The sequence below is a fragment of the Balaenoptera physalus genome, assembly GCF_965194825.1.
Source record: "Balaenoptera physalus genome assembly, chromosome: 15".
NCBI classification, from domain to species: Eukaryota; Metazoa; Chordata; class Mammalia; order Artiodactyla; family Balaenopteridae; genus Balaenoptera; species Balaenoptera physalus.
This window is the reverse complement of record NC_138894.1, coordinates 14,935,251-15,000,812: the sequence shown is the minus strand read 5'-3', so window position 1 is coordinate 15,000,812 and position 65,562 is coordinate 14,935,251. Positions and strand designations below refer to the sequence as shown.

Genomic DNA, 65,562 nt, shown 5'->3' with positions numbered 1-65,562 from the left:
CTTCTGTGTTCAATAAAATGAACACCTGAAATCCATACTTCTTGGAATAGTGGGAAGAAGAATTCCACTGTGAAAGTCCGGATTGATTGCAAGAACCCAGTGTACATGGCCTGCGGCTCTAAGAAAGCATCGGAGACCCTGAGGTGTAGACATGTGTGTCCAGGGTCAGTATCCGGGAGGGGAACAGTCATCTTGCTCTGATTCTTCCAGCTGATCTAGATAAGAGAATAGCTCCTTCCCCGCTAATAGTGACCATCAGAACTTTCTCCAAATAACGTCATGGAGTTGAGCTGGTTCAAGAGCTGTCAGGTAAGTGCAGTTTCCAGGTTACCCATTTAAGAATGTTAGAAACAGGTGTTAGAAATGGTCTTTTTCTGAGACCTCGTGAATTATATTTCAAAGACCACTTAAATCACAAGAACTTGACAGTAAAATGAAATACCTGAAAACCAGTTGTTTTATTCTGGTGAATAATCTATCATAGTTCTATGTCTCTCTCTGTCTCTCTGTCTCTCTCTGTCTCTGTCTCTGTCCCTCGCTCTCTCTCTATATATATCTTTTGTACATACACACACACACACACACACACACACACATATATATACACATATATATGTCAGATTAATCAAAGGAAAAAATTCACTTGGGGTGATGGAACATAATGAAAAAACAACGATTTTATATTATTTTTTCTGAGTGGTGCTTAGAAAAACTCATCTCCTGTTGACTCTTTCTCACCTAGTAGAACCAGGTCCTGCAGGGTTTGCTGGGTCTTGTTAGCTCTGTGTGAGGACCTATGGCTCTCACTGGCCTATATGTTGGAAGCCACAGCCATGAGTCTACATTTCAAAAGGAGATGCTCTTTCTGAGAAAAGCAATGACTGGATCCTTTATTTTAATGTCTCAGTGTAGCCTGTGTCTATCATTGACACATTCCTGGGCTTTTATTTAAGAATGGTCATTATGGAACACAGTTCCAGACCACCACTGCTCAGGGCATCAGTCTGTCACACCAGCTTTCATTAAATAAGAAAACAACACAACTATTCTCACGTGTCAGCCTGGTGCAGGTCATGTTGAATTGAACAGCTTCTGAAACATAGTGCCAATGTCAAATTGCTTTTGTCTTGAAAATAAAACCTTGGAGAAATTGAAAAAGTTGACTTTGCCATCTTATTAAAGTTTGGATAATTTAAATCCAAAGTCAGACTTAATTGACAAAGACAAATTAACTAATACGATACTATGTAAGATTCCACAAGAACATCTGGTCTGAATATTCTCTGGGAAATATTCAAGAATAAAATCTTGAAACAATGCTGAAAAAATAACTGAGCAAAAATTATGTTCATCTTTAAACTCTGAACCCTATGGCAATAATCTCATTAACGGAGATAAGCCATGCTGTAGAGGTACAAGTAGAATTACACATGTTCCATATTTCACTGTTCAAAATATTATTTACTCTTTCATTTTAACTATTTCTTAAAGTTTTTGCTTTCCTTGACCTGTTTTTCTTTTCTTTTCTTTTTTTTAAATGATGGTAGCAAAAAGATTCTGGGTTTTACTCCTGGCTTATGAAGGTACCCAGACAAATAGATGTTTCTACTAGGTAGCAGGCTGCTATCCTGAAATTCCAGCCCTCTAATCAACCATGTAGTGAAAGAAGTCAAAAGATAAGCACTTGAAAGAAATACAAACAAATATGAAGCAAAATGGAGAAATTATTATAAATATTAAAGCTACTTTTATAGAATCTTTTAACATGTTTTAACTTAAGAGCTGTTTTTATGCTCTATTATTAGTTCAATACTGTTTCCCTAAACTTATATTGAAGTTTTAGCCCCCAGAACCTCAGAATATGACATTATTTGGAAAATATTCATTTTAGATATAATTAGGTTAATTAGGATGTGGCTATACTGTAGTATCGTTGGCCTTTTTATAATTGAAATATAGTTAATATAAAATATCATGTTAGTTTCAGGTGCACAGCACAGTGACATATATATATATATATGAAACTCTTCCCTTATAGGTTATAACAAAATATTGAGTACAGCTCCCCAAGCTATACAATAGATCCTTGTAGGTTATCTATTTTATATAAAGTAGTGTGCATATGTTAATCCCAACCTCAGTTTATCCCTTACCCCACCACCCTTTCCCCTTTGGTAACCATTAAGTTGTTTTTTTTTTTTTAATTTTTATTGGAATATAGTTGATTTACAATGTGTTAGTTTCAGGTGTATAGCAAAGTGAATCAGTTATACATATATATATATATGTATATCCACTCTTTTTAAAATTCTTTTCCCATATAGGTCATTACAGAGTATTGAGTAGAGTTCCCTGTGCTATACAGTAGGTCCTTATTAGTTTTCTATTTTATATATAGTAGTGTGCATGTGTCAAAACCAGTCTCCCAATTTACCCCTGCCTTCCCCCTTTTCCACCCTGGTAACCACAGGTTTGCTTTCTATATCCATGACTCTATTTCTGTTTTGTAAATAAGTTCATTTGTACCATTTTTTGAGGTTCCACATATAAGCAATATCATATGATATTTGTCTTTCTCTGTCTGAATTACTTCATTTAGTATGATAATCTCTAGGTCCATCCATGTTGATGCAAATGACATTATTTCATTCTTTTTTATGACTAAGTAATGTTCCATTGTATATATGTACCACTTCTTCTTTATCCATTACTCTCTTGATGGACATTTAGGTTGCTTCCATGTCCTGGCTATTTCAAACACTGATGCAATGAACACTGGGGTGCATGTATCTTTTTGGATTATGGTTTTCTCTGGATATATGCCCAGGAGTGGGGTTGCTGGATCACATGGTAGTTCTCTGTTTAGTTTTTTAAGGAACCTCCATACTGTTCTCCATAATGGTTGTACTAATTTACTTTCCCACCAAAAGTGTAGGAGGGTTCCCTTTTCTCTACACCCTCTCCAGTATTTATTGTTTGTAGACTTTTTTGATGATAGCCATTCTGACTGGTGTGGGGTGATATCTTGTAGTTTTGATTTGGATTTCTCTGATAATTAGTGATGTTGAGTATGTTTTCATGTGCTTTTTGGCCATCTGTATGTCTTCCTTCAAAAAATGTCTATTTAGATCTTCTGCCCATTTTTTGATTGGGACGTTTGTTTTTTGACATAGAACTGCATGAGTAGTTTGAATATTTTGGAGATTAATCTCTTGTCAGTCGCTTCATTTGCAAATATTGTCTCCCATTCTGAGGGTTGTCTTTTTGTTTTGTTGATGGTTTCCTTTGCTGTGCAGAAGCTTTTAAGTTTCATTAGGTCCCATTTGTTTATTTTTGTTTTTATTTTCATTATTCTAGGAGGTGGATCAAAAAAGATAGTGCAATTTATGTCAAAGAGTGAACTGCCTATGCTTTCCTCTACGAGTTTTATAGTATCTGGTCTTACATTTAGGTCATTAATCAATTTTGAGTTTATTTTTCTGTTTGGTGTTAGAGAATGTTCTAGTATTATTCTTTTCCATGTAGCTGTCCAGTTTTCCCAGGACCACTTATTGAAGATACTGTCTTTTCTTCATTGTATGTTCTTGCCTCCTTTGTCATAGATTAATTGACCATAGTTGCATAGGTTTATTTCTGGGCTTTCTATCCTGTCCCACTGATCTATGTGTCTGGTTTTTTAATGCCAGTACCATACTGTTTTGATGACTGTAACTTTGTAGCATAGTCTGAAGTCAGGGAGCCTAATTCCTCCAGCTCCATGTTTTTCTTTCTGAAGGTTGCTTTGGCTATTCGGGGTCTTTTACGTTTGTTAAACTTATAATTAATACTTAAAGTTATAAGGCAATTATGGTAGATCAGAAAATATGTTACTCCAATTGAGACTGCAGTCTAATTCATCATGTCTTGACTCAAGTTGGGTCTTGGGTCTCACTTTGACAAACAGAATGTGATGACAGGAACCCTGTGCCAGTTCTGGAGTCTAGGTCTCAAGTGCCTTGCAGCTTCCACCTTCCCTCCTGGATATAAGAAAGCTGATCTAGCTTATTGGAGGATGAGAGGCCATGTGGAAGAGAACTGAGGCCCCTCAGCCAACAGCCAACATTGACCACCAGATATGTGGTCAGTGAACCAAGCTCACTGCTCTGAGACTACCAGCCCTGCAGGGAATGGGACGGGCTCTGCAGGACACAGGAAAGGACAGTGAAGGCTGGGTTTACACACAGTGCCTGTGGTCTGGTGACAGCTTTTCAGTAATTATTCCCTTCTTGATAAGAAATGCCCTGATCACTGGAAACTGAGATTCTCATCTATCTAAATTTAGGAATTCCCTAGCATTCAAAGCAGAGTTAGACATTTTTCAAAGTTTGGCAAAGCCTAGAAAACAGAGGCATAAAAAAGGAGTTCAGTCTGCCCCTTGGAGCTTGCCCCTTGGGTGATTCTTGTGGGAGCCTCACCCCTGGCTCTGGAGACAAGGGGAAGAAGGGTCCTGTGATGCTCTAAGGAAGAGGGAAGGAGCATGAGCAGTGAACACTGCCCCATCTGCTGCCTGGAAAAGCTAATAGTCTTCCCCACCTCCTTCCCTCAAAATCCCTTCTCCTCGTTAAAAATAAAGAAAAGAAAAATCTCTGGAAAAGAGATTTTATGGTAGAAAAAATGCACATGAAACGTCACAGGCTACAGTGAGGGATGTATTTATTTAGTGGAATAATATTGATGACTTTCAGTAGAAATGATAATATATGGCTAATAATATCTTCCATAGCATCCTCATTCTAAAATATTCAAGGATGCATAAAATAGACCAACTGGGTACCCTTCACACACACACAATATATATATACACACACACAAACACACACACTTCGTGGTGCATCATCTGGCTAACCCTCACAACACCCCTTTATATGTGTAGTGATCTATTTCACAGATAGAGTAGAGTTCATCAGAGCGCATGTGTGGTTTGACCAATGTCACATGGTCAGCGGGCGCTGGGCTGGGATTCAAAGTCAGATCTGTGTGACATTAAATCTGTTCCTTCCATGAGGCCACATCCATCCCATAAATGAGCTCATGGCCTATAAAGTAGGAGAAAAGACAAAACCAGAAGGACCTTGTTAGATTACAGCTCCCTGCGGCTCCTGCCCCACACCATGCTGACCTTCACCTTAAACTCAGCCCTCAGTGGTTTCTCCTATAAAGCACAACTCTCTCCATACCTTTGCAAACTCCCAGTGACATTATTCCAGATTGTGAGAAGAGGCACTTCTTGCATTGCCTCGATTGCTTCCTCATCTCCACGTTTCCTTCCCATTTCTCCACCTCTGTCTCTCCCTGTTAAGATTGTGTCCTATAAAGAAATTCAACCTCCCCAGGTAATCCAGCGTAATATAAAAATAAAGAAAAAAGATAACAACAACATCCCCCTTTTCACATGTGCTTTGGGAGCTAACCCCAGGCTCTCAGATACCCAGTTTCTACAAGAGCTAAGCAGGGCATCTTATCCAAGAGACTTTTCTCCCTAAGAGAAATTCTGCTTCTCCTGCAGTAAAATGTTCTCCATCTATTATCAAAATTGAGACCAAATGATAACAAGTCAGAAATGTTTGGGAGAACAGAGAATATCTATCCACCCAGAGAGGCAGTAGATGTTCCCTCTCCTCATATAACTTTCCTGCTATAAAAAATTACCACGACCCTATTGGCTTCAAATAATTGAAGCTTATTATCTTGCAGTTCTGTGAGTGGGAAGTCTGGCTGGGTCTCGCTGGTTGGCAATCAGTGGCGGCCAGCACTATGTTCCTTGTGGCAGCTAAAGGGAATGACTTGTTCCCAGCCTTTTCCAGCTTTTAGATGCCACTCTCTTTCCTTGTCCCATGGCCTTTTCCTCACATCACTCTGGCCTTTCTTTCCATCATCATTTCTCCTCTCTATAACTCTATCCCTCCAACATCCCTATTATAAAGACCCCTGTGATTACTCAGCACCACCTCACCAGGTAATCCAGTGTAATATCTCCTTAGATCTTTAACTTAATCACAGCTGCGAATATCCTTTTGCCATAGAAGTTGACATTCACAAGTTCCAGAGATTTGGATGTGGACATCTTTGGCAACTGCGGGGTGGCATAATTCAGATCATCAACCCCTCTAATATTGCCAGAACCTAAATTAGTTCTCCCCTAAATGAAAATCTTAAAGCACATGGCTAGGAGGAGGAGAGAATGGGAGCAATACACAGATATGTGAAGCCATAAAGCTGGGAGGAATCTGAGACTCAGGGGCCCTCTGGTCTGCAGGTCTTCGGGGTTGAGAGACTTGTTCCGTGACCTCTAATGAGGAATTCACAGGGCATAACTGTTTGTGCAGAGGTTCCTCTGATTTAGTGCCACAGAAGAAAAAATTTGCTGCTTAAACCTAATCTAAGAGAGATTGGTAAGGGGAAATTAAATGTTTCCTAAATTTTCCTATTCATCAATAAAAGAGAAATGGAAAAAATTCAGAGCAGAGATGCCTTCCAAGAATAAGAACTTGCCTATGGTCAGGCTGAGTCGCCCAGTGGCAAGGGTGTCCATGCAGGCAGCATATGTGAGAGGTGCAGGAAACACTGCCGGGGGAGGAGGGAAGTGAGACAGGGAAGAGAAGATAGACCGTGACAGCACACATCAGCAGGCCTGTTGTTGTTGAGGTTGACTGGACCTCAACCCCACCGTGGAAACAAGGGGAATGTCCCTGAGCTATTCCACCTGAGATGTGAGGGCGCCGAGGTATTTACACACCTCCTTCTGTCAGTCACTGATTGAGGGCTGTCCTAGGAGGTGCTCATTCCAGGCCCTCTGGCCTGCGACGCATGCAGGCACAGCTGCTTCCCCCTTATTCAGAGTGAGCAGTGAGGCACAGATGGGGGTTTAGGAAGTCAGCAGAGGCGCACGGAAGTGGAAAGCCTGAGGGTACCAACAGCAACTGCTACATCCACCTAGAAAAGAATGTGTATTTTCAATCAGGAGCTCCATCTCTCTGATACAGGATACTGGCTGCCTAGTGACAAGCAGGTTCCTTAGAAACTCAGGCCCTAAGGCGCCAGGAGTTTTTTTGCACAGGTTGCACCACTGTGGTTTGGCTACCTGCAGTAACACCGCCCGGAGTCCCCAGGCTCCAGGGCGCTGATGCTAAAGGCTTAGTAGGTTCTACTTCCCCTGCTGCTGTGCTGGGCTGGGACAGGAGGGGCCAAGGTACAGATGTGAGATATAAAGGGCTCAAACCTTTGTCCAAGTTTTATTCGGATCCAGATATTTCTCTGTGTACATTGGCACTGGCTTGATAGGAAATGGTGACTCTCTGTCCTGGTGTCTGGGCATCTGGGTCAGGATGATGTCTCCACTCACTGCTAAAAATTAAAATACAAAAGTGGCATTCATGGTACACAGCAGGGGACATGCACAGAGCATGCATGTTCACTTAAGAGAGAGGGTTTACTAATCTGGTCTCTCCCCACAGCCTCCCTGCTGACCTGCTCTCCAGAAAGCCAGGCTCCAGAGAAGCTGCCCCTGAGTCTGCAGTAACATCCTGGTAGGAAGTGCTCAGAGACTGGGGAGTGCATCAGACCCATACAGAGAGACTGGGCAGAGGGGGTGCTTGTGCAGCAGAGAGGGGAGGGATGCAAAAGAAGAGGCACCAAAGAAAGGATTCAGATAGCCCTCTGTGGCTGTGGGGTTTCTGATCTGAGATGGGGGCTGGAACCCTTGTAAAGAAAACAAATATTTAGGAGGGAACTTTTCTATCCTAACCACACTTGGAGAAAAAGGTAACAACTAGCTCTCCTGTGATACTTTTCTTCTTAGCCAGCCCAGAATCACACAAGATGTTAGATTTCAACAGCTACAGAGTAGATTGACTGTAAGTGGGAAACACCTGAAGTTTAGAAGATGTTAGTACAAGTGGTATAAACTCTTCAGGAATTCCAATTCTCGTCTGTTATTTTATCCTATTGATCACCAACCCATCTGCTTTCTTTCTTTTTTTTTGTTTTAAATGTATTTATTTTATTTATTTATGTTTGGCTGCATTGGGTCTTTGCCACTGCATGTGGGCTTTCTCTAGTTGCGGCGAACAAGGACCACTCTTCACTGCAGTGTGCGGGCTTCTCATTCTGGTGGCTTTTCTTGTTGTGGAGCACAGGCTCTAGGCACATGGGCTCAGTAGTTGTGGCTCATGAGCTCTAGAGCGCAGGCTCAGTAATTGTGGCTCAGGCTCAGTAATTGTGGCTCAAGGGCCCAGTTGCTCCGCGGCATGTGGGATCTTCCCAGATCAGGGCTTGAACTCGTGTCCCCTGCATTGGCAGGCAGATTCTTAACCACTGCGGCCACCAGGGAAGTCCCCCCATCTGCTTTCTGAATGGGGTCTCACTTTCAAGTTCACACACACCCCTGGGTAAAGCTTATTTCATCCAGAGGGATCCATCCAACCTCCACTGAGGGACCTGACAGCCATTGTTTCAGGGACCATGTGGAGACATCGATCAAGAGAGATCCCGGGGCTTCCCTGGTGGCGCAGTGGTTGAGAGTCTGCCTGCCAGTGCAGGGTACACGGGTTCGAGCCCTGGTCTGGGAGGATCCCGCGTGCCGCGGAGCGACTGGGTCCGTGAGCCATAATTGCTGAGCCTGCGCGTCCGGAGCCTGTGCTCCGCAACAGGAGAGGCCGCTATGGTGGGGGGCCCACGCACCGCGATGAGGAGTGGCCCCCACTTGCCGCAGCTGGGGAGGGCCCTCGCACAGAGGCGAAGACCCAACACAGCCATAAGTAAATAAATAAATTTATTAAAAAAAAAAAATTAAAAAAAAAAAAAAAAAAGAGAGATCCCGGCCTGCAGGACAAGCAGGCATGTCCACTGTTGAAATGGACTTCCTGATGAGAGCCAACTCAGATCCCAGAGGCTCTTTGACCAGTGGCCTCACCTTCCAGCTCCTAAGGCTGTGGCCGTAGGTCTGGGGTCTAAGTTCTTTCTTCCCACATGCATAGCCCCTCTCAGAATTCACTCTGGACTCCTCCATGCTGTGAATGCTAAATCCAGAACCATCTTCCTGCTTCCCATCCCAGGAATCGAGCGTTAATTTTTCTTTGTAAATCCTCAAATTGCACCCTGATAGGAAATGGCAGGATGAGTCAGCATCTCCCCTGCAGGAACAGCTGAGAATGGAGGGAAAACCTGGAACACAATTTTGGTGTTGAGGAGACTCATATAATCCACAGACTTGGTCTTTTCCAACTTTTCCTGTTTCTTGACCACAATTCTATTTGAATGACCCCTGGAGGATGGAGGGATTAAGGAGAACAAGAGGCTGTTTCATACTAAAGATATAAAAAGAGAAATAAAGATAGGGAAAGAGTAGAATTCATGAACTCTTCAAAGTGGTTTGGGTTTCTCTAGCCATGGTCATAGCATGACATGCCTGGGAGAGCATTACTTATTATGGTTTCCTGCCTTTATGCCTCCAAATCCCCACCAGCACTCACACACGTTGATAATGACTCTCCTCTACTAAAGAGTAGATCTAAGGTCCCGCCAGCCTCTTCCTTTTACCTGCCTTTTCTGTATAAATTAGAATACATTTAGAAGCAAATTAAAAAATGATAACAGAAGTTAAGCAATAACAAGAAGCCTGAAGTTTGGAGCTTGTAGAGTTGATGCAGCAGCTCAGTGACAGCAGAAACGACCTGGTTTCTTTCTATGTATTTGCTTTGCCACCTTCACCTCATTGGTTTTTCAATCTTGGGCTTAATGCCTCATGGACTCAAGAGGGCTGCAATGGCTCTGAGCATCATGTTCTCTCATAACTCTTCCAGGAATAAAGGCAGGGCTTTGCTGTTCACCTCTTGTCTCCCCACCCCCAATCCCTGCTCCTCCCCTGAGGCTGAGAGAGGTCCCCTGTCCTCACCTGGCACAGCACTCTCCCCAGTGAACCTGATAGGAAATAAAACTAACTAACTAACTAACTAACTAAGATTCTCTCCTTGTCCAAACTCTACTCAGGCTCCCCTGAACCCTTCTTCAAATAGGCCCTGATTTTGTTTTGTTTTGTTTTTGTTTTTCTGCAAAAACTCTTTTTTGATTGAAGTATAGTTAGTTTACAATGCTGTTAGTTTCAAGTGTACAGCAAAGTGATTCAGTTATACATATATATATTCTTTTTCAGATTCTTTTCCATTATAGGTTATTACATGGTATTGAGTATAGTTCCCTGTGCTATACAGACTTTTGGATTCCATGTTTGTCTCTGCATGATCCAATTTTAGCAAGAATCCTGTTAATTTAGCAAGAATCCCCCATCCTCCATCCCCAGTACCTAATCAGGTTCCTCATCTTCCACCATCCCCCAGGTGATGTCTTCATCAAGACTCCTTCAACAAGACTCCTGTTAGGGTGGTTTAGCCAGACCATCCCATCCCCTCACCCCTGATGTTTCCTCTTAGTAATTTTTCATCCACAGCGTTTGTAGCCACACTTCTTGGCTACAAACTCTCACTTGTCCGTGCTGTCTATATTCAGAACTGAACCTCGATACTGAGGTGTCTTTTCCCCTATTGCAATTGTCCTGGACAAAACCTGTTTTTACCACTTAACTACTGCCCAGTTCTGATTCTTCTTTAACAAAACATGGGTGATGAAAGAAAAATTCGTGAAAACAAGACATGGGTGATGAAAGGAAAATTGGTGAAACTTATAAAGCCAACTGTCCGGAGTGTGCCTCTTGTAGAAGTGAGAATTTCCAGGTCCAAAGTGATTTTGAGGTAATAATCTGAACCCCAGGGATATCCTTCTATTGGAGCAGTTCTTGTAACCACATAGGTTGTGTGAACCCACGTACAGACAGAGAAAGAAAAGCAACTCTTGGGTCCTCAGACCAAGGTTGTATGAGAACTCTTCCTTGTCCCCATGCCATCAAGTGACAGAAAGGGATTCAAGAAGATTTGCCGCATCAGAGCCAAGAGAGTCATTAGAAAGAGCTATACCAGGTTTTTTTTAAAAAATAGGAAGTGTAATATATATATATGTATATATATAATATATATTTAAAATTTTTATTGGAGTATAGTTGCTTTACAATGTTGTGTTAGTTTCTACTGTACAGCAAAGTGAATCAGCTATACATATACCTATATCCCCTCTTTTTTGGATTTCTTTCCTGTTTAGGCCACCACAGAACATTGAGTAGAGTTCGCTGAGTTATACTGTAGATTCTCATTAGTTATTTTATACGTAGTATCAATAGTGTATATATGTCAGTACCAATCTCCCAAATCATCCCACCCCCCCCTTTTTCCCTTGGTATCCATAAGTTTGTTCTCTACATCTGTGTCTCTATTTCTTCTTTGCAAATAAGATCGTCTGTACCATTTTTCTAGATTCCACATATATTCGTTAATATACGATATTTGATTTTTTCTTTCTGACTTACTTCACTCTATGCCAGTTTTTCAAATGCAACATTGAAACATACTATAAGAAAAGAAGGATGCTTACCAAATACAGACAGAACATATTCTGGAAGAAAGCATCACCTGAGAAATAGAATGATATCCCTCACCAACATGTTGACCTGTGAAAGTACTTAATAAAGATAAATTCCATAAAATGAGACCCCCCAAAGTTGAGATGAATTAGTTAATAGAATTGAGTGGAAATGGAGATTTCAGAGCTGAGGAGACAAATTGAGACCTAAACCAGCAGGATCAAAGAACGATTTCTTTAGTCTACACAGTTCATACACAACTAGAAGCTAAGGGGTAGGGGAAGGGCTATTTGGACTCCTCCTACACATCCTTGCTGGCCCAGCTGGCCAGGTATCAGCCTCAGGCAGATAACAGCACAGATGTGGAGACTCAGATGAGCTTCCTGCATCCTGCTGCTCTGGGTCTTGCATGAGGAAAGAGTATGGAAGATTCTAAGAGAAGAGGAAGTGCCCCCAACCATTCTCTGATCTCAGAAGAAGACTGTCTCTCCACCATTGCGCCTCCAGATCCACCTTATCCACTGTCCCCCTTTTTGCAGCATCTTCAACCTTCCCCTCACTGACCTCTCCTCCTAAGCTAATCAAAATGCTCAAATACCAGCCTGCTTTCCTTGGATTTGTGGTTCCCTGTGGCTACCACACTTTCCTTTCTTTCTCTCCCTTTACTTTCTAAGTTAAGAGCATTGCTCAACATCACTAATTATCAGAGAAATGCAAATCAAAACTACAGTGAGGTATCACCTCACATGGTCAGAATGGCCATCATCAAAAAATCTACAAACAATAAATGCTGGAGAGGGTGTGGAGAAAAGGGAACCCTCCTAAACCGTTGGTGGGAATGTAAATTAGTACAGCCACTATGGAGATATGGAAGTTCCTTTAAAAAATAAATATAGAGCTACCATAGGATCCAGCAATCCCACTCTTGGGCATATATCTGGAGAAAACCATAATTTGAAGAGATACATGCACCACAATGTTCATTGCAGCACCTTTTACAATACCCAGATGTGGAAGCAACCTAAATGTCTATTGACAGAGGAATCGGTAAAGAAGATGTGGTACATATATACAACGAAATATTACTCAGCCATAAAAAAGAACAAAACAATGCCATTTGCAGCAACATGGGTGGACCTAGAGATTGTCATACTGAATGAAGTAAGTCAGACAAAGACAAATATCATATGATATCACTTATATGTGAAATCTAAAACAAAGTGGTACAAATGAAATTATTTACAAAACAGAAATAGACCCACAGATATAGAAAACAAACTTATGGTTACCAAGGGGGAAAGGGGAGGGGAGGGATAAATCGGGATGGACATATACACACTACTGTATATAAAATAGATAACTGATAAGGACCTGCTGTACAGCACAGGGAGCTCTACTCAATACGCTGTAATGACCTCTATGGGAATAAAATCTAAAAACGAGTGGATGTAACTGATTCACTTTGCTGTACAGCAGAAGCTAACACAACATTGTAAATCAACTATGCTCCAATAAAAATTAATTTAAATATATATATATATATATATATATATATATATATATATATATATATATATATATATATATATAAACTGGAAAAAAAGAGCATTTTTTGAAAGAGTTGTCTGCACTGACTGCCTCCAATTCCTCACCATCCTCTCACTCTTCAAGCTGCTACTGAATGTCGCCCTCACCACTTCACTGAAACTGCAAAATCACCGTTGCCAAACCCTCAGTGGCCACGCAACCACCAATTCCAACGTCTTAACCCTTCCCTTACCTGCTCCGCTTGCAGCATCAGACACTGTTACTCATCCCCCCCCCCCTCAAATGCTCCCCTTTTGTTTGTGTGAGTCTCTTCTCTCTTAACTCTCCTCCTTCCTCTCTGATGGCTCTACCTGTCTTTTGCTGAATACATTTTTCTGCTCTCCGTTTAAATGTTGGCACGTCTGGACTCTCTCCTCAGCTCTCTTTCTTTCTTCCTCTGCCCAGTCGACTTGCGTACGTGAAAGCTCCATTAAATATAGAGTGTGCTTGTGATCCAGGGAAGGATCCACCTGCAACTCTGTGTAGGAACCCATGATCCTCCAAAATTAACCTCAGCCCTGCTGTTCCCAGGGAAACTGCGGCCTGGGAAAAGTCTCCCATTATGATTTATTAATACCCAATAGAAATGATCTTTGTGAAGAATAAGGTCACTGAGGTAGGATTCTGGTCCTCTGGAATCCTGTCTTGCCAGAAGTTACATGAGCTTTTCAGAGTTTAAAGGTATGAGAAATGAATGCACAACTCATTTTGTGAGACCCTACCTCTGAGGAGCACCTCTGCAGCCCAGGTGAGAATGAGGTGTCAGGAGCCCCCTGAGGTTTCCTCATGCTGGTGGAAGCCGGGGGGTGGAGGGGAGGGGAAGGGGCTGGTGCTCAGGTCATTTTCCATGGGAAGGACCGTAAGACTCTGGGGCAACATTTGTTTTCAGATTGTATGAGTCCCAATACAACATCAGGAGAAGAAGTTGAGTTGGGGGAAGTTGGGGGAGGGGTGTAGCTAGGAAAACTGCATGATGCATATATGCAGGTAGCAGCTTATTTATATGATGCTCAGATTGTTCACAAGGAAGGACTCCTAATGCCTACCCTCCTTGCTCCACACACACACACACACTCACACACACACCCCTTAGGTCCAGAAAGAGTGGTGAGGAGGAAACCAGACAGAGTTGCAGCATCTGGAGTAGGGCTGGGCCCTAAGGAAGCATCAACCACGGCATTTGGAAACGAGAGTTCTCTTCTAAGCTCAGTTCCTGACGTCTGTATGGCCTTGCTCAAGTCACTTCCTTCTTATGAAACTTGCTTTTCTCCTTTGTAAATGAGGAAATTGAACTATGTACTCGCTAGGATTCCTCCTAGTTCTTCATCTCATGAGTCTATAAACATAAATTAAGCAACATTAGTGCTTGTGTTTGGAGAAGTTGCACTTACCCATTTTGACCACTAGAGGAAGACATGCGATCGTTACAAAGGCTGGGTTTTTAATTTATTTTTTTATTTTCTATTTGGTCGCTGTAAGGTACTCTTTCCCTGCACTTAAAGGCAAAGAATTTCTTGGATTTTTTCATTTTCCTCATCAGTTGTGATTATCAGAGAAGGTCAGAAAGAGCCACCTTTTCAATTTAACAATAATTTATCAGCAAAACCTCCTAGAGAACACATTTAAGAAGGAATGTTCAAAGATAATCCCTTTAAGCCTGGTATTGGCTAATTATGACTGCAACATTCTTTAAGCATTACTTACATGATATTCATTTAAAAATGACTAGAAATCTGCATATTCTGTTCATCTCAGCATTATTTATATTAGGGAAAAATTAAATACTAGCCAAGAATTCAAAAAAAGAATGGTGAGGGGAAAGCATATGGTTCTTTTAAATAGTAATACTCACTAAAACTGATAATAGTAACTAAAAATAATGACATAAGAAAAACGTATATTGTTGAGTGAAAAAATCAAGATAATTTAAAAATTATTATTACATTTCAATCTTGACTATAAACATATAAAGAAAGATAGGAAAGAAATCAACCAAAATTTGAGAGAGTTTATCCTTGTTAATGGGATTATCAGTTGTTGTCATTTTTCTCTTTTTAATGTTATATGACTTTCAAATTCTTCAGTATGGACTGGTATTACTCTTGTATTTTAAAACAAACATGAAAAAAAAAAAAAACCTGCCATGAACTTTCCAGTAGATTTAACTGATCAACCATATCTGTATTTCTGGCATCAGCAAACAATGAACACACCCTTGGCACCATCCATTTCTTGGCTTTACTTTAAAAATGCCTGTGATGAAAGACTTCTACTTCCCTCGTACATCCTACTGTATAGCTGGTTAGTTCTGATTACGACAACATTCCAGATACAAAGCCAAACTCTGCCTTTTTGAATTTCCACCCATCAGTCTGATTCTGCCTCCTGCCGCAAAGCCCATGACAGGACTTCACAAGTTTAAGGCAAGCTCACAGGACTCCTTGGTCCTGCAAGTGTTCTCTTGTCCAAGCTGAATAGCCACCATTGATTCCTTCATTCTGCTAATATTTAAGGGTCAGAAATTGTGCCAGATCCTGACATTTAGCAAAGAGCAGAGCTCAGGGTCTAACGTAATAAACCATAAACCAGCTGTGTTACCATCAGTGTCATGTGTTTGATAGGAGTAAGCAGGGGCCCTGAGCCACGCGTGAAAAGGCATCTCCTTGGACTTGAGAGGTTAGGAAGGCTGCTCCAAAGAAACATCTTCTCAGCTGAGAGCTGAAAAGAGTGAGATAGGAAAACAGTAAGAGGTGGGATGTGGGGAGGAGAGCTCTAGGGCTTTAGGAGAACATAGCAGGAAGACAATGTGCAGGGATCCAGAGGGGAGAGAGCTGGGGCTTTGGGAGTGCATACTTCTCCATCCCCTCAGCCTTCATGAAGTCTCTGCTTTGTCAGGGTTACCCCATCTTATAAGCTTATTTGAGGACAAAGATTGTTTTATTAAAATTTTTATTCTCTCTTTTGTCTATCCGAAACATCCAGCCCAGTGCATGGAACATAGTAAACCACAACGAGTTTTTGTTGGATGAGTGAATAAATAAACATGACAACACGCATGCAGCCTGATAAGCACAGAGTAGCACAACAATGTAATCTGCCTCAGTCAAAATATGGGTCTTCAATTTTTTATTTCTTTTTTACTATAGAGATCAACACTCAGTGATCTCTTAGACCTTTGAGATGCCATAAAAGGTACAGTCACCCTTGTGGACTCAGTTTTCACCCATTAAGTCACTATTGATCAACCCATGATATAATTCTCCATCTTTCTTTCTTTTCTTCCATTTCAGTTAGTTCATTTATGTGTCCCAGGGAAAGGAGCGCATGATGTAAAATTCACAAGGGTTCCCAAGACTCCAGCTTCTCTCCCTAGAGTCAGCCACTGCTTCTAGTTTCATGAGTATCCTTCTGGAAAGAGCCTATGTCCCCGCAAACATGTATGCAGGTGCACTTTCTGTCCACAAATAGTAGCAGAGTAGGCCTGTGTACCATGCAAGAATTCAAAGCAGTTGGGAAAATGGATGAGTTGTGAGTTCCAAGTGTACAGGGCAGTTCCCACACTGATGGACCCAGCAAAAGCAGGGGATACCCGATGCAACCATCACAGCAAATGAAAGGTAGTGAACATTCATTCTTGGTGTGTTCCTTGTGACTGTGGAACAGATAAAGGGCTTGCTTGTTTGGCAGATACTAAACGTTCCAGTTCTGCATTCAGCAACAGTGATGGAAAATTTCACTCTGGCCCTAAATGTTCACCTGCCCAGGAGTTTTTCACTAATTAGGAACAACAGGGTAAGATATACACAATGCAGTGATTTCTTTTTTGAATCATTTTTAATATTACCACAAGTACTAGTTCTATAATGAGCTAGACAATAATGACCCTCGGAGAACTAAGAGACATAAGTGAAAATTAACTAATTAATTTTAACTAATTATGGATCATACATCATGAACAAGGGAGAATTATCCCTGTGATGCAAGGATGGTTCAACATATGAAAGTCAATCAATGTGATACACCAGGTTAATAGAATGAAGGATAAAAATTTCAGGATCAACTCAATAGATGCAAGAAATGCATTTGACAAAATTCAACACCCTTTAATAAAAAAAATTCTCAATAAGTTACATATAAAAGGAATGTACCTCAATACAACAAAAGCCATTTTGAAAAGCCCGCAACTAATATTATATTCTAGGGTAAAAAGCTGAAAACTTTTCCTCTAAAATCCAAAGCAAAGCACTTATTCCTACTCTTACCACTACTATTCAACATAGTCCTGGAAGTTTTACTCAGAGTAATTCGGCAAGAAAAAGAAAAAAAAAAGGCTTTCAATTAGAAAGGAAGAAATAAAATTATTTGCTTGTAGATGACATTATCTTATAGATCGTCTAGAAAACCCTAAAAATTCCATCAAAAAACTGTTAAGACTCATAAACAAATTCAGTAAAGTTACAGGATACAAAATTCAGCTATGTTTCTATGCACTAACAATGAACTATCCACAAAGGAAATCAAGAAAACAATCTCATTTACATTAGCATCAAAAAGAATAAAGTACTTAAGAATAAACTTGATCAAGAAGGTGAAAGACTTGTATACTGAAAACTATGAAACGTTGATGAAAGAAATTTTAAAAGATATAAATGGAAAGACATCCTGTGTTCATGGATTGGAAGAATTAATATTGTCAAAATGCCATACTACCCAAAGCAATCAACAGATTCAGTTCAATTCCTGTCAAAAAGCAAAGGAAATTCTTTACAAAAATAGGAGGAAAAACCCTAAAATTCATATATGAAAACAATAAAGACTAAAAACAGCCAAAGGAATTTTGAGCAAGAAGAATAAAGCTGGAGACATCACACTTCCTGACTTCAAATTTTATTGCAAACCTACAGTAACCAAAATAGTATGGTTCTGGCATAAAGACAAACAAATAAAACAATGAAATAGAATCAAGAGAACAGAAATAAACCTCAACATATACAGTCAACTAATATTTGAAAAGGAGCCATACTCAGTGGAGAGAAGACAGTCTTTTCAATAAATGGTGCTGGGAAAATTGGATATTCACATGTAAAAGAATAAAAAACCCTATTTTACATCACTCACAAAAAATAACTCAATATGAGTTAGAGACAAATGGACAAATGTAAGACCTGAAACCATGAAACTCCTAGAAGAAAATATAAGAAAAAAACCCCTTGACATGGGTCTTAGTAATGATTTTTCGGAAATCACACCTAAAGCACAAGCAACAAAATAAAAAGTAAATTAGTGGAACTATACCAAACTGAAAAGCTTCTGCACGGTAAAAGAAACCATCAACAAAGTGAAAAGACAACCTATGAAATGGGAAAAAAATACTTGCAAACCATATATCTGTTAAGTAGTTAATATCTAAAATATATAAAGAACTCATACAATAAGAGTTAAAAATAAATAATCCATTTTAAAAAGCAGCAAAGGACCTGAAGATACATTTTTCCAAAGAAGATATACAAACAGCCAACAAGTATATGAAAAGATGCTCAACATCACTAGTCATTAAGGAAATGCAAATTAAAACCACAGTGAAATATCACCTCACACCTGTTAGAATGGCCATCGTCAAAAAGATGAGAGATAATAAATGCTAGTCATGATATGGAGAAAAGGAAACCCTTGTGTTGGTGGCATTGTAAATTGTCAGGTCCACTGTGGAAAACAGTATGGAGGTTCCTCAAAATATTAAAATACAACCACCATATGATCCAGCAATTCCACCTCTGGGAATATATCCAAAGGAAACAAAAACAATAACTCAAAAATATATCTGCACCCCCATGCTCATACTAGCATTATATACAATAGTCAAGACATGAAAACAACTTGAATGTCCATCAATAAATGAACAGATAAATAAGTTGTGGTATGTACATACAAAAAAAATATTATTCAGCCATTAAAAACTACCATTTGCAGCAACATGGATGGACATTGAAGGTATTATGCTAAGTGAAATAAGTGAGACAAAGAAAGACAAATACTGTATGATCTCATTCATGGGGAATCTAAAAGAACAAAAAATCACCAAATCAGAGAGATCAGATTTGTGGTTACCAGGAGCAAAAGGTGGAAGGAGGGGAAATTGGAAGAAGATGGTCAAAAGATACAAACTTCCAGTTATAGGATAAATAAATACTAGCAGTGTAATGTACAACATAATAACTGTAGTTAACACTGCTGTATGATATATGGAAAGATGGTTAAGAGAGCAAATCCTGAAAGTTCTTATCACAAGGAGACTTTTTTTCTCTTTTCTTTTTATTGTATCTCTGTGAGATGGTGGATATTAACTAAACCTATTGTGGTAATCATTTCACAATATAAGTAAATCAAACCATCATGCTGTATATCTTGAACCTTATGCAATGATGTATGTCAATTATTGCTCAGTAAATCTGGGGAAAAAAAAACAGACACAGAGACAAACGAAAAAATAGAGCCCAGAAATAAACCCACATGTAAACAGTCAACTAATCTTCAACAAGGGCACCAAGAATATAATGGGAAAGGGATAAATGGTGTTGGGAAGACTGGATATCCACAGGCAAAAGAATGAATTGGATCCATATCTTACGCCATACACAAAAATAAACTCAAAATGGATTGAAGACTTAAACATAAATCCAGAAACTGTAAAACTCCTAGAAGAAAGCAAAGGAGAAAATATCTTCCTGACATTGGCCTTGATAATGATTTCTTGAATATGACACTAAAAGCACAGGGAACAGAAGGAAAAGAATGTGATTATATCAAACTAAAAAGCTTCTGAACAGCAAAGAAAACAATTAACAAAGTGAATGGGCATTCTATAATATGGGAGAAAATATTTGCAAACCATGTATCAGATAAAGAGTTAAAACCTAAAATGAATAATGAACTCCTACAACTCCATAGCAAAAAAAAAAAAAAAAAAAAGATAAATGTTGGTGAGGATGTGAAGAATAGGGGACACTTGTACACTGTTGGTCAGAATATAAATTGGTGCAGCCACTATGGAAAACAATATGGGGGTGTCTTTAAAAATTAATAATAGAACTACCATATAATCCAGAAATCCCACTTCTGGGTTTATATCCAAAGGCATTTAAATCAGGATCTCAAAAAGATGTATGCATTCCCATGTTCTTTGCAGCATTATTGACAATAGCTAAGACATGGAACTTAAATGTCCATCAGTGGATGAAGGGATTAAGAAAACGTGATATTTGCTTACATACAACCTTAAAAAAGAAGGAAATCCTGTCATTTGTGAAAATATCAATGAACCTAAAAGATATTATGCTAAGCCAGTCACAGAAGAACAAATACTACCTGATCCCACTTATGTAAAGAATCTAAAACAGTTTTATTCCTAGAAACAGAATAAAACGGTGGTTACCAGGGGCTGAGAGGAAGGGAAATGTGGAGGTATTGGTAAAGGATACAAAATTTCCATTATGCAAAGCAATTAAGTCCTAGAGCATAATGCCTATAATTGATAATATTGTATTGTATACTTAAAAATTTGTTAAGAGTGTAAATCTTATGCTAAGTGTTAAGACAAAAAATAGATAGATGGGAAGATAGATAGATAGATAGAACAGATAGATAGAGGGCAGGAGGAAACTTTTGGAGGTGATGGATAAGCTTATGGCATTGATTGTGTGATGGTTACATGGGTATACTCATCAAATTGTATACACAAAATAAATAAACTCATCAAATTGTATACACAAAATAAATACAGCTCTGCGTATGTCAATCATACATCAATAAAGTGATTTTTAAAATGGCCACAAGTAAAGAGGTAAAGTCAAAAGACAAATTAGAAAGTGGGAAATATATATTGCAGCTTATATCACAGACAAAGGACTACTCTCTCTAATATACAAATAGCACTTAGAAATTGATTGAAGAATAGGCAAACAATCCAATAGAAAAAAATTTAAAACATATGAACACAGAGTTCATAGGGAAATAATTGAAACTAGATCTTAAACATAAGAATAGTTGCTCAACATATCTCATAATAAGTGTAAATTAAAGCTACAATGAAATGCCACTTCTCACCTATTAAATTCAACAATATATTCTGTTGGTGAGGCTGTATGGGAACAGATACTCTTATACATTCTTAGAACTGATACAAAAGGTGCAACCCTTATGGAGGGAAATTTGACAATGTCTAAAACATTATACATGTATTTCTGTCTATCTATCTCCCTCTCAGTAGTGAACTCATAAATTTCATAGAGTCAATTGTTTTAATCAATTGCTTTCATTATCCTTTTTTGATATTCATGTTGTTCTATTTTTGGTTAATAAGAACCCCTTCATATGTACGTCTATGTCTTTTGACCCAAGCCATTACTCTTTAACTTCCTAGCTTTTTAGCATGAAAAATATGCCAGGATCATCTTGTATATTTCCTGCTCCAGACCCGGAATCAGCCATTCTTTTAAGAAATCCTGATTCCTTTTAGTGAAGACTAGTATTAAGAGGATCACATGTTGGTTCTGGGCACACTCATTGTTATCAGATTGTTATTGCTTCTGAGATTTTCAGGAGAGCTAGAGGAAAAGGAGGAAAATCCACTGGATAGCAAGGAAAGCAACTACCATGACAACTATTTAATATGAAAACTGACAGTTCAAAGGAAAACATCAGCATTTATCCTATCTTATTTATATAAACTATATGAGCAAAATCGTTCTAAATGATGAGGAAAACTGCTGTGACAAGAATGAACGAAGTAGAAAAGTCACTATTTTCAAAGCCTAATGAAAAAAATTTTTTCAGGCAACAATTACTAATGCATTAAATCATTATCTGTCCCTACCTGAATGTAATGATTAATCTTAGCATCATGAAAATCGGAACAACAGGGACTTCCCTGGCGGTCCAGTGGTTTTGACTTCGCCTTCCAATGCAGGAGGTGCGGGTTCGATCCCTGGTCAGGGAGGTAAGATCCCACATGCCTCGTGGGCAAAAAACCAAAACATAAAACAAAAGCAATATTGTAAGAAATTCAGTCAAGGCTTTTTTGGGGAAAAAATGGTCCACACCAAGAAAACTATCTTTAAAAAAAGAAGAAAATCGGAACAACAGACATTGGGAGTTTCCTTTGTGATGTGACATGAGGCACACTGCACCTCTATAAAGTATTTTTGCCACAGAAGTCAAACATGAATTTATTAAGCCTGTGGAGCTAACTTCCTTTTATAAGAAATATAGTAAACAGAGAAAGAAGATAAATGACACCACAAAGAAGCAAGTAGACAAGTCCAAGTAGGAAGACAACCAACCTGGTTAGGGCAGTTAATCTGATGTCTGCAACAAGTCATTGGCAAGGGGGTTAAAGGAAAGAGGGACCATTGTAGATTACAGACTCAAGAGTCATGACAACCAAATTTAATTGTTAAACTTATTTGGATCCTTATGCTCAAAAGCTTGCTATAAAACAACAATTATGATATAGTTGGAGAAATTCAATTATGAACAGCATAATAAACGATATTAAGGAATGAATGTTTATTTTGTTAGTTATGAAAATCAGGGTCACATTATAACTTTTATGTGTTCTAGAAACTTTTGTGTCTGTGAGCCCCTTCCTCCATAGGAAAAATATTAAAAAGTGTATTTTACACCACAACGGTGTAAAGACTATTTAAGTCCAAGGTGAATTCGATATTATGTATTCAATATTATTATATTTATTTTTTCTGATTTTAAAAGAAATAAAAATGAAAACATTTTTCTGGGCTCCTAAAAGTACTGTGGGTCTTGGACACTGTGCCCACTGTGCTCGATGGATCACTTAGCCGCAATGATAATGCCACAAAGAACTGAAGGAAGTTCTTCACAATTGTTTTACACCATAGAGTAAGTCAATAAGAATTTAATTCAACAAAATAAGAACCCAAAGAGGAGAACATAAACAAAACAGAATAAGACTGAAAGCGAGTGCAATTCTAAGGAGAAAAAATGAGAACCCACATAAATAACATTGTTAAAAATTAACACATAAATTAGAAACAACAAGGAAAAGGATAGTCATTATCTTAGACCATTTGTGCTGCTATAATGAAAACCACAGACCGGGTGGCTTAAAAACAGCTGACATGTATTGCTCACAGTTCTGAAGACTGAAAGTCTGAGGTCAGCGTTGCAATTAATCAGGTGAGGGCCCTCTTCTGAGTCACACACTTCTCATTGTAACCTCACACTGTCGAAAGGACTAGGGAGCTCTCTGGGCTTCTTTTATAAGGGCACTAATCCCATTCATGAGGCTCCACCCTCATGACCTAATCACCTCCCAAAGACCCCCATTTTCTTTTTTTTTAACATCTTTACTGGAGTATAATTGCTTTAAAATGCTGTGTTAGTTTCTGCTTTATCCCCCATTTTCTAATACCATCATCTTGGGGGTTAGATTTTCAACATATGGATTTTAAACATTTCTGAACATTCAGACCATAGCAGTCATCTTTCAAAATATTCTGTTGACTGAATAAAGACTGGTGATAATCACAATGAATTCATAAAACAAAGACTAAGATGAAAGAAATTAGTCTAAATATCCCCAGTTTTATTTACTGATCCCCAAGAGAATGAAGCACATGCAGGGTCCTAGCCATTCACCTCTTGATGAGGTCTGGGTGACCTATGACCCTCTAAAAGTGTGGTGTCCAGAGTGGAATATAGTTTCCCAATTATGGTCAAATCAACAGAGAGTAGGGCAAAGCCCTGATATTATTTGTCTCCAATCAGTACAAACCGAGGATGATAACTGACATATCTGGATCAATGTAAGGAAACAGATCTCATCTAGGAATCTCAAAGAAGGATGCTCTGTTATGCTTGGGAATTCCACTGTACTATTGTAGCTGGAAATGCAGTACCAGGTGCATATTCCTGTGTAGTAGTAGTAGTACCATGGGAATGGGGTCACCACAGAGCCACCCTCCTTCAAAGAGACCTCCCTGGCCAGTATGGGGACTTAGACCAGCAGCCATCAGACAGGAAGGGATAGTGGTCAACAGCACCCTCTGTGGTGGGTGGGAGGGAATGGTAGCAATGGTAGTACAATAAGTACCCTACATACGAACGAGTTCCATTCCTGGAGCGCGTTTGTAAGTCTAGTTTGTCCTTAAGCCCAACAAAGCCCAGGTACCCAACTAATACAATCAGCTATATAGTACTGTACTGTAATAGGTTTATAATACTTTTCACATAAATAATACATTAAAAAAACACAAAAAATAAAGAAAACAATTTTAATTTTATAGTACAGTACAGTACCTTGAAAAGTACAGTAGTACAGTACAACAGGTGGCATACAGGGCTGGCATCGAGTGAACAGGCAAGAAGAATTACTGAATGGAGGAGGGAGAGGAGGTGGGAGATGGTAGAGCTGAAGGATCATCAGCAATAGGAGATGGAGTGCAAGCTGCAGTTTCACTCGCGCCTGACATGATTGGACAGGCGAACATACGTTCGCATCTTTGAAAGCTCGCAACTTGAAGTTTCGTATGTAGGGGATCTACTGTAGTGGTCCCCCAGGCATGGTCTCACCTGCCCTTGGAACCTCCTAGTTTGGACAGCATAAGTCTTCCTTATGACCCAAGGGCTAGACTTTCTGAAAGTTTGGATTCTCAAGCAGTTTAATTTAATTTGCATAGTAGTTTGTAGCTATTACGGTTACATGAACTGATGTATAACATTTAAGAAAAATGTGGTTTTTCTATGATGATAATTGCCTTTTTAAATGATGATAATTGCCTTTTTAAAACAAGTTAATATTCTCATAATATTCTTTCTCTTTTTTGTTGGTTGCTCAAGCCAGACTATTTTAGTCATATTTTTAAATAAAGAATCAAATCTTGGTTTTTCATACTTGGGTTAATATGTCTTCCAGTTTCAATTTTTTTTCACTGTTACAATGAGTTTTTTGCAAGGGCTGACTGATTTGTTGATTTTCTAACTATTTTAATTACTTAGGTAGGTGTTCCATGGAGGATTTTATTTTTCTTTTTAAAGTCTGGATTAATGTTACGTATTTTATACTTGCTGCTGCTTTCCCTGCATCCTGTACAGTCACTGGTTTCATCTCTGGTATATCCATCATCTACAAATAGTTGTTTCATGTCTTCTTTTTGTTCATGACTATAGAGTCACTGGATATGCATTCTCCTTGTCTGTCTGTGTATTTTGTATGTGTGTGTGTGCTAGAATTTGATGTTGCACTATGCCCACATCTGAAACAAATAAACAAGGAAGCCAACAAATACAGTTGCCCAAGCTTCTGCCTGCAGGAATTCTCAGCGAGGACTCTCAATGGGAGGTGAGAGACTGCTCCTCAGCCCACTAGGATGAGACCCCTTTGAGTTGTAATGAAAGAAGATGCCTCTCCACACATCTTCAGACAAAGCCCTCAAAAAACACCACCAAAGTTCCTGAACTTCGCCAATTGTGAATTAAAAGGACTAGATTTCCTCCGGGGGCCTGAAAAGTTCTCAAACCTCAGTGCCCATTAGAACCACATTGTAGGCTCCTTTGAACAGATTAGTGCCTGGGTCCCATTGGAGATCACAAGAATCAGATCTCTGGGGAGTGGGGCCAGCTCGCACAGGTGACTCTACCTGTGATTTGCTGTCACTTGCAACCACTAAGACTTGGGAACTCCTTCCCCACAGCTGGGCCCATGGGTCAAGAAACACCGGCAGCTGTGGCACAACAGACAGTAGAAAAAAGCACCCATGGAGAACCCATTAGATGAACAGCAAGAGTGAAGGTAAGAAGAGCTTGATGGCAAGTGTTAACACCCATTGGTCCAGCTGCTTTATCGGACTTCTCTCCTACATGTGACAAATTGGCAAGGATGATGGTTTTACAAACCTGATTACTTTGAAAAAGTTAATGTTTTTTCAAAAACAAATTTATTTTGTTCTTCTTTCCATTTTGCCTTTCCTTAGAGGTTCTTACAACTTAGGGGTTATTGCTCCTTGACAAACTTTCAAGGCTGTCAATACGGTTGTTAAATTGCACTGCTGTCTAAATTATGGAAATTAAGTTATCTGCTTTCTGCTTGGTCTCTTTTCCTAATTCTGTAAGTCTGTTCCCTGTTACCTTTATTCAGCTGTTAATGACTCCCAGTGTGCCTCTGAGGGTCTAATTGTATCACGTACCTTACTGAGAAACGAATTCTTTAAAGCTTTAGAGCTTTTAAGTAGAAGAGGTGAGAGCACAAATGCCTTGAGCTAGCTGTAGTCTCTAACAAAGCTCTCCTCTCCCTCGGCCTCTTTTCCTTCCCCAGGCAAGTGGGTGGGTGAGAGAGCGACCCTAAGCCAGTGTGGGGTGGTGACGAAATGGGGGGGGGGCTTCTAAGTTTCCCACTGTGTTCTCCTGCCTACTTTATTTTTTTTTATTTTTAAAATTTTTAAAAATAAATTTATTTATTTATTTTTGGCTGTGTTGGGTTTTTGTTGCTGCGCACGCTTTCTCTAGTTGCAGCGAGCGGGGGCTACTCTTCGTTTTGGTGTGTGGGCTTCTCATTGCGGTGGCTTCTCTTGTCGTGGAGCACGGGCTCTAGGCATGCAGGCTCAGTAGTTGTGGCACACGGACTCAGTAGTTGTGGCTCACGGGCTCTAGAGCAGAGGCTCAGTGGTTGCGGTGCACGGACTTAGTTGCTCTGCGGTATGTAGGATCTTCCCGGACCAGGGCTTGAACCCCTGCCCCCTGCATTGGCAGGCGGATTCTTAACCACTGTGCCACCAGGGAAGTCCTGTCCTGTCTACTTTAATTTTAAATTATACCCTGCTGCATCTGGAAAATCCTGCTATGACAACCTTTCTTCCTTTCTTGCATTCCTGCTTGTTTAATTTCCTTCCACTCTCCTTTCAATTGTTCTTTCTTTCCCTTCTTTTTCTCCTTCCCTCCCTCCCTTCCTTCCTCCCTTCCTTCTTTCCTCCCCCACTTACCCACCTTCTCCTCCTCCTCCTCCTCCTTTTTGACCACCCTCCCCCCTTCCTTCTCCTCCTCCTTCCCCTCCCCTTCCCCACTCCTCCCTCTTCTTCTTCCTCCTCCTCTTCTTCCTGTTTCTTCTCCTTCCCTTCCTCTTCTTGTTCTCTCTCTTTCTCTCCCTCTCCCTTCCTCCCTTCCTTCATTCCTTCTTTCCTTCCTATCTTTCTGTCTTTTTTTCTTTCTCGGCCTATTATTTAGCTGGAAAACCTGAGCTGAAGAATCTACTGCTTGCTTGGGGCCTCACTAGGTCCAAGTTGAAATCTCTCAATGTTGATTATTTTCTTGATCTCTAATGACAGTTTTCTGGATTCGTAGATATGAGTAGCAGAAATTTAGGCATTTTCTTCCCAATTTAACCAGGACCAAGAGCATTTCAGAGGCATTCCATTATTGTCAATAATGATGTCTTGAGCATCACTGCGTGATAACCCCTATGCCAGTGTTCCTCCTGCCTTAACTCAGACCCTGCCCAGCCGGGGCCCCAGAGCTTCCACCTCCATCAGCTGTTCTTACTTCTAACCTTGAACGTGCTTTTCAATCTGATGTGTCTAGTTGCTGGTACTGAACCGAGCCTTGCTTCCCCTTCTGTATAACATTTCTAATTTAGTCACTGGGCTCTCAGTCTGATTTTAGTTCCTTGCCTGCATCATATCCCCATTACCATTTACAATGAGGCACTAGTCCAACTTACGTAACAGGTGCCTATAAATCACCTCAACCATGTTGGGGAAAGGGAAACCTTCTTCTTCTTTCTCTTTGTCACTGTGGGTGGGCATAGCTCTCCCCTAAGGAATTACTGTGTTGGGGCGTGGGCTGAGGTAGGAAGAAACAGACAAGTCATTTTCCACTCTACATCTGGTCTGTTACTGGAGAACAGTCAAATCATCTGTTATGTTCAATAACAAGTATCTTTTACCATCTCTCAATCAAGATGAGGTTACATCCTCAGTGTTTCTCCAAATTTCCAAGCCCAGTCCGCAGTTACCCAAATGATCAATGGACAAGACAGGTTATAAACTCCATATTCCTCTACCATTTTATGGGACCACTGCAGGGAATATTGACTTCTTTGGATCACGTAAGCATCCACTGCCCCTAATTCTGGAATAACAGCACCTGGTAGCTTTCTTCTAGTGAACTGTTCTCTCCCAACTCTCAGCCCTTTTCTTCTGATGATGGTACTGAGTCCATCCCCTGCTCCCAGGATGGGACCGTTGACTCATAAGCTGATTAGAGCCTTGCATTCCCTTGGCCATAGTGATTGGTTCTGGGATCAAGCCACATGTGAAGTCACACCCCTAAACTCTCACCTGAACTGACGAATTCCATCTTTGCTTTAGCAGCTCTGGGCTGGCTTTCTGTCACTTGCGACCATAAGGGCGCTGATGATTCATCCATCGGGTCCTGGTGCCTGCAAGGGTGTTCCCATGTAAGACCAGCTGCCAGCATGCAGGAACTTGGCCTTGGGTCTGTGAGCAGCTGCTCTGACTGAGACTTCCGGGGAGAGAAGAGGCATCTGGGAGACAAGGTGAAGTGGGATGCGTGAACACAGGATGAGTGTACAAGGGGCCACCAGAGGACACTGTCAACCCTGTCCAAGGCCACCAGTCCCCAGGCCTCTGCTCTGGCTCCCTTCCAATCTGGGCCCTTTTTGTGCCTCTTCTTCCTCCATTGTAATGAATTCAATCGTGCAGTCCTTGTGCGTCACTTTGTCACTTTTCAAGTCCAGTCCAGACTAGCCCCTGATCTTTCTCATCAATACCCAGGGCTCATAAAAAAGAAGGTAATCTTGCCATTTGTGAACACATGGTGAACCTTGAGGCTTTATGCTAAGTAAAATAAGTCAGATAGAGACAGACAAATACCATCTGATCTCACTTACATGTGGAATCTTGAAATTAAAAAAACAACAACAAGATCATAGAAACATACTAAAGAATGGACTTGATGATATGGGGAGGGGGAGGGGCGAGATGTGACAGGGTGAGAGAGTGTCATGGACATATATACACTACCAAATGTAAAATAGATAGCTAGTGGGAAGCAGCCGCATAGCACAGGGAGATCAGCTCAGTGCTTTGTGACCGCCTTGGGGGGTGGGATGGGGAGGGTGGGAGGGAGGGAGATGCAGGAGGGAGGAGATATGGGAACGTGTGTATATGTGTAGCTGATTCACTTTGTTATAAAGCAGAAACTAACACACCATTGTGAAGCAATTATACTTCAATAAAGATGTTTAAAAAATAAAAAAATAATAATAAAAAAAAGATCATAGAAACAGAACAGTTTGCTGGTTGCCAGAGGCTGTGGCGGAGGTGGGGGATGAAATGGGTGAAGGGGGTCAAAAAAGTACAAACTTCCAGTTATGAAATACCTAAGTGATGGGGATGAAATGCACGTACGGTGATGATCGTTAACAATATTGTATTGCATATTTAAAAGTTGCTGAGAGAGTAGATCTTAAAAGTTCTCATCACAAGAAAAAAATGTTTTGAAACTACGTACGGTGACAGATGTTAACTCGACTTATTGTGATGATCGTTTCACAATATATACAAATATTGAATCATTACGTTGTACACCTGAAACTAATATAATGTTATATGTCAATTATACTTCAATTTTGAAAAAAAAGAAAAAAATACCCAGGGCTCTGCAGCCTGTTTTCTTCTCCTTCTTCTTTCACAGTCTATGGGAGTGATGGTCAGCTATCTCAGAAACCCCCCAGACCCTCTTGAGCCCTCACCTTAACAGCCAGGCTTCATTGACTACCTTCAGCCAAGGCCAAGTTTCACCAACACCCAGTGGTTCTCAACTCTCGTGGTACATAGAATCACTGGAAAAGATTGGAGGAAATACCCAGGCCTGGGCCACACCTGCAGCTCTTCTGATATAATTGCCCGTGGGTTGTACCCGGGCATCAGTATTTTGTAAAATTCCCCGCATGATCCAAATGTACACCTATACAGCATGGGTCTCTTTACAGTTTCTGGGGAAGGTCTGAGCATGGCCCTTTGTACCTGCTTGTTCAGTTTAACGGATAGCCCAGGCAGAAGCACAAAAAGCCTCACGTGGCTTTGCAGATGATGTCAGCCTTTTCTTAAAACCTTCTTGTGGCTCCCACTGCACAAGGAATGGCCTGGAAGGCCCCGCGTGATCTGACCTCTGCCCACCTCTCCACCCTCACCTGAAAGCACTCTGTATCGCACACTGTGGTCCAGCCCCACTGGCCTTCATTCTGCTCCCTCTGCCTGGGAACCACCCTCACGGGCCTGACTGCGGCTCGTCACACAGTCCTCGGCATCCGTGTCCCCTCCTCAGAGTGGCCTTTCCTGATCCCCACCACCCGCCCCAGCCGAAGTAGCTCTCCTCCCCAGTCTCTGCATTGCATCGTCTTGATCCATTTTATAGCACTTAACACTAAAGTAATCTTGGGTTTTTTTCCTGTATTTATTTATTTCCCACCCCCCCAACACATACCCCAGAATGTAAGCCCCAATAAGACAACAATTCTTTCTTTTCTTTCACTTCTACATCCCCAACAGTAAGTACGTGACGGTGCAACTGGCCATCAGCAAATAACATGGAAAGTGGATGCGTGGCCCCTAGTGGGAGGTGCAGATGCAGTGAGACCAGAAGATATCAAATTCCACCACATGGTGGCAGCACATACCTGGCCAACCGAGGTTCTTCTATAATACCTTACACGGAGAATATGCAGAAAGCCTGGAGAAATTGTCAGCCATTAGGCCCTCCTGGCTTTCCAAGCTTCCATATCTGTCTGAAGAACCTACATGCAGTGAAGACCAGCCATCAAACCATTGTAAAGGAGTCTAAACCTTTACATTGTTCCTAATTGTTCTGTCTTTATAATGGGCACATTAATATTCTTCCAAAATATTGTTTAATAATAATAATAAATTGCAATTGTAAGGTCGTTTATTTTTTATAAATTTTTGCCATGTGTTTGGGTACACAAAATGAATACATGAAACATGCAGCAATAAAGTGCTAAAACTTGGTAGTTTACCCAGTTAAAAATGAAGAGAGCCGTGTGGAAAGGGAAAAGAAAAAATGGCTTGGAGAAAGAAGACCTGAGTTTGAATCCTGGTTAGGTCACTCAATCTTGAAGTAAGTGTCTCGTTTCAGCACATGGCTGGTGCTCTGTGCATGTTAGTACAGATGCATTTGTAAAGTGGGAATGATAATAATAATACTAGTTTCTGTGGTGGTGAGAATTAAATGAAGTCATGAATTCAAACAGGCTTTGTAATTCATCAAATGCTATGATATATCATGTGTCATTATTATTAGAACCTAACTGTGTGGTCAAATAATAAGAGAGCCTGTAGTCAGAACAGAGGGGTTATTGTATACCAGAGGTCCCAGGGAAGGCTTCCCAGAGGTGGGGAGGGGAGACAAAGTGCTACAAAGCATCCTTCTCCATCACTACCAGCAAATTCGCATCCAGGAGATGCTCACCAGGGAGCAGTAGCGTATTTTACCCTGACTAAGGTGGGAGATGTGTTCTTATTCAGGAGCAGAGGCCAGATACACTTCCCTCATGGCTACATCCTCTCAAGACTAACGGTTATTTTCCACCAAACTGGATCTAGTCATATTTCTGGTAGGACTCCTTCCACCCCACCTCACACAAATTAGCATCCTCGGAAATAAGGCTCTCGATCGATTCAGAATCTTATTATTGCCTCCATAATTATTATAGTTATGACTATGACAGTCATTCTTAGGAAAATCATCCATGTGTTGGAAAGCAGAGGAAGGAAGAGGCTCTATGGCTCTGAGCAAAGTTAGAAGGCCAGCAAAATAGAGAGAGGTGTCAATGACTGTACTCTTCCCACTTACAATGTCTTCGGTCCCCCTCACCTCCTCTCCATCCCCTCTGAGACTGCCCTTGCTCAGGTCCCCATCACCCCATGCCTAGATTTTTGCAGGGCTCCCATCACCCACCTCTCAGCCTCTAGTGAAACCCCAAAAGGGTCTTCCCCAAATAGATGGTATCATGTCACTCCCCTGTTCAAAGTCAGCAAGAGTTTCTCATCTATTAGAATGTACATGTTGAAGTCTTCATCATGGCTTGAAAACCTTCATAGACTGGCCACTACTTTATCCTATCAGCCCAGAGACAGACAGAGAGACTCACGGTGCCTGTACACACACCACCTGTTCACACCTTGTGTCCCCACTTCTCTTAGCCTGATGGTCTGGAAGTATATCATCCTTCCTTCAAAGCCCTGGCTCAGACTGCCTCCTCCAAATATTTCCCAATGTTGGGATTATTTTCGCTTCCACCTCTCCTAAGTATTTTATTTGAGTTCAGGATACTCTGCCTTGGATTTGAGCTACTAAGTTCATACTGTTAGTTCCCCCAAATCGACACTCTCTAGAGGTCGGGATCTGTGCCTGAGTCACTTCCTGCATTACTATTTAGCACCCAGATATAGTTGGAGCTGAATAAATGCCTGGTGAGTTGCAAGTATATTTCATCACCTTCCTTTGACTTATTCTCGCAAAGACTCTGAGAGATGAGTCCTTGCGGGTAATGACTGTGGGCGTTACACGTGGGCAGACCAGAAGCCAGACAACTTGGCCCGGGCCAGACACCAACCGATGGAACCTTACATAGAATCGAGCTCCATGCAAAAAAGCAAGAGGGCCCATCCTGGGAGGGTGCATCCTCTGGTGGGGACGTGCCCCCGGTGACTGTGATGAGTCATAATAATGTAAGTTAATGATTAAGAGTCCAGACCCTGTGTCTGGATCCTGGTTTCATCATTTCTACCTCTACGATTCTGGGGAACGTTTCTTGACCTCTCTGATTCCTCATGTAATAGCAACCTCTTAGAATTGCAGATAAATTAGACAGCATCGAATACCTTGCACTGAATCAGGCGCACACTGATACACAGCTAGAGGTTTGTGGTTATTAAATCAGCATTAAGAGCATTAAAAAACAATGGACTCAGATTTCTCTTTTGTGCCTGGGAATAGTGGTGAGGAGTCCAAAGTACCATCCCAGGAATGGGGAGGAGAAGGAGAGGCTGGAAAAACATCCCCTGGTCGTCTGAGCACATTCCCAAGATACCAGGCCACCCATCGGCATTTCCCAAGCAACAAGTCACTGTCATTTCCTCCCCCAATGCCCTGGGAAAGTGCGCAAATTGAGTTCATTCCACGAGACACTGTCTCCTGTTCTCAGGCCCAGTCGTGACCCTCACCAGCTATTTGATACTCAAGAGCCAGGTATCCACCATGTTGAATGTGGTCCCAGGCTTAAAGCAGTTTGCTCAGAAAGAGTTAGGAGTCGGTGCACACAGGGAGATCAGCTCGGTGCTTTGTGACCATCTAGAGGGGTGGGATAGGGAGGGAGGGAGGGAGACGCAAGAGGGAGGGGATATGGGGATGTATGTATACATATAGCTGATTCACTTTGCTATAAAGCAGAAACAAACACACCATTGTAAAGCAATTATACTCCGATAAAGATGTTTAAAAAAAAAAAAAAAGAGTAGGTGCACAGAAGAGATGCCACCTTGCTCCTCTGAATCCAGAGAAGTATTAACTGAATCCAGTCATCCAAATGGAAGGCAGAAGACCGAAAAAAAAGAGACGATTCAAAAGTGACTGGGAATCAGGAAAAGGCTGCTTCCTAGGAAGCAGTACAGATGCTTACGAGTTCAGTCCCTAAAGTCAGCCAGCCTGGGTTCAAATTCCTACCCCATCACATCTAGCTGCATGGCTTTGAGCAAGTTATTTAAGCATTTTGCAATTCATTTCCTCGCTTAAAAAAGTAAAATGACTGCCAGCATCTGTATCAGAATTGTGAGGATTAAATGAGATAATGCACATAAATGCTGCCTCGACCAGGACCAACATTTACTTGGGTAAGCGGGTTGGTGGTGATGCTGATTTGACCCTAACACAGCCTGGCTGAATATTTTTATTCCCATTTCACAGTTGAGTAAACTCTGACTCAAGAGGTTAAGTGCCTTGCTTGAGGTCTCATAGACAGTACATAGCAGATCTTCTAACTCAAGTTCTCCTCTGTTTCTGCCCAGGACCCCAGCAAGGGATCCAGATGCCTTATGGAGGAGGAGCTGGAACCAGAATGGACATCTTCTTGGGAAATCAGAGGATAATGAAGATGCAAACCAAGAACCAACGGAGCCTTACGGCTAGGTAAAACGTCAACGCGCTCCAAATCACTACATAGGACCAGGTAAGAGCACATCTGCCGAGAAAGTCTCTCTCCTCTAGTTGCCTAAATAGCCCAACTTGTGCAGGATTTAACTATTCTCCCCCTGCCAGATTTGTACACCTGAGGTCATTTGAGTCATGGGAAGTCTTATTACAAGGGGCAGATGTGAGGTTTCTTCTAGAAGGAGTGCAAAGTCAGTGGGTATCAGCAGGAAAGGCAGGGAGGCCCAGACTTGCCCCCAGGGCTATTTCAGGGTGGCCTGAGCTACAGAAAAAGACCACCTCTTGAGGACCCCCATCTGTGGATGATTGGCCCCAGGTACAATCTGCTCAATCGAAGAATCAAGGCAGTATTGATTGGTCAGGAACTGCAACTGGAGTATGTTAGGACTAAGAGGAGGGGGTGACCTCAAGAATAACAAATGACTTGAGGGAGTCATGAACTGTGGCATTCGTCACCCTTTAGCTATTGTTGTGATGTCACTGGGAATTCGCCTTTGACTTGTCATTGCTCTGGCCCCAGCACTCATATGATGGCATGACAGGTGGTCCATAGATACCTGTCAGATGAACAAATACAAGCCACCATCATTCGAGTTGAGCTTAGTTACACCCTCAAGCAGCCTTTCTCTCCTTTGGTCCTCATGACATCACTGAGAGTTCCGCGTGGCACACGCGGTTATCCAAGATATGCACAAGGCTCATCTGGGAGCATCTAGCTTCTGAGCACAATCCTTGGAGCTCTCTACGCTGTCACACTTGGAGTGATGGGGATGTGGGGGAATGGGGAGAGGTTCTGCCTGATGCATTCTGGGACAAGTGCCAGCTCTTTGCTTCCTTCTTCCTTTCTCCTGCACGGGTTGCAGGAGGAACCAAAAGTTTGGGCCCATGTGTCATCGGCCTTAGGCTGTCCTAGCTGTCACTCTCACTAGCTTCTCTGAGAGAAGAGCCAGGTGAGATATTTTCAGAAGAGCTGTGGCTTTTCAGTGGACAGAACTGGAGTCTAGGACCAGCTCAGCTCTCTGCTGGCTGTGGCCCCTTGGCAAGTCACAAAACGTTTCTGTTCCTCATTTCCCACATCTGTCACCTGGGGTGTGGTAACGTGGACTAAATGGCAATGGGGATGTGAAGGACCTTGGGTGGTATCTGGCACATTACGGGTCCTGGAAAAATTGTCATGAGGGATAAATGAGAAAATACATGCCAAGTGCTTATCCCAGGGTAATTTGATGCCTGGGTTCAATGAATGTTGCTACTACAGTTATTGTTTCCGACCAGCTCTCATCCCTGGGATGTAACGTCTGTCCAGCAGCCTCACCCCGAGAGCTCCCTCACTCTGGCCACCGTGCTTTCCTCCTCCCAGCCTCGCTGGCAACCACTCACTGCCTCTCTACCCTCACTGGGCTCCCCGACCACTCTAGGCCACCTATCACCCAGTCCTCTGGGCTTGAGTCTTGTCCAGCCGGGCCCTCAAGGTCAGGCCCATCACCATTCTCCCTGACCTGCTGGAACCCCTGCCTCTCGAAAATCCATAGACTCTGTCTGAAAACCCTGGGTCGTGTCACGTCACCAAAGGCCCCATCATGCCTTTTCTGTGTCTCTCCTCAGTTGGGCCGTTTTAATCATCTTGCGTCCGTTTTGAGCACGTTCTTCACCTGAGTTGCCCCAAACCTCCTCCAGCCTCCCAGGGTGCCTGATTCTACCCCAGCCTTCCTTTCTGGCAGGTGACTTTGCCTTCCTCGTTGAGCACCTCTCCACATCCCATGAGGGATGACCCACAGGCCACATGGCACAGCTGTGGGCAATCGAGAGGGAGGGGGATGGGAAGGGTAGAGCTGGAAGGAAGAAGGCATCATGGGAGTAGAAGTGAGACTGAGTGTAGGCCTGCAGACCCACTGGCCCAGAGCCCCGATCGGGAGAGGCAAGGCCTATTGTGGAGCCTGGCACAGTGTAGCTGCTCAGTAAACATCCCCTTACTCATGCCCTGTGTTGACACTGAATGTTTTTTATTGTTTTCAAAACCACCTCAAGAATGCTGGTATCCAGGATCGAGCCGCCCACAGCTCTGTCATCTTTTGGACTCCATGTCTGGGCAGGGATTGAAAACGGGGAGGCCTACCCAGCTCCTATCACCCAAGGTAATATACTAGTGATAACCCAGAGCCCTGGGGAGGAGAACGGAGGGACTCTGCTGGGTCAGCGGGAAGAGCTGGAGTCTAGGGGAAAAGATCAAAGGAGGCCAAGGAGCAGGTGGGTATGTATATTCTGATTTTCAGAAATCAGGTGTCCTCAGAGGTTGTGACTTTCAACGTCCCATGCCATCCAGGACAGTAAGGTTGTGGGCCATGAGCCTTGTAAGAAGCACCGGTGTCTGCTGTCGTGGGGGACACTGGTTGCCAGCCTGGCTCATCTTCTGTGCACACGGATGTGGAGTGGGAAGCAGGCTGGAGGAACGGCTCTGTGGAGGAGACGGCCCAGAGGTCCACAGAGGGCCCATGGCGGCAGGGGAAGATGTGCAGGATGGAGCTTGGGAATCGGCTTCTCATTTGGGCTCCGTAGCTGACTGCGTGTGGGGCAAGGAAAGTGGCCCTTCTGCCCACAGGGCCTCCATTTGAAATTTGGAAATTGGTCGGGACCAGAGGTCTTAAACTTGGGTGGGTACCAGAGTCGTCACCTAGTGCGCTTGTTAAAACACAGATGGCCGGACCCTACCCCATCAACAGGTAGGGGTGGGGCCTGAGTCTGTATTTCGAACAAGTTCCCAGATGGGATGGACCCAGGGACCACACTTTGAGAACTGCTGGTCTAGGTGATGACTACTAGAGCTTCTTCCAGCTCTGAGGTTTTAAGATCTGATTTCCAAGAAGTACGTAAATGGGAAGAAGAAATTTAAAAATAAAGGAGGATCTTAGAAGAAGTAAGGGGAGATATTTCCAAACAGATGACCTAGCTGTGGCCACAGGCAGACACCCAGTCATGGCCCGGGCCGAGCAGGAATGGGGCAGCAGGTCTGGTGGACCTGCTCTCTCCTCCCTTCCGCTCTCAGGATTTCTTTTCATTTGATTTTCATTGGATTCTACATCTGAGACCATATTTCATGACGCCAGCTGCTTGAGTCTGTAATGAAATACTTTATGTGAAAGCATTTTGAAAATATGAAGTATAAGGCAGGGGCTGATTTTTAACGTATGTTTATGTTTTCTGCTTTATCTCCTTCAAAACAGCAAATTATGATTGCAATAAAAGACAGAGATGTAGTTGACGGGAGAGAGTTGAATGGGATGGAATGGAAGGGATTTGAATTAAATAAGAGTTGCATTATCCCTACTCATAGAAACCAAACACTGAATGTAGGTGGGAGGGGAAGCCCGGTGACTCCAAAGATGAAAGAGAAAGGTTGTCCCCAGGGACTGAGGAGTGGACGGCACAGTAGTGCAGGGCATGGGTGTCATGCCGAGTGCTGTGCATGGAGAATATTTGCTTTCAGGAGACCTGGAGCCACGTGGAGACGTGGTCTTCTGTACCCGGGAGCCTAGACACTGGTGAGCCAAAATGCCTTGGGGCTGCAGTCAGAACATTTGGTGACCCAAGTCCCAGAATGAGAGCTCAGGCTTCCTAACCCCTGGCCAGCGTCTTTCCCACCATCTCAACATCCTTCCATAGCCTTGGAGTTTCCCCGCTATCGGTACAGCAGAACACCTTAGACGTGGACCCAGCCCCTTCTCGTTTGGGTTTTCTGTCTACACTTGTGCAACTGCTCCTTCCAGCCGTCTACCCCGGTGCGCCCTCCACACACACAAGCACAGACGTCTACAGGGACTGAAAAGCTGTTTGAATGCAGTTCACCCATGAGCAATACCGCCTTCGACCCCAGGACAACCAAGGCCCCTGACCTAAGCCCTTTGACTTTGAGGGCCTTGCTCCGGCCTCCTAAGCCATGGGTCTTCCCATGAGATGAAGAGTCTGAGGGGCTAAGGAGACAAGCCCACCGGGATCCCCCTGCCCACCTGGACCATGCTCCAATACACACGCCTACGCCTGGGGGGTGGCCAAAGAGCAGCTGTTACGGGGAGGGCTGCAACGGAATCAGGCCATCCACACATCTGTGTGCGAAGCCTCTGGGGGTTCAGGTCAGAGCTAGGATGGGAGGGCAAGTTGGGCCCCAGGCCTGCCCATAAAACTGAGTGAAGTGCCAGCTTCACAAAGGAATTATATTCTATTTGTATTGGGAAAGAGGCTAAAGAGAGGCAAAGCCAGAGTCGTGGCCAAGTCTCAGGGTCTGCCTCTAGATCTGGCTAGAGAAGCCCAGCCAGGTGGGTACCCCACCTGCAGAGTCCCGTGGCCCCCAAGGAGGCCCCACCCTGCTGGTGGAATCACCCAGCGTCACTCAAGAGTCCTTCTCCGAGGGATCAGCTGCACTCTTCATGAGAGTTGTTTCAAGCCAAGATCCCAGTTACCCTTGAGAACTCTTGCAAGTAGACTGCTGGCCAGGGTGGCGCCAGGCAGCCCAGACCTCAACAACCCCACGACCTTCTCCTGACCTCTGCATAGGAGCAGGGCCAGCAGAAGCCCTAGATGGAGTCCAGTGGGCAATGTGTTTTGGAAACACAGCTGAGGCACCAAGGACCTGCTTTCTGTGGGCAGCATTGGAATTTAAACAGGCTGGGGCACTGAACTCTTACCAGTCGGAGAAATGTAAGTCCTGGATTTAGGCTCAAAAGCTCAGCTAAACAAGAATCAAACGGAAGAGACCCCAATAACCAGATCATCGAGACCGCAAACTGCCAGCGTGCCACAAACTCATCTGAGCCAACAGCCTGCTAAAACAAACCCAGAAAACAAATGCAACCTTAGATTGCATTAACGGAAGTATAAGAGCCCAAATAAAGCAGGTAAAAATGGGTCAGGCCATATTTGGTGTATTGTGTTCTGTTTTAGGTAGCCCATTTTTAAGACTATAATTACAAACCAGAATATTCTTTAATCAGTAGAATGATATGGTGAGGAGCTTAGAAAGTAACCTTGAAAGAATTTTTAAGGAAATGGCTGTTTAACCTAGAAGAGTCAGGAAGCCAGGAGATTTGACAGCTACCTTCCAATATCCACGGAGTCATATGGAAGAATGCTTGCTCCAACCCGGGTGTGACAGTAAATGCTGAGAAACACACCCCGTCAATAGAAATTGACACGCTTTTTGGAGAATAGCATGGCCTTCCATACCAAGGCCCCTAAAAATCCTCATGCTTTTTGGTCCAGGATTTCTATTGCTAGGAATTTAGCTCAAAGAAGTACTTAGAATGTGGCAAAGATTTTCCTACAATGATGTTTACTGCCATGTTATTTATCATATCGAAAATTTAGAAACAACCTAAGTGTCCAACAGTAAGGAGATGGTCACACACATTGTGATACATCCATGCCACAGACAATTTGGCAACCGTTAAAGATACGTCTTCGAAGACTATTCAGTGCTATGAGAAATGTTCACAATGTCAGGGAAAAGAATGAGCGGGATACAAAACCTATAATGAAATACAATTCTAATTTTGTAAAACACATGCATATTTCTTCCACAAATGGGAAGAAATACACCAAAGCACTAACAGCGCTTATTACTGCGTGTTATATTTATCAGTGATCTTTCTTTCATATCCATTTTGTTATGCTTTTCAAGTTTTCTGCAATGCATATGCATCATCTTTATAATCAGAAAAAGAAGTATTAAAAATATTTGAAGAGCGAGGGTTTCCCTGGCTGTCCAGTGGTCAAGACTCCCCGCTTCCACTGCAGGGGTCTCAGGTTCGATCCCTGCTCAGGGAACTAAAATCCCTCATGCTGCACAGCGTGACACACACCCCTCCCACCCCAAAAATTTGAAGAGCAGTTGTGGGCTGAATAGGTGATACACTCACGTATGAAGCAGCAGCTAGAGCTGCTCAGTACCAGCTTCCCCATGAGGTGGAGGCCTCCTTGTCACCGAGTGTCAGGGATAGGGGGGGAGGTTGAACAAGAGGGCTGCTAAGTGTGCGAACCAATAGGATGAAAAGGGAAAATGACATTTACTGTGGTACTGCTATAGTCAGGATGTTCCAAGTCTGAGATCTACCATCAAAATAACTCCCGTAATGATGTAAAGCTGGTAACAGTTAGAGCTGGGATCTCAATCCAGGACTTCCTGCCTCTTCAGCCCATGTTTGAAAGAGCCTTTTCCCTCTGCAAGAGCCAAGCCTGCTCTAGTCACCTGTTTATATGCCCAGCCTGCATCCTTTCTTGGGATCAAGGAGCAGGTAGGAAATCTTGCAATTTATTACCGAGACTTTTCTCCCATAGATTTGTGAAGTCCTAGGGTGGAGATCTCTCTGGGACAGGAGTTGCTCAGCGAGTAGCTGGAACCCAGCTGGATTCTCAGACTGCAGTGCCCCCCCCATCACCAAGCATCTTGGGGGGCACTCATGTGGATCAAAACTCCAGCTGATGGACTCCCTTTTAAAGTATGTAGAATAGATTCCTTTTCTATCCATGAAGCATGAAGTTACCCTCAGAGGCAATTCATCTAAATGTAAAATATCCTATTTTCTCACCTCACCTTTGCTGCCTTAGTCACCTGAAGCCATTTGGCTAAGGTGTCAAAGAGCACAGAGCCTAGTTCCCTTTCACAGAGGGCAATACTGAGTCTGCTGTCAAAAGTTCTAGACATGAAATCTGGGACAGCGATGTGACTGTCTCCCCTCAAGGCTTTGGACTTCTAGAGGGTTACTTGAGTGAGTTATTTTCATGAGACCTTCAATGGGTCCTAGGAAAAAAAAAACAAGCCACAAATGTAATAGCGCTTAGAACTTTCTGAGCACAGATGCATTCTTGTGTTATCAGCCACTGCTCCTTTCCCTCCCTCCCCCCACCAGCTACACACACACACACACACACACACACAAGTACAAGCACACACACAAACACACACACACACAATCGTCCCCATAAGGGCTCTGAGGGTCATCTAATTCAAGCAGTTCCTGACTCTTGCCAACAGAGCATGGAAAGCAGGGGCTGTTTTCAGGAAAGTCTGGCCCAAATGTGAGAGGGTAATGTTTTCAGGGAAGAGGCCCCACCAGGAACACCCCTTGACCTAAGGGAGGTCAATTACAACCTCCATTTACAGACACCAGTCTATCAAGGGACTCGGTTCTGAGGGTCAATGTCACTTGCATAGTCTGTCAAGAAATAAAATGTCTTCCCATCTCAGAACCAGGGGAATAGGAGTGGGGGAAAGGAGTATCTTGTTTTCTGAGTTCCAAGACTTTAACAGTAGCCTTTAGTTGAAAACAGTATAGCAGCTTCTTAAAAACTAAATAAAGAACTATCATATGACCCAGCAATTCCACACCTGGGTATATACATGAAAAAAATGAAAACACTAATTAGAAAAGATACATGCACCCCAATGTTCATAGCAACACTATTTACAATTGCCAAGATATGGAAGCCACCTAAGAATCCATCAACCGATGAATGGATAAAGAAGATGTGGTATATCTATACAATAGAGCACTACTCAGCCAAGAAAAAAAATGAAATTTTACCATTTGCAACAACATGGATGGACTTGGAAGGTATTGTGCTAAATGAAATAAGTCAGACAGAGAAAGACAAATACTGTTTGATTTCACTTATATGTGGAATCTAAAAAATACAACAAACTAGTGAATATAACAAAAAAGAAGCAGACTCACAGATACAGAGAACAAACTAGTGGTAACAAGTAGGGTGAGGGCAGTGGGGAGGGGCAAGATAGGGGTAGGGGGTTAAAAGATACAAACTATTATGTATAAAATAAGCTACAAGGATACAACACAGGAAATATAGCCAATATTTTATAATAACTGTAAATGGAATATAACCTTTGAAAATTGTGAGTCACTATGTTGTACACCTCTAACTTATATAATATTGAATATCAACTATACTTCAATTAAAAAATAAATAAAAGTAGCCTTTAGTTTTCTTAAGGTAAACTATATTTCCAGATCCTCCTACACCTGAAACATTTTCTAAGAAAAGGCAGTCTTTGACCATGAATACCTACTTAATGAGAATCAGAAATGCCAAATTGGACCATTGCATCCAGCAGGAGAACACTTCACTGCCAACCTCAATAACATCATCTCCAGAGGATATAAATATTCCCCTAGAACAACCAAAGAACCCTAATAGCCCACTATGGGTATCTATCTGTATGACTTGGGGAGCTCATTTGACATCTCTTGATGTCACTCTCCTGCTCTATAAAGTGAGATTGTGGTCACCAAAATTCCTCCCAGTTTTAAATTGTATAATTCGACCCACCTATGAATTTACCTAGACCCAGGGTTAGCAAACTACAGTTGGCGGGTCAAATTCAGCTTGCTGCCTATTTTTGCAAATAAAGTTTTATTAGCACAGAGTCCAGCCCATTTATACCTATTATCTATGGCTACTTTTGGACTACATTGGCAAAGTTGAGTAATTGGGACAGAGTTGCCACAAAGCCAAAAATAATTACTATCTGCTCTTTTACAGAAAAAGTTTGCCAACTCCTGGTCTAGACCATTAGAAACTGAGGTAGTCTGAGTCAGACGATGGGAAACCAGATATTCTGTAGGGAACACACAACAGTACATCCATAGGCTGGGAATCTATTTATGTTTTGAGTCTGTGCCATCTCTTGGGATGGCACAGCAGGCAGCAAACTTATGGAACGTGTTAAGTAGAACTTTCTCGTCGTTGTCCTCAAACCGCTGCTTCTGGGCTTCAGTGAGTGTGCCCTTGGCAGGCTCACCTATCTCCTCCTGCTTCGTTCCCTCCGCTACCCACTGATTCCCATCACATCCCTGATCACCCTTCCTCTTTCCAAACTTCACTGGTTTTTTTTTAAGTCTGTCCTCAAACAGAAGGCTCTCCTTCCCCTTGAGCATTTTAATTGCACTTCTCTGGACCATGTCCAGGTTCATTATGTCTCCCATAAGCCTTGCGGGCTTATGACCAAAACGACACTCTTTCAGGAGCAAACCTTGGCGTCAAGCAAGGAGGGAAGTTTGGGCCATGGGGCTCAGGGGTGGGGGGCCAAGCTCTGTGGCTGGACCTGGATTGGAATCCTGACTCCCAAACCTTCCAGTTATGGGGTCTTCATCAGTAACTGCCAGGCTGCCTCCAGAACCTCTAAGGTGGTTGTAGTCATGGGCTGATGAGACACGGAAGTCAGAGCAGAACCTGCAAGAATGCACACCTGAGATGGAGAGTTGGCTGGAGATGCTGTGCGGATTCCCCTCCTCAGAGAAGTCGGCTGTGATTTCAACTGTATATTTGTACATGTTATGTGTGTGTATATAGATATACAGTTGAAATCATAACTGACTTATCTGAAGATAAGAATCTCTCTCTCTCTCTATATATATATGTATATACATACATCCATATATATATATACACACATACATATATGTATGAACATTTATATAGTTGTATTGATATTGTGTGTATATACATACAGTTGTATAATATATAATACAATATATATATTACCATATATATACATATTTACTTACATATATTTGTACCATATTTTTTAAACTAACAAAATGTTTCCAAGCTGAGCACACTAGGCTCCTTGCAGGCACTCAGCCTCACCCATCTTTCTGCACATCCAGGGGCCAGCGTGGCACATGTGGCATATCAGACTGCCTTGGTGAAGGGACCCCAAAGGCCACAATGCGGCCCAGAAAAATAAATTCCAATAGAATTTAAAGCTATAAATGAGGAGCTATAATTGCTCCATAAATACTGGGGAATTCATGTTTTAAGTGGAACGGCTCTCAGAACCTGAGTGTAAAAAGTTATTTAGCCAACCTTGATTGAACACCGACTACGAGCCAAATCCCTTCAAATAGGACATGTTCTTTGCACCGCTAAGTATTGGTTTACAACTCATTAGCCATTTGACAGGGCAGCTGGGAGCGCAGGGGTGGAAGAGAAATGTAACCCTGGAGGGTCCCGAGCCATTGTCACCTGGAGATAATGCATCTCTGTGATGTGAAGGAAAGCCCGTGAGAACCCATTTCCAGTCACAAGCACTTAGTGGATACCCAGACATTTAGGAAATACAGAATACCTCAACTCTTCGGGTCTCTGACCTTGGTGCCCTGCATCCTGTGAATACAGTTGGACAGATTTTCCTCTGAACTGCTTACCTTGCAAGTGGCTCATTTGTCCCTTCCCTGCTGGGCCACAACAGCAGAGACTGGACTCAAGAGGCCCTTGTCCCTAACCTCAGAGTCGACCATCTCAAACACTGACAGCCAGAGGAAGATTACCTGAGAGCTGAGAGGAGCCCAGACCATCTCCCGCCTCACCTGGATTTGCCCTGGGTAAATCTGAGTGTTTCAAAAAAGCAAAAGAGTTTCCAAAGGCCTCCGCTCAAGGCTCCCATTACCCCCGAGCAGACCGCTATCTCTAATCAGGATCATGCATTAATGACAGAGACAAGTCCTCAGGAAGATGAAAGGCCTTGTATAATTAAAAAGATAAGAGCGGTCCTGGGAGAAGGAAATTGGGATTCAATTAACACGAGCGCTCTGCCCCTACCCTCCCCCGCTATCAAATGTTCCACTGAGAAGTGCCCTCTCTGCTGCCCGAGAGTGAAAGGCTGAAGGGCTCTTATTTATGGCCTGCTTGGAGTGGGGCCTGGGGCCTTCCTCGGCTGGGGAGTTTGTTTACTTAGAGCTCAAGAGGGGAGGGGAAGAGCAACACGAATCCTGAAAAAGGAGGTAACAAGCTGCTTTTGACTCCTTTTCTTTCCTCGTCTCAGCTCCTCTGATCTTCTTGACAGGGGAAGAAAAATACTCAATAGAAGGTCTATTTCCTTCCTCCTTCAGCCTGAGGCTGACACAACAGGCTAAGGGTCACTGCTGAGAAAGCTCTGCGGGGTTATTTGTGTTGGGAAACCAGGCCACTTCCCCCTTTCCGTCTTTCTCAGGTTTCCGTGGAGGCAGAGGGAAGATAAGGTTGGAGACGCAGCTGCTCGAAGGGTCTGTGGGACTGGACATGTGGGGAGACCGGCCTCGGGGAACCCTACTTCTGGGCATCCTCTGAAGAGTTCTAAAGCCAGGAGCGGAGTTCACTGGGGTCTGTGGTCTAAGCTGGGGTTGACAGGGTGGGGACAGCTTAGGGTGATCCAGCACCCTAAGAGCAGCAGCTGACACCAGGTCTGTGGGAGTTGGTCCCAAGGTGCCTTTACTTGCAATTCTTTTACTTCGCAGCCAACTTAGCGGTAAAGGCAGACCTGGGCCCCAGGACCTTACAGAAATATTAGAACATGGCGGTCCACTTGGATGGATGGGCTATGTTTTGAAAACTCTGCTTTGGCTGAAGGTTGGTGAAGCTTCTTTCTGCCTCTCTTTTCAAGGGGCTCATGGAACCCTCCCCACTAGAAGGCATCTCCCAGTCACCCTGCAGGGCCCTCGAGCCTATGTGTCACCAGGCCAATGGGGTCCATGAAGCTAAGGAGGATGGCTTTGAGGAAACCAACCCAGGACATCTGGGACCGAGAAGATAGAGAATAGTAGAACAGCTGGAAGGAGTGGAGAAATTTGCAGACAAAGCAGAATAATCAGGATATTAGATCTTGTTCTCTGCCCGGTTAATCATCTGGAAGCTCTAGTCAAGGTTGTACATTAACCTCACTTGATACACTACAGACACCTCAAGTTCAAGACATTTAAAGCCAGCCTCCACATTTTAACCAACCAATATTTTTTCCTCCCATGTTCCCTATTTCAGCAAATGACTCAATTAGGACTTTCTAAGCCTCAGTTGTTCAATCTACAAAATGGAAGAAACAACGCCGGCTCTGTCTCCTTCAGAGTCGACAGAATCAAGTAGAGAGCCCAGAAACAAACACACTTTGGAAAATATAAAATGCAAGGCAGATTGCCAAAGCTGGAGACCTTGACTCTCCTCTCCCTCAATGTCCACATTGGTCACCTCCTTACTGACTCTCAAAGAAGGGGCTCCGTGTCACATGAAATGAGGATGCAACCGCACTCTGGAAACTGCAGTGGGCTGCACCTGTGAGCGGGTGACAAACCAGTGCAACCCAGCTCCAGAGAACTCCCTCAGGTGCAATGCACATCCATTTCTGCAGAACCTTATTAAAGACTGAAACTGAATTTTTAGTGTGGAACAAGGGGTTGACAATGTAGCAGGAATTCTAAGCTAGATGGGAGAGGAGAATGGTTGCATAACGGGTTTGAAGGAGAGCTATTTGGACCAAGTTATAATGTGAAGACCTTAGAGACAATCAGCCATAATCTCTTTATTTTTCAGGCAAACCGTGTGAACTGAGAGAGGGTGTGGATGTCAGCCTCCAAGATGGTCTCCTGGAATTCATGCCCTTGTGAAGTGCCCTCCCAGGCTGATGGGGGCTGGCCTGTATAACCATTAGGATATTGAGGAAATCACAACTTGTGACTTCTGAACCTAGCTCACAAAGCACATTGTGACTTCTGCCCTGGATCACTCACTCTGGGAAGCCAGCTGCCATGTCATGAGGACACCCAAGGAGTCTTTTGGAGAAGCCCACGTGCTGAGGAATTGCAGCCTCCTTCCAACATCCACATGAGCAAACCATCTTGGAAACAGATTCTCCAGCCCCAGTCAAGCCTTCAGATGAGTGCCGCCCTAGACAATGTCTCTAGAGACCGTGAACCAGAACTTCCCAGTTTTGCCACTCCCAGATTCCTGACCCACGAAAATGTGAGATAACAAATGTTTGTTATTTGAATTCACTAAGTTGTGGGATATCTATACAGCAATAGATAACTAATACAGAGAGTGTATGTTACTTACTTATGTTCTATATTTTCACAATGTATCCAGGTCATTATCTCATTTTATTCTTATACTTACTTGTTCTCTCAAAAGTAGAGAAGCTGAGGCTTGGAGAAGTTAAGTAGCCTTTCCAAGTTTACATTATGCATAGTGGCAGAAACAGGTAAAGAAGCCAAGCATTGCAACTTGTTTTCTCTTTGCACACAATCCAGCTTCTGAAATCACATTATGTAGGCATCTGAATCCTTTGTCATTGTCTAGGGCCTGCTCTGTTTTCTAAGAACTGCTTGCTGCATGCTCTAGGGCACAGGTGGATTAAGGAGTCACCTCAACTTTAGCACAACCTGCTAAACTAGCCTGAGTATTCCCAGCCATCATCTGACAAGCCTCAACTGAGTGCCTGCGTATGACAAGTGTCAAAGAAGCCACATCTACGGATGCATTTCCTAGAGGCACAGTTCAATAGAGAGCCAGGGGGTGAAATAAAAGAGAAAAGAAAAAATAAGAAAGCTATAACATTTGAGCTTGAAATGTCACAGGGAGCCAAGGAAGTTGTCTGATGGATTGCCCTGTCATCTCCAAGCCAAAAGAAAAAAAATTTCAGATCCATCAATGTGTTCCTGCCCTTTTAATCCAAACAATATTTTACAGCATCAGAATGCAAAGATATTATGTTCTTAGACATCCAGCAATGTGTGAGGATTGCCGAGCACTTCACCAGAAAACAGCAAGTGAGAACCACAGGTTGTTCTAATGTCTGCACATCTTCTTGACCCATGTTATATGTAAAAATATACTATAACATACACGAGAGCCTACATGGTGCTGTATGTTCATTTATTCATTTATTCACTCACTCATTCATGGGGAGCCCACTGTCCACGTGACTCTGCCCGAGACAATGAACATGAGGGACACCTGCGTACCTATGCTCCAGCTGCCCAGGTCAGGGACATCTCCTGCCTGCCCTGGACCTGCTCCTCCCTCTGGCTGGCTTCCTGGTCAGTAGGCATGCTCTCCACTGTCTTCTCCTCAGGCTTTTCCCCTACGCTTCTACCATCTGCCCCTTGGATCAAATGTTTGGCTTCTGGGCTCAGGTAATATGGGAACATAGCTTTATTTGCAGGGTAGGTTGAAAAACGCCTAACTTGATATGAAAAGATGACTGGCAGCATGAGGTATATGCTGAAGCTTGGAGAAGGACAAACACTAAAGTACTGGCTTCGTAGCAAAGGCTTCCAAGTGAGGTGCAATTTGATGGGGTATTTGCCAGTCCTGAAACAAGTCCTGCCTTCCCTCATCCCCAGGTCTTAAGTCACACTGCTTCTGCCTCCTCCAAGCAATCCTTCCTGATCCCCTCAGTCAGTGTGATCTTCCCCTTTCTCATCATGTTTTGTTCCTCTATCTCAGTGATCTGCTTTGTATTTTAATTACCCATGTGTGCACCTACCTTTCCCACTAGATTGTGAGTCATCAGTGGGCATGATTGTATCTATATCCCTATACAATAACTAGCACAGCGAAAAATAAATCTTTGTTACAATGACTATCATTATCTACTCCCATTTGACAGATGATGAAATGAAGGCCAGAGAAATGAAATAGATTTCTCAGGATTATACAGAGAAGAAGTGGTAGAACTGGGATTTGAACCCATGTCATCTGACTGCAGAGCCTGTGCTCTTAACATTTTCACAAGACTGGAAGGCATTGCTTGCTAGTGATTCCGTATCTACCCGTCTTCAACTTCTCTGTTTTCTGTGGGAAACCAAGTCAGTAGACAAAAACTCTTTTCTACATCCTTTCAAATGTTTCAGTGTTTCCGCTGAATTTTCTCTTTTGAGGTTTAAATATCCCTTCTCTCAAGTGTTCCATAAAGTGAGCTGTTTCTAGCTCCCTCGCCATCTTGGTCACCCTGCTGAATAAATTTGAGTTTGTAATAATTCTCATAGAAGATGATACTAGAAGTAAACACCATATTGCACATGTGGTTAAACCAGCATGGAGTAAAATGAGATGATGATTCCCTGTTTGAGGTGGAGCAGAAGACAGACACCTGGGCTTAAGGAAAAGCCACTTATAAGGGGACAAGGGTGATACTGAGTCAGAAAAGGAGACAGGAAACCATGAAGTGGTGAAGCGTTCGGGAGGCTACAAGAAGGGTACATTCTAGTAAAAGTTTAAAGTGCTATGAAAACAAAGAGAAGAAGGAGTCTAAAGAGGCAGGAAGATGGCTTGCAATGTGAGATTTTTGCAGAGGGGTTAAGGATGATAAGAACAGAAAAGATGGACAAATCTGCTGGCTTGGGGAGAGCAGTTGGGAAAAAAATGCAGGAGTCATGGAAAGAGCAGGCAATGAGCAGTGTGACTTCATGTTACAAAAGGAAAGGGAGGAAAACAGTGACCGGTGGGAGCAGGGGCAGGCAACAGGGTCACGTAAAACATTGTTTACTTGCCGTGGAGGTGGGGAGAGGGGTGTTTTTCAGTAGAGAGGATGAAGAGGGGAAGATTGAATTTGCTGGAACCAGGGTAAGATGAAGGGAGCAGGCAAGATGAAAGGGGAAAAGAACAATTTGCTAGTAGAGATAGAAATATTGGAAAGTCTGAAGGTGCAGAGAAGGGGGGGTCTGGTAGGAACCCTCACTTCGTGCTTTATGGGGTGCAAAACTTATCCATGTTTATTATCTCATTGAATTGTACACCAATCCTGAGAGGGAGGTATTACTATGTCTGGTTTACATGTAAGACAATGGAGGTTCTTAAAAGGTAAGTGACTTTCCCAAGGTCCAAGATTTTCTGACTTCTAAGCCCTTTTTCTGACCCTATGACTGCAGTCTATTGCTCTGTGTACCAGGGTGTTCAGTAAGGCATGAATCAAGGCCATGTTCTAAAAGGGAAGCAACAGAAGTGGGTTGCTGAGTAGTGTTAGAGGCTAAGGAGAGCTGAGAAGATTGAGCACACAATTGCAGAAAAGGGGTCAATGAGAAATGAATAGGAAATTTGTCTGAAAGCATCAAGAGCATCAAGGTAGTCAGCCTAAGTTTGCACTGGTCCAAAGGAGCCCAGCTCCAGTCTTCTCCTGTTTCCTGAGAAACAATAATCCATCCATTGATTCCTCTGAGCTTAATGAGTACCACTGTGTCAAAGAACCAGTAGGCTACTCAGGGCAGGAGTTTTATGTGGCCAGAGACAGGGTAGATGGCACAAGATATACATGAATCATGACAGTGCCCATATATGGCAGAATGTGACCAAAGAGCGAAGAGTCTTCTTGGACACCCATAGGAAATGGAGGCAATTCCATGGGAGTGGGTAGACTGAGAAGGTTCCTGTGGAGGGTTAAACCCAAACTTTTACACATGCTCAAGCATGGTGGTGAGAGTAGCTACAGAAACTGAGAAACCTTGGTGTTAATGAATGTAGGTGAAGTCAAGTCCTGTTACTCGAAGGGCTGGAAAACGCCTCCAGAAGGCCTGGAAAGGGATTGGAATTATTTCGGTGGAGAATACTTTTCCTCAAGAAGGAGAATTATAAAGCATCAGATATTACTTAAAGTTGATACTAAAGATTCACTAACAGCCACTAAGGAGAGCCTCAGAAACTTGGAATTCTCTTAGGCAACTGCTAAACTCTCTTCCCTCCCAGAATGCTACTCTCAAGGTGCTGCCAGGGTAGGACTCAAGGGGCCAGGAGACCTAGGCTACATCCTGTTTTTGGTTTTTTTTTCTGCCCAGTTCTCTATATCCATCTTCAACAAGTGACTCTGGGAAGAGCCCAGTACTGTGGGCAGAAAGTATGAGGGCAGGCTTGCTGGGGCAGGAGCCCCACAGATGAGGCGAAGTGGCCACACAGAGTCACAGGCCAGGTCCAGCTTCTGTGTCACCGCCAGCTTGCCCTGCAGCCTCTTCCTTCTCCAGTCCAGGTAGCGCCTCTGCAGCCAGCTCGCCTGCCAGGCCAGGAGCAGTCCAGAGGTGAAGGCCACCAACACAGACAGCTGCAGCAGCCTCTCGAGCACGTCCACCATTGGCTGCCAGGCATGCAGTGCCCAGACACATCCTTGAGGTTACTAAAGCCTGGCCAGGATCTCCTGGTGCCATCTTGTCATGTGAACAGGTGTCTAACCAATCTCACCATTGTCCCCCAATCAATATACCCCTGGAGGACCTTGGCCCTCGCTAGAACTTTACAGTAAATGCATGAGGGGGAATCCACTAGAAAATATTTCTGTGTAAAAAAAAAAAAAAAAAAAAAAAAAAAAACAAACAAACTTCAAAAGCTGCTCTCATTTTTGAGAGTGGAGAGAGTTTGTCAGTTGCCAGGAAGAATGCCCACCCCCAGTTCTGCTAGAAATCTGGGCTCAGTTAGTAACAACGCTTTCTGAACCCCAAATTGAACTGTGCAATCTCATCTACAATTGTATCTATGAGGATGATGGGACAACGTGTTTGAAACTGGTTCAGCACATACAGGTAGAGTCTCCATTGTGTAGTAATAAGAGTTCCAATTGGCCAACCTGAGTCTGAGTTCTGGGAACCTCACTTGCTCTGTGAACTTGAGCAAGTCTCAGACTCCCAGAGTCAACTTCCAACCTCAGAGCGCCTCGTGGTGTTACAAGAATAAAACAGACCAATCTGCTGAAATGGCCAAATGATATATTATTGTTATTATGTTGCCAATAAATAGTAAGAAAGTCTTTAAGTTAGACTCCAGAGCCTAGAGTTTAAACATTTGATGATGACTTGACTATCGCTGCATGACATTTTTCCTCATCTGCCATTCTCAGCTCAGTAACACATAGCAAGTCTCCTTCTGCCAAGTATCCTCAATCATTTTTAGCAGCGAAACTTCACAAACTCATTCCCTCTAAAATGAGTCTGGAACTAAATCAGGAGGTTTGAGGAAGAGCGCTTTGTGAACTAAAACTGATAATTCATTTGGGAGACTACGTCTTATTTTCATGTAGGGTACTTCTAAGATTTGACTCACTTTGGACTGGAGCTATTAGAAAATATCCATATGGCCTTAGTTTGGGAGTGCTACCAAAGCACATCCTCTGGGACCATTCTGACGCCAGGCACTTTCACATCCTTTAAAATACACAGTTTAATCCAATCCTCAGTGAAACTTCTAGGGTTGAAATAAGTATTCCCATTTAACAGACAAGGAGGCTGAGGCTCAGAAAAAATTAAGAATGTACCCAAAGTCATACAAATAACTATCAGGGCTGGAATTTTAACTCTTTTCTTCAAGTCCCATATTCTTTTCACTATACCACCCTTGTAAAGAAAAGTCTCAGTGAACCAAATGATTTATTTGGGGCTCCTTCCCATAGCATATTGACTCAAGAGCTTCACTGAGTCTTCTAGTCCATCAGCAGGGCTGAGATAGACAAAGTATCCAGTGAAATAGACTACAGAACCCAGAGACAGACCTGCATGTGGACGGACACCACTTCATATAGAACACAACTGGTGTTGCAGATCAACAAGGAGAGAATAGACAGTTCAACAAATCTTGCTGGGACAACTGGTAAACCATAAAGAAAAACTAAGTTTTAATCTACCTCACAGCATATATAAAATCAATTTAAGATAGCTTAATATCTGTGGAGAGTAAAATTTAAAGCTTCAGAAGAAACTGTGGGGGAATATCTTTATGACCTCAGGAGATGAAATACTTTTATCTGAAAACACAATATAAAAAATAAAGCTCATAAAGAAAAGATTGTTAACTTTGACTAAGTTGAAATTAAGAACGTGGGTTCATCAAAATACACTATAAAGAAAATAAAAAGACAAGCCACAAAACTGGGAGAAAATATTTGCAACACATAATCAACAACAGATTTTCAGAACAGAACTTTTGCAAATCAGTGAGGAAAAGACAAACAATTTGACAAAAATAGTCAAAAGAAATCATGAATAATCATTTTACAGAAGAGGAAACGCAAGTCGCCAATAAACATACAAAACTTCACTCAACCTCACTGGTAATCAGGAAAATTAAAATTCAAACAACAATGAGAAGCAATTTTGCACCCCAAAATTTAAAAGTCTGATAATACCAAGTGTTGGTGGAAAAAGTGAAGCAAGCAAACTCTTATTACTCGTGGGAGTGTACCCTGATACAGCCACATCGGAAAAAAATACAGCATCATCCATTACATTGGAAGATATGCATTCCCTGTGACCCTGGAGTTGTACTCTTGGCTATATACCACAAAAAGCACTTGGCCCTTGCAACAAGAGACAGTGAAAAGAATGTCCATGGCAGCGTTACTGTAATAGAAAAATATACTGGAAACACATCAGCCAAGCAAATGTTCATTAACAGGAAGATGGATGAATACCTTTTGACATAGTCCTGCACTGCAATAGCATACAGCCATGAAAAGAAAGTACAGATGCCAACATCAACACACAGGAACCTCACAAACGTCTACTGACCAAAATGAGAACGAACTCAGCTGCACAAGAATATACATATTGCATCATACCACTTATATAAAATTCAAAAATATGAAATATTAAGCAATCTATTGTTTGGAATACATAGATTCAGGGCCAACTACAAAGAAAAGTAAAAGGAATAATGAACCCAGAATTTAAGATACTGGTCTCCCCTGCTGGGAGAAAGGGGTCTGGGATCTCCAATGGTTCCACAGGTGATGTTCTAACTCTCAAGCTGTGTGATGTTTATATTGGTGTTCATCATGCAAGTCTTTCCACCTTATATATTCTATACAGGCTATATTGTGAGTATGAGTTTGGTGGAGGACCCAGACAAGGAACATTAATATTTATAATTCAGAGTGGATAACCATCTAGTGCTCTGGACACACCTCAACCCAGTACCAACACTAAGTTCTTCTTATTGAAGTCTATGCAGCCAGCGCCTGGCACATAGTTCATTACAGATGCATAATGATAACTTGATAAGGGAGTAAACGGTAGAGGATTGATTAGATGGATGGGTGGGTGGACAGACGGAAGACTGAATGAAGTGGCCAGCTCAGGGCCTAAATAACATGAAGGTATTTAATAGAAGCTCGAGGGCAAATGGGAGAAAGCAGCAGGAAGCTAAATAAGACTTGAGAACTGCAACTAGAACTTTCTTTCTCTCACCTCTTGAATGCACACAATAAGATAAAATTAGAATCATCTAATTTAACATAAGCCTAATTGAATCCCTGTTTATTAAATGGAAAGAAGACTGACTGTTAATTCTACACAGTCCTCTCGCCACTACCCCACCCTCGCTAGTCGGCTTGGAGAATTGCCTTTTCTTTCTCAACTCACTCGCGCTTTGCCCTGATCCCTGTTCAGTCTTTCAAACGCACTTTGATTATGGACATTCTTTACTAATTTGCAAGCGTGATGCCCTTCTGGGCTGTAGGCTTGATGAAGGGAAGTGTGTCCTATTCATCTGTTAATCCTGCACCTATTACAGCACTTGACAGATCACATGTTGGACACATACTTCTTTTGAAATGAACAGATCCTGATATGCGTTAAAAGCAGTGAATCTAAGTCAATGACTCCAAAATTCAGGTATTAATAGATTAACAGAGTAGGGATCTCAAAATCAGAAGGAAGGGTAAAAATACAAAGTAGACTCTAGGCTGATTATGGCTAGTATGTAAAAAAGCAATTTAAACCAAGCCCTGAAGTCTTGCTGAGTCCTCTACAAACCAAGCAAATCTGATGCACATAATACACCTAGCCTGGGCCACACACAGCCCAGGGGATAAAGTGGTTCCATAAAGTTTGGGCTGAGATATCTTTAGAAGGTTGAATAAAAGCCAGCTTTGTGAAAATACAGCATTTGAAATGAAAATTCTTTCGGGTATTGATCCCTGGAAAACACATTAGGGTGCCCTGGAAAAAAAAAACAGGCAGGTGACAAGGCCAGGAAGACGTGCAGAAATACAGCGAGGTGAGTGAGGCAGGTGGAAAGTCATGCACAGAGAAGTGTGAACCTTGGATGGAATTAATCACACCTCTAACCGCTCAGGCCACTGTCTGCATTGATCCTATAGTAATTCTGGTACAATAGCCAAAACTCAGTTGAAATTCTTCTAGCAGACACTGCTGGAAACTCCTCTTTGAAAAATCTATCCAAGTTGCTTTATTTTGTTTATACACTAAATGCTTCTTTGCATCCAAATGTAAAGGCAGAACTCAAGGAAGAGATAGGTTAGAGCTCATAATTGGATCTGATGATTACTTCCTTCTTCCTTTCGGGACTATTTTCAAATATTGGTAGCTTAGCCTGATTGGTGAAAGGTGTTATTGTTCAGATACTGGATGACATGCCTCACAACAGCAAACAGGGCGGTTACAACTTGTTGACCAGTTGACTACTCACTACGTGCAGGCACTATCTTAATCCGTGAACGTGCATTATCCTTGTAACAGTCATAATAGTGCCCTCAGGTCGGGATTATTACCCCGTTTTCTATATGAGAAAACTGAGTCTTGAGAGATAAAGTAGACTGAGCAGCAGTTTGTCTCCAGGGCCATCTAATTTAATCTCCTTCCAGCTGATATTCATAAAAAGACATCTCTAAGGAACACTGGGCTCTCTACAAGTATTGTCAGATATTTCTACCCACTTTGAGGGCAAAAAACAACCACCATTAAATCATGGGAAACTTGTGGGCAGGAATCAGCACAGAACTGGGTATCATGAAACTCAATACATCTACTGACTGAATTTTGTTTGGAGACCACGTGGAGCATCAGAGCTTTGAGAATGTCAGCCGATGAGAACTTCCCATTGTCAGTGGTCCTTCTTCTTTCCTTTTCCTCTTTTCTCCCTTCCTCCCTTTTCCTTCCTTTCTGTCCTGCCTGCCTTCCATTAAATGAGTATTTTCAAGCACCTACTATGTATAAGCTTTGCACTTGAGGTGGGATACAGAGATAAAGTAACATGGACCCCACACTCGGGTACCTTGAAGAATAGACATGGGAACACACCACAGCACAATGAGAGAGAGGCTACACAAACTCCAGAAGCAGAGTCAGGTTCATCTCCTTCTCTTCGTGTTCAACCAGTAGAGTACAGGGCCATGCTTCCAAATGGGAGAAGACCTGGCACGTGAAGGCAGGTCTGCAAATGAACCAAACCACACATTACGTACAGGAAGGACAGTGCAATCACATGAAGGAAGGGCCATCTGCCAGGGATGGAGGGAAAGAGGGGACAGGAGAGAGAAATAATTTTCCTGAGCCCTAGGAAGAGGGGAAATCAGCAAAATTCCTTCCTGACCAGTCACACACTCACTCCCACTCTCAACCCTTCCGTCTCCCAAGGAGGACTTTGCCTTCTCTCCATACTTAATCTTGTAAATAAGAATGGGGAATGTAAATTTCATCAACACGGAAGAGCAGGACAGATCTGGAGCCCACGTGGCAAGTGGAGGGGGAAGGTCAATTCCAATATTTGTTTTTTATTATTATTATTATTTCGAGGACAGGGAGAAAAGGCAGAAATATTTCCAAAATGTCAACACTATTAAGGAAATCGGAACACCTTAATCCAGTTAAATGTCAGCTAGAGCCAGGCGTGGGTTTTCAGGAGGGGAGAATGAGAAAGTAAGGAGGGGCAGAGGGAATTAATGCCAGATTCCACATAATCTATCAAAGTTTCTTTCTTTTCTTAATATATTAAATATTAAATGCTTCTTTGCATCCGAGTGAGAGAGGAGAGAGGAAGGGCCCAGTGTGGAACTCATAAATGCCTAGATAATTGGTTTTGAGGGTTTTTTTCTTCTGTCTTTCTTTCTTCTTGGCGGATTCTCAATTTCCCTATAAAAGAGAAAATTCATTTCCAGCCGCTAATGTAATGTCAGCGTGCTGTTTACTAAGCATGGATGATGTATAGGGGACACTACTTTCAGAGGACTACTTAATGATGCATAGAATTAAATCCTGAACTCCTCAGCTGAGCCTCCTCCCTCCCTCCTGGTTCCCAGGCTCCCAGTGCATGCTGGGAGAAGCAGGATTGGCCTAACCTGCCTCCCTGGTCGCTAGAATTCTGGGGTCTCTGACGCGGAAGCTTGAAAATAGCCCCTTAGCCTCAGCAGACACATTTGCCCCTGGCATAGCCTGGGATGACCTCCTGGGCAGAAAGAAACTGATGGACAAGGGGAAAGATGGCTGCTCAGTGCTGGGGAGATAGAAGAAGGGCGTTAATGGGAGGCACTGGTTGGGGGGTGAGGGGGATGCGGGGGATGGGAGGGCAGAGGGCAGGGTGAAGTTGGAGAGCGTTGGGAGGGAGAGGGCTGACCAGGAAGAGCTGGAGGTGGAGCTTCTCTGAGCTCACCCTCTGCCCTCTGGAAACTGCAGCATTCGGATGTCTAGGAAAATAGATGTGGGCAGTTCAGCTGCATCCCTGGGGGCCTACGAGGCGATCATTGCCAGAGCAGCACCTTAGTTCTTCTCCTGCACCAGCAGCTCATGCTGCTTTCACAGCGGGGCTGGGCAGCCTGAGGGGCGGCACCCCACAGTGGGACAACCCAGCTTCCTTCCCTGTGGAAGTGACCCAGCCATGCCACCTAAGAAACCGCTGGTGGGCCGGCATGGCCACCTGGAAACTGGGAGAGAAGGTAGGAAGGTAGACGAAGGGGCTGGTGGTGAGCTGAGGGTAGTTGGGGAAATGCACATCTAAGTGTGACAGTGTGAGGAGGGGGTAAACCCAGTCCGCTCTGCACCTCCTCCAGGGCTGCTCTGGCCCCCTCCATCCTACTGAGGCTGGTCCCCCTTCTCCCCCTGGGTAAGACGGGTGGCCTCATTTTCTTTGTCCTCCTGGGCATTTGATGTCACTGACCACTTCTTCTTTCTGGAAGCCCTCTACTCCTCTGGCATCCTTGACACTGCTCCACTTCTGACAGCTCATTGCCTGTATCCCTCATGTGTGTCTTTTTCCCCTCCCGTCTACACACCTTAGACTTTCTATGGGCACTTTCTTGGGAGCTCACTCCTTCTCTGTGTGTTTTCACTCCCTATACAGGTTCCTGCCTTTCATAACTCCAAACTGCTATCTCTAGTCTGACCACACTCCTGGGCTCCCAGGACACATTGGCAACCACTTCTAAGCACCTCAGTATAAGTGCCCAGCTCTTGGGGCACATTCAGTTTCATCCCTACAGTCAGCCGCCCTTCCCCCACCCCATTTCTGCCCATGCATATGCCATTCTTCCAAGCTCTCAGATCAGAAAACTTAGAGTCATCATTGTCTCGTCTCTCATTTATCAGTTTTGAAATGTCCCCTGGATTCACTCTTTCCTATTCATCCCCTGACCCAGCATCACCCTGATCTAGCTCTTATGCCTGGACTCCTGCCGAGGTCCCCCAGGTTTTACCTGCCCCCAACCCTGAACTCTGAGGCCAGACTCATCTTCACAAAACAACATTTCCACTTAGTCATTTGACAGAGGCTGGTCACCACCTACTCAATTGTGTCCAGACTACACAGCACCGAGCAGACCCCACCTGAAAGAAGAATCAGCCCTGGGGGAACAGCACCATGTACCAGGCAAAACTGGGAGGAGACCCCAGGCTCCAGCCGCCCTGTGGAAGAGTGATTGAAGAAACTGAGAGTTTCCAAACTGGAAGAAGGGAGGCTAAACATTTGAGCTTAATCTGAAAATCCTCAAGGAGAATCAGAAGCTGATTGACACAGAGGGACATGTCTGGAACCAGAGGACACAAGAGGTCATGAGCTAGGACTTCCCTGGTGGTCCAATGGTTAAGACTCTGTGCTTCCAATTCAGGGGGCACTGAATTGAGCCCTGGCTGGAGACCTAGGATCCTGCATGCCACGTGGTAGAGAGAAAGAAAGAAAGAAAGAAAGAAAGAAAGAAAGAAAGAAAGAAAGAAAGAAAGAAAGAAAGAAAGAAAGAAAGAAAGAAAGAACGGAAGAAAGGAAGGAAGGAAGGAAGGAAGGAAGGAAAGAAGGAAGGAAGAAGAAAGGGGGAGAGAGAGAGAGAGAGAGAAAGAGAGAAGGAAAGAAAGAAAAAGAAAGAAAGAAAGAAAGAAAGAAAGGGAAAGGAAGAAAAGAAATCATGAGCTAGATTTTAGAAGACCTTTCCAACAGTCAGAGACATCTAAGGATGAAATTGTCTGCTCCTGTCTCTATATATGTTTCAACAAAGATTGATGATCACAGGTAGGGTTATCATAAAAGAGACCCATGTGTGGGATTAGCAAGGTAGGAAGAGTTTTTCTTGAAGGCTTTAAAAAGTTCCTCCTCACCCAGAGGTTCTAGACTATTCTGCCTGACTTCAAGGTCCTCCTTTGCCTGACCTCATGTCTGTATCCATCTTCTTTCCAAGTATGTGTCCAGACAGGCTAGATTCTGCACTGTCCACACCATGCTCAATGCATCTCTTCGCCCATGTGGCTTCTGGAGTGAAGAATGGCCTCTTGTTGATTCTTCAAACCCACTCAGTCTTCTCTGCTCTCTCCCACCCTTGACTCACAGCCATTCAACCACATGATCTCATACTGTACTCCTTCCTCTTACCCTCAAATTTTTCTAAGTGTGAATCCCTCGTGACCTGATGATCTGATCATGATGCTTCTTTTGCACTTCCACAGTATTTAACACAGACCCTGGTGCACACTGACCATTAATAAATATTTGATCAGTTACTTGATTAACCACTAGTATATACACGATATCATTGCCCACCTTGAGTTTGGCTCTGTCAGCCTTGCCAGCCCAAAAACTGTCCTTGAAAGAAAGATCCTGTGTGTGGCTTTCTATCACATACTGAATAAAATGCCAGTTCCTCAGCATGATACTCAGAGCCCATCACACCCCGATCATCAGCTACCTTTTCAAAATGTTTCTTAAACCCTCAAAACCAATCCACATGCTTTGCTCTGGCCATGACAAACTCTCACTGTTCCCCCTGCCTGATATATACCCTTTCCATCTTTGTTCATCTGGAAAATTCCTATTCACTCCTCAAAAGGCAACTCAGAAATCACCCTCTCTGTGAAGCTTTTCCTGATGACTTCTAAGGCGGCTATTTCACCCCCTCCTCTGTGCTCCCATGACACTTTGGGCAGGACTCCATTATATCACTCAACATATTTTATTATAGTTAATTGTGTACACATCTGCCTTCCCCACCGTGTGATGTGCTTGCCCTTCAAGGGCAAGGATAATGTCTTACCCATCTCTCATCCTTCTAGTATCCAGCAGAGTGTAAGGTATATAGTAAGTATTTAATTAGTAGGAAAGGGGATAGGAAAGGGAGGGATGGAGGAAGGGATACAGGAAGGAAGGAAAAGAGGAAAAATCATGGGCAGTGAGGGTATTATGACAAGAAACTGATGAGGGACATATGCATGGCCTGCAAGTAGTAAGTGACGAAGAAGAAGGCACTCTGTGAGACTTCATGGGTCTTAGACAGGGATCTTTGCCTTATCTTAGGAACATCCACTCTGGAACATGGTTACAGCTTCCTTGCATTATAGGTCATGCTGATTGAAGCAAAAATCTCCCTCGCTTCTGGGACCCTGAGGTCCTCTTCTGTATAAGAGAGAAGAGAGTATTTCCATGAAGGCTGGAGATCTTGAGTGATGGGATAACTTGGTACAGGGACTTGGGAGAGTGTGTTGCCCGGCATTGTGATTTATTAAGCCCATGGGTAGAGAAGGTGATCCTGGGCCTCACAGTGGTGTCAGGATAAGTCAGAGTAACTCTCCTTGGTGCCAGTTCTCAGCAGAGTTGGTCCTCAGGAAAGCTCTGACCCTGGGCCATCTGCCTAGTCAATGCTGTTAGCTGGAATAACAGAGTCTCCCAGTTAAGCCAGAGCAGAGACTCTGGTACAATCTGGTAGATAGACTTGAGAAATATATCTCTCCCAAGAATCCCTCTGGATCCTTGCTTATAGCAGAGCTGAGATGGTTCCCAGAAAAATCTTGAACTGAGTCTGTAGGAGTCTGTATATAAACAGACATGTCTGATGAGCTCTTGGGTGGTTCCCCCTGGAAGCCCATTTGTAGGAAGGAATGACAGGGACCTCGTAAGATAATTCACCATTAGGAAGAACATCTTTCAAAGCAAGCCAGACTCAATAGCAGCACCAAGGATTAGAGGGTCATGGTATTGTGTGCAGCATGAGTTACTTCAGGAACTTGTCCCAACTAAGCTACCTTGAGGACACAAGGGAAAAAATAGCTCTGTGTGCCTATAAATTGAAAGAGGTGTTTCAGTAAATTTTGATTCTTTGGGGGTATAGGCAACCCTGCTTGGAGATTTCCCCCAACTGAGCACAGAGGGTACAATGTTCTCACTTCCTAAGAGCATTAGTGGTTGAGCAGTGGCTTCGGATGACAGAGCCCCCAGTGGTGGCATTTCTGGGAAGAGCAAAGGCTCTTGCTGACCAGTGGAGATGACAGACCAAAATAACAGAAGCCAGCACCATAGCAGCCCAAACTAAAATGCCTACAGACACTACCCCTTGGGTAGTACAAAAATGTTTGAGAGAAGGAAAAGATTGCATGGAGAAGTGGGTGTCAAAGTTAGCAAGCTCCAAAATTATTATTAAGGTGTCATCACCTGAACCCACAGACAGGTGAGAGTCAAGACATTGAGAACTGACATTCTCAATGAGAAATTGAGACTCTCTTTAGTTGTTGTAGTTGTCATTGTCATTCTAACATTTTTTTTTGTTTGTTTAAACACAGAGGGTGATCGTGCAGGCCAGGAGAGGAGAAAATAAAATAACACTGGCAGATTCAAGTCATGACACCCACAGCCGTGTTGTTGTCTAAGTTCAGGCTCTGTGTGAGGGACATCCACCCCCTAAAGGCGAAAGGTTCCAATTGGGAGACTTGGCTTCAGCCCTGAGAGTCAAGTATACTGAGGATGAGTTGGTGAGAGTGGGAGGCAGAGCTCAAAGTCTGCCTCAAGGATGTCTGAACTGTTCTTCCTTCCTGGAAGGCCCCTCAGCATCAACAGAAAGAGATTTCAAAGGGTCTCGAAGAAGGCAGACCCCTTGTCATTGGTTAGTCCAGCCAAGAACTCTGCTTGGCACCAATTTTGTATGTATGAGTGTCTGTTCCTATGGCCTGGGCACAGCCAGTATTTCTTTGTCTTTGTGCTATTTCTGGAACCCTTGACTTTTCACCATCAAATATGAGTTCCTTCGGATTATGTCTTCTAGATTTTGCCTTTTAACGTACTGACCTTTGTAGAATATCCTGATTTCTCTCCCTTCTCATCTCCTTCACAATCCAACCCACCTCCGTTTCCAGGCCTTCGGTCTTAAAAAAATGGACTGGCCCAAGGAGGACGTGAAGACCATACAAAATCTGCCCATCCAATTGTTCAGCATTCCTCTCCTCCAAGTCGTTGGGTCACCAATGCCTCCAAACCTGGCCCTGGACTCGGCCCCGTCTCTTTCCTCAGCCCCACTGCTTCCTGCTCATCTCAGACTCCAATATTCTGGGTTCTGTAAACTCTTCTGGGTTGAAATGTTAATGGCTAATATGAGTAAATGGGTTACATTTTCCTGGGGCCTTTTGAAGTCACCAAGGCAGGAGAGTTCCACTCAAATTCTTCACTAGGAGGTACTTGAGACATGCATATTTCAGTTCTGAGGAAAGTACCATGACCAAGCTGCTGGGAGATCTGTGCCCCTGAAAGACACACCCCACCTACTCCATGCCTCTTGTGTTATGTCCTGATCAGTCTCAGGTTTGGGTCAGTGTCTCAGCCTCACGGCTCCTGGGGTTTCCCCACATCATTGCGGCCAGTCACCACCCCCAGAGGACTTTGTCTCCAATCCATAGTGTCTGGTTGTTCTGGTTACATCAACGAGGAAAGAAACTTACTTACTTGGAAATTCCCTGGCAGTCCAGTGGTTAAGACTCTGCGCTTCCACTGCAGGAGGCATGGGTTCGAGCCCTGGTCAGGGAATTAAGATCCCACATGCCAAGCAGAGAGGCGAAAAAAAAAAAAAAAAAAGAAAGAACTTATGTACCCCTGCACCTCTCTCTCTCTCTCTCTCTGTCATAAGCCCTCATTCATGCTTACCTGCCTCAAAAATAGTTCCATGGATTTTTTTCAAAGTTAAAAGTAGAAAGACTTTAAAGACCCCATCTGGGGGCTATGATGAAATAAGGGACATTTCATCCCTCTGGATAACTTTTGAGATGGTTATAAATGACTAAAATTAGAAATTTGGGATGGAAAAAATTTCCCAGCTGTTAGTCTCAAAGCCAAGAGTAGAAACAGACCCTTCACAAAGGGAGAGGGCAGGGAGGACTACAGGGGGGGCACTGAGAAAAGTGAGGAGTAGAATAAATGTTTCTGGACTAGGAAATGAGACCTGGGGATGGGAAACACTACTCCAAACCCTCCTCAGGCTATAAAGACTCACTTACACGCCCTCCCACAATGGCACTTCCCACACAACATGTGTAAACAACAGAAGGGGCTCCAGTTAGCTGGGCCATGAGCAGGGGAGGAAGGAGGGTGTGGATCAGTCTGAACTCCAAGGATCTCAGTCCAAAGTCTGATGAAGCATCCCTCTCCCAGGTTGGGATTTGGGAAAAGTGTGCCTCAGTTTCCCCATTTGTAAACAATAGTAATCAAAGCTAACAGCCACTGAGACTTCTCGATATGACAGACACTGCAAAGTTCTTTACATGCATTCACTGACTTACTCCTCACAACAACCCCACGAGGTGGGTCCTATTATAGATCCCATTATACAGATGAAAAACTAAGGCTTGGAGAGATTAAGTAGGCAGCCAGAGGTATACAGTGCACCTGCGATTCAAACCCGAGTCTGCCTATCTTTCTACACTGCTTGTCTGGAGGCTCGTAGCGTAGCCCTTGCATCTCATTATTCCCTGGGGCTAGAGACATCACCCTGGACCTTCTCCCCTCCATGGTTCATTCTCCTAATCATCAGACTAGAGCAGAAAGAGGGTGAGTGAGTTCCCTTAAGTTGGTCAACTAGAAAGTTAGCCAATGCCAACAACCCACACACATGGACAACTCTTCTGGTTTGTAAAGTTTTCTTATATGTGTTCTCTTTTGGCTGTCACAATAACTAAATCTATAAACAGAGGTATGTTGCCTTGCCTATAGAATGAGCATAAAATCACTTGCCTTGCAGGGCTGGTACAAAGATGAGACAATTATGGGAAAGCCCCTGGAACAGAGTCAGGCACAGAATTTGCTCTTTCAACAAACGTTGAGGTCTTTTCCAACTCTCTCCAAAGACTTCCTCTCTGGAAACTAGCATGTCTTGGCATCCTGTGTCTCTTCTCTGGGCTACCTTTCTCCTTTCCCCTTTCTGCTCCTCCCGCCCCACCTCAAATGCCCCTTAACTGCAAGTCCTAAATGGATTTACAATGTGATACTGTGTTTTAGGGCAAGAATCTAAAAGAAGACCCAGGTTTCAAATGGGTAAGGGCTCAGGTCACTGAGGGGAGAAAAGGCACATGGCACTGAGAGATGGACAGGTGAGTGCACACAAGTCAGTTGGACATGAGTAGCATGCAAGTACACATGTATACACACACACACACCAGTAGGGGCCTGGCTAGAACACACCTCTGGCAGTAGTGATCTCAGCAAATGAGCCCCTGCTTACTCTAGAAAAGAGCTGCTCAGGCAATGTGGTATCCAGGAAACACTCCTTTTTCAGGGCATATGTCAAATATATATAATCATATATTATTGTTTATGTGGCCAAGTGTGTGTGAGGACCAGTCCCCTCTGCTGCCCCTGAGGTACCTCCATAGTCCCTTAGGGCTCCACGGAATATACTTTGAAAAACACAGCCTTAAACCAGAGAAGGAAGAAATGTAGAGTTTTGAAGTTGGAGACAGAGGGACCATGGTTGACCTTCAGATCACATGATGTGCGCGGTTGTCAATATGGCTTTGGAGGGGTGGGTTGCCTGGGTCTTTAGTAACTTGGTGGAGTCCCTGCACCAGTGTTTGGCTGTCACATCCACATTCCTTGCTTTGGGAGAGACTGATACACCCCTGCTCTATTTAGGCCACTTTATTTGGATTTCGTGTTACATGCGGGTCAACTCTGGCCTTACCTGATCCATCATGCTATTCATTCCTCTCCTGGCCTCCTGCATCACAGGCTGACCTCTCAGTCTGATGCTCGCTCTTTCCCCTGGAGTCGACATCTCTCACTCTCTTCATCCACACAAATCATTCAAGATGCCTGCCCTGCCAGATTCATTGCAATATCCCCAGGTCTCAGATCCATGCTTGGCACACATTAGGCACCCAGTGAATATTTCTTAAGCAGAGAAATGAATTATCTAAGCAACTCTGCCCTGTTCC

General features: G+C 43.1%; 1 pseudogene across 1 annotated transcript; it reads right to left on the bottom strand.

The window, feature by feature from the left end:
• Positions 1–39,218: 39,218 nt before the first annotated feature.
• On the bottom strand, positions 39,219–59,052 carry LOC309643819 (mitoregulin pseudogene; annotated as a pseudogene). Its single transcript has one exon. The product of its transcript is annotated as a mitoregulin pseudogene (transcript).
• Between the last annotated feature and the right edge of the window lie 6,510 nt (positions 59,053–65,562).